Source organism: Saccostrea echinata, unplaced genomic scaffold (genome assembly GCF_033153115.1).
Source record: "Saccostrea echinata isolate AGI-Se365-2 ecotype Australia unplaced genomic scaffold, CSIRO_AGI_Sech_v1 ptg000052l, whole genome shotgun sequence".
NCBI lineage: Eukaryota > Metazoa > Mollusca > Bivalvia > Ostreida > Ostreidae > Saccostrea > Saccostrea echinata.
The window spans coordinates 181,840-253,928 of NW_026889801.1; the positions used below are offsets into that span (position 1 = coordinate 181,840).

At 33.6% G+C, this 72,089-nt stretch overlaps 3 protein-coding genes and 1 long non-coding RNA gene across 5 annotated transcripts in view; 2 read left to right on the forward strand and 2 right to left on the reverse strand.

Annotated features, from left to right (window-relative positions):
• Positions 1–12,113: 12,113 nt before the first annotated feature.
• On the reverse strand, positions 12,114–16,442 carry LOC133204097 (uncharacterized). The gene is made up of 5 exons (XM_061339857.1): positions 16,193–16,442; positions 15,178–15,465; positions 14,765–14,823; positions 12,892–12,973; positions 12,114–12,525 (listed from the first exon to the last, which is right to left on the reverse strand). Exons 1-5 carry the CDS (start codon positions 16,440–16,442, stop codon positions 12,278–12,280), a joined length of 927 nt encoding a protein of 308 aa, XP_061195841.1. The 3' UTR covers positions 12,114–12,277.
• A 7,005-nt stretch (positions 16,443–23,447) lies between these two features.
• On the reverse strand, positions 23,448–34,958 carry LOC133203904 (chromatin assembly factor 1 subunit B-like). 2 transcript variants are annotated; one of them, XM_061339701.1, is made up of 13 exons: positions 34,901–34,958; positions 32,119–32,243; positions 31,848–31,953; positions 31,609–31,635; positions 30,989–31,100; positions 29,539–29,642; positions 29,047–29,143; positions 27,275–27,544; positions 26,902–26,999; positions 26,672–26,723; positions 26,272–26,397; positions 24,846–25,032; positions 23,448–24,448 (listed from the first exon to the last, which is right to left on the reverse strand). In XM_061339701.1, exons 2-13 carry the CDS (start codon positions 32,239–32,241, stop codon positions 24,116–24,118), a joined length of 1,635 nt encoding a protein of 544 aa, XP_061195685.1. In that variant the 5' UTR covers positions 32,242–32,243; positions 34,901–34,958; the 3' UTR covers positions 23,448–24,115. The 2 variants fall into 2 exon arrangements, with proteins under 2 accessions (XP_061195685.1, XP_061195686.1); XM_061339702.1 differs by having other exon boundaries at positions 32,119–32,247; positions 34,901–34,917.
• Positions 34,959–44,596: 9,638 nt separating this feature from the next.
• On the forward strand, positions 44,597–59,587 carry LOC133203880 (RNA-binding protein 28-like). Its single transcript, XM_061339679.1, has 20 exons — positions 44,597–44,748; positions 46,107–46,152; positions 46,247–46,446; positions 47,192–47,312; positions 47,483–47,613; positions 47,722–47,834; positions 48,150–48,225; positions 48,332–48,424; positions 48,531–48,731; positions 49,093–49,305; positions 49,886–49,937; positions 51,134–51,243; positions 54,069–54,139; positions 55,202–55,334; positions 55,727–55,791; positions 56,047–56,202; positions 56,930–57,079; positions 58,433–58,507; positions 58,784–59,074; positions 59,421–59,587. The coding sequence occupies exons 1-20, from the start codon at positions 44,598–44,600 to the stop codon at positions 59,541–59,543; spliced, it is 2,571 nt and encodes an 856-aa protein (XP_061195663.1). The 5' UTR covers position 44,597; the 3' UTR covers positions 59,544–59,587.
• Positions 59,588–71,932: 12,345 nt separating this feature from the next.
• LOC133204055 (uncharacterized) overlaps positions 71,933–72,089 on the forward strand; it is a 6,068-nt gene continuing 5,911 nt past the window's right edge. Inside the window, exon 1 of the long non-coding RNA XR_009723523.1 lies at positions 71,933–71,972. This is a non-coding gene — a long non-coding RNA (uncharacterized LOC133204055). The remainder of the gene's footprint in view (positions 71,973–72,089) is intronic.

A 72,089-nucleotide genomic window follows, 5' to 3' on the forward strand; every position in this document is an offset into this window, starting at 1 on the left:
TATTTTGAGTGACATCTTTCATACCAATTGTAAGATCATAATTTTTATACTTAAATATTATTCTACAAGCGTCTTCCTGATCAATACGTAGGGCTTTGACGGCTAAACAGCGGGTTTGATGGCTAAATAGGGAAGCTTACTTCTCCTAGGAACCTGATCCTACCTTTTTTCGCAAATATGTGTTATATTAAATTTTTTAGATCGATCACTGTTATCTTTACTTTTTTCGGTATGGCACTTTTCAGAGTTACAGTATTTGTATCGATAGCATCAAAGTTATTTTTAAGAAAAAAAAAAGCAGGCAGAATCTACCTAGAAAAGCAACATTAATTGATGAATTCAGGGATATACATGTAGACAAGCACGCATGCACAGTATTATAGATAAATAGGATAATTATTCTTGAAATGAATCAAGATTTTCTATTACCTTCTTCATTTAATCCGCAAAATATATAGTGAGTTTTAATATAGAATCTTTTCTATGAATGGAATATTGATTAAAATGTAAGAAGAATGTATAGGTTTATGATTTTGATGTATTGATGGCTATAATGGTTTTTATGTATACTTCTATGTTCTGGGTAAAGGAAAATATGTGAAAACAGAGCAAATCTTAACTTTATATATATATATATATATATATATATATATATATATATATATATATATATATATATATATATATATATATATATATATATATATATATATATTTCTTCGAATAATAGAATAAATCCAGTATTAAACTACTGAATTGAAACGTTCATAATTGTTCGATATTCTCTATTTAAAAAAAAAACATAAACTTACCTTTCGCATCAGACTGGTACGGAAACATTCTTTATGTGATGCCTTCATTTTCAGAAAATACATTATCTATTTTGAGATGCTGGAAATTTGATGTTTTCTAAATATAGCAATTGCTGCTCATATTGCACGTATCTCAAAGAATGTCCGTTACAGTTCCCCACTTATTCGGGTTATTATTACTACGGGTAACATTTCTGCGGAAATACTCAGTACAACATATTGGACTATCAATGTAAAAGGTGAAGATAACGAACTGTGATCGATCCTAAAAATCTATTAGAAATACAAATATGTAAAGAGGGCATAAAACGTCGTACGTCTTGATGGTATTGATTTTTCAAATTTTCTAAAAGTCCCATGGAGTTTTTCAGTATCCACTTCTCGAATATACTGTTGTACAATTCTCCTGAAGTTTCTCCTTCACTGCTGTAAATATTTTAGTGAGGAGTAAATAAAGAGGCTCGGTAGATTGTTCTGAGGGAGAAAACTAGTGGAAGTTTAATTACCTCTCCATCAACTATTAGTTGACTTTAATATTATGTTGCAAGGCACTCCCAATACTTTGGGAAATATACATATTTTTAAATTTTTATTAACTTGTTCATCATTCCCTAAAATACTTTTCTCCTATTTGTTTAATAAAGATTTGAAATACTTTTTTCCCATATCTAATTGAAAGATAAATAATATTTTCATTCATAAAGTTCTAAGGGAGTAAGAAATATTAATGCCAATTCCAAAAAATTATGTAAATTAAATACAATAAACAGTATACATTTTCAGACATTTGAATTGAGATAGTTCTTTTGTCAGAATTGGAAGACCAATAAGTTGCACAAGGGAGAAACGGCAACATGTCTAAAATATTTAGAAAGTCTCTAACGAAAAATAGAGCCACCACAATCCAAAGTAGATTAAAATAATCAAAGGAGTGTATGTTACTAATTGTTCGAAATATATCAATTGTCATTGAATTTCTATATAATTTCGGTACTCTTCTACAGTAATAAATAAATATAACATTTCTACAGTAATAAATAACATTCTTCCGAAATCTTTAAAATCATATTTTTAGACAAATAGTAAACTCATTCATTTCTTGTTTGAGATGAAAAATAAACGAACTACATTTTGCAGAACATTTTTAATTAATTTTTTCAAGCAAAACGATTAACATGAATTTGCACGTGCATTTGGGATGCCTTAATCGACAAAATACCTCATTATGTAGGATATTTTGAGATGTAAAGACCTCATATACTAGATCGGAAGGGATACGCACATGTTTTTTTTTTTATTTTATTTGTTAAAATTCTTGTTTAAACCACACGTTCTAAGTCAAGTGGTAGAGTCATGTTTATATTTACAGATCGATGAACACAGGGAAGTGCATGATCATTCGATAATAAAACTCATTTCATGAAAGAGACATAGTTTTTGATAAACTATGAAAGAGTCGGAAAAATCCCAAATTGTGAGTGTTTTATATAACTTTTCTTTACTTTTTATAGTATATAACTGCTTAGTGACGTTGTATAGATCAGCTGTGGATAAACAATGCAGTGCTTTTTAGAACGTTAGCGTACAGCACATTAACAGACACCTATTTTTGATTATGACTCAAAGCAGGTTCAACAATTAAAGCATATACTTTATAAATGCCAGAATCAACACAATTATCTTCTTATATGTTTGTCATAACAGTTAAATATTGCTCGGGCTGTGATAAACCAAATGTGTGTTAGCTGACGTCACGTTGTTTTATTATGACTAATAGTGCATGATAAGCACAACTTTTACTTTTAAAGGAAAAAGTTAAAATAGATAATCAATTCTTTTAGTATCAAAAAGACATGTAATTGTTATTTTTGTCTTTTTTTTTTCGGAAAGAAATTCATTTCATGCTAAGTAAAAAGGAATGTGAAATTGCATCAATTCTGTGATTGAAAAACAAGTCTTTAAAACGAGGAAGCAAATTCAAAATAAAAAAAAATCCTCTAGCGTCGGAAATTTCGTACACGTTTACATGTAAGGCGACGTTATTGTAAATATTCCCTCTGACATACAGTGTTTGTTTAGATTACAGATGAGGATCTTGCAAAGGTTTCTGAAATAGTGTCAAAGTCCATGTTTTTCACCATGGCAAGCACTTGTAAAACAAAAGCTCAAAAGAATGCAATACTTCTCCTTGAGTTCCTCTACTTTTCAAGGAAGGAAGAATTGATACAGTGCCCACTGTCCAATCCGACAACTGTGCAATCCGGCACACTGGACTTTCCGATCTCATATTTTATTCCCAAAAATTTCTTTAAATTTTATATAGAACAAAACTCTGTATATTCCGACCACTGTACATTCCGAATTCCGGCGCTTTTTTTGTCATCAAAACTAGATAATTACATTATGATTTCACCTGGGTAATCCGAAATAATTACACGGGTGTTCCGTAATTAGCCGCAGGCCAGGTGACATGAATGCCCCGTTTGGCCACAAGATTGGTCTACTTAGAGAGTAGTTAATCACATGTAAGTTTGAAAGTGTTTATGTAAGCGTTAAATGATCAGTTTTTTAATTAAAAAATTAGGCAATCAATTCTCTTTGTTGTTATCAGTTTTATTCTCGCATTTAAGAAATAGCATCCACGCGACAGAAAATAAAAAGAGTACATGATATTTTGATTCCATTAAGATTTTTAGCTTGAAATTAAAATCAAACATGCGGTCAGTCCTTCATAAAGCCATGTCCCGAAAAAAAAAGAGTACGTCGAACGTAACATGTAGACAATACTCAAGTTGAATGGTACATCTTGTCTAAAAGAAAAAGTTTCATTTCAGGGTTAATATACACTGAATTAAGCAAGGCTGTGCACATAAAGGATTTGCCGGAAGTAAAAATACCGCTTTAAGTTGCCCAATATTACGATTGTTTGATAAAAATCACAATGTTTTAGAGTTACGTCCGGTTTGTATGAAAAGTCGCGTGACGGTATTAATAGCACAGTCTATTTCGAGAAGTAAACAGTAGAGAAAATTCGGAGAGAAATGTAGTGTAGAAAAAAAATAATACCACTGTGTAAAGAAGGTACATGTAAACGAAATATTTACTTAACCATCTACTGCTTTAGTAAAATGCTAAAAATTAAATTGCAACATCTCGAAGCGATCGGCAGTTCCATCTGTTTTGTCCATTAAAAAAACAAACATCGTATATTACTACAGAGTTTACTAATGCTCAAACAAATGCTAATTAACGAAGGTATATTTTATACAACAAAGAAACACACAATTATGCAAACATTTTGACAATTAAATACACGTGTACTCTAAACCTAATGAAAAATGGTTTTTGAAGTCATTTGACACCAATCATAACGCTCAGAAATATTCAACACTGGGTAATCCGACACACTGTCTAATCCGACATTGATTTTATTTCCCGCAGCATGTCGGATAAGACAGGTTTCACTGTATCAAGATACTATGGAGGAAGTACTGCAGAAGGGATTTGAAAACAAGTGATATTGATAAAATGATCGTGGGGCCCAATATGTATGATTGCTACAAACGAGAAGATGCAAGTGAAGTTCCAGGCTATGTTTTTCTTATTGACAATAGTGCTTCTTCTCAAGGTTATGCAAAACTTGTTCTTTTAAAGACAGATTTGAATTCACCAACAATATTTGAAAATCAAGGGAAGACTGTGTCTGATTTGCTAGAAGAAATTCAAGGTCGCAGACTTCTCTCTAGTGAAAAAATTGTTACGTTTTGGATTGATTTTCTTCAAAGATCAGGACAAAAATCATCAAAAGGCCCACCAGAAACATTCCGACATGGACCCTGTGCAACTTCAGTGAGTACTGACCCAAAGGGGTATATGAAAGATGAAATAGGAGGCACCATAGAACAAGATTTTGCCTACGGTATTCCATTTTATAGCTTACCCCAGGAAGGAGAAGAATGGTTGAGAGACAGAGTAAAATATCATTTGCCGTCCAGGAAAATTGTTGAGAGAATAAAATCATTGAAATGTCATGTTGTTGCTGTCGGTGAAAAGGGTTCTAAATGCTACTCCATGGAGTGGAGAACATCATATTTATTGTGGGAAAGAGAGCTCGTTTGAAGTTTTAACGATGTACAGCTCCAAACCTATGTTTTGTTAAAGGTACTCCTTAAGAAATACATCAATCCAATTGCTCTAGATTTATTGAGCTCATTCCATATGAAAACTGTCGTTTTTGGGAATCAGAAAAGACAGAGCTTGATTACTGGCATGCAGGACATTTAATTTCATTTTTTCGGCGTTGCTTACTTTACCTGAAAGTATGTGTCGAGGAAAAGACTTTTACATTTTATAGACCGACGAAAGAATTTGTTCCTGTCTATATTGCATGACACAAAAAAGAAAGATAGCATTCTCAGGATCATTGACAATATCATTCAGAATATGATTACGTATACCTTACAATGTGCAGATGGGTTAAATTTAATAACGACGTGGCAAAACAGTGGTTTTATTGTTATGGATTTCCTTAGAAAATGTATGAAGACCCTTCACAGAGGATTTACATGTGATTTTGATCAATGCAAAATCCCTCACAAATTATACCATTACGGTCATCATAACGTTAATCTCGAAATAGTCGTGGCCGATTTCAAGACTCTTAAACAATACCAAGCATCGCTCAAATCTCTTCTCGATGTCCATGAGGATATCAAGAATTCTGTAACAAACTTTATTAACATACGCTCTGCAATCATCGAAGCTACACAAATGCTGCCATGTAGAAAGGAAACCTTTGCAAAAGAAAAGTTTCAAAAAAGCATTGGTAATTTAAAAGAAAATTTAAAGGTTGATGCTTTCACTGGTGAACTGTACTTAGCAACGTGTTTTCTTGCTATGCACAAGTACGAAGATGTGTCTATTCTAATCAGAGAAATTTTTTATTCGACCAAAAGACCAAAAACAATTATATACTCTGGTTTCTGTTCAAATTGCAAAATAATGCGTTTAGATAGCGAGACAGTAGAGCAAGACACAGACCTTCCCCCATACATATTCTTGTAATCTGGATATATGAAAATACTTAAAGTTTTAGTTTTATTCGTCCTGATTCGTACCACGGAGAGAATTGTGAATTATGAACGTTAAAAAAATCTTGAAACTTTGAAGTCATTTATTGTCAAATTTGTATATAATTATATTTTTTCTCACCAATTTCCGTGATGTGATATGTATTCAAAGCTGTTTTTTACAGATAAAGTTGTGGTTTTTCCTAAAGGTTAACCTGGGTTAGCATCTGCAAAATAATGTGTATTCTTGATTTGTACTTACAACCAGGCCAAATCGGTCGAACGTTGCAGACTCTCTGACTAAGTGTCCTTTTGACATTTGTTAAATTTACCTGCTGGATAAGGCAAACTAATGTACCTTTGATGCAGCAATTCAAAGCAGAATGTATTAAAAATCTTATTACAACCCTATAGTTGTTTAATAAAGCCTTGTCTGATTACACTGAATGAGAAATGACTAAATCAAATTTTTTTGAGAGAAAAACTTTAAAACCACGTGTTTTATTTAATTTCTCATGGGTTTGTCTAAATACCGTTATTTGATTGGTCAGAAGGATTAACACCTTGTTTATTCCGTGTATTTATAGCAATTCACGGTTATCGTTCTTGACTTCCATATTTGGAAATCGTCCAGACCTGTTATTCAATCCATAATATTTTCGAATTAAACATTCAATTACAAATACACTCAAACAAATCTTTTTTTAAAAAAAAAGAGCAAAACTGCAGTTCTATTTGGATTTACCCACTTTGATAAACATTGTAATACAATCATGATTGGTCTCTGATTGCAATTAAGAATTGTAACACCTTTTCTAGGATATGCGCTGGAGTTCCAGCAAACTATAAACCATGATCTCTACAGCGAATCATGTAACGAATGATGATATCTTGATGCTGATGTAATTTTTTGCGAGTTTAAAGAATATTCTAATTTTTGTTGCATATTTGCATTGTAACGACAACTGAGTCAATGCCTATTAAGATATTTCGTTGAATGTACTTTTCTAAGGTAATAATTTATATTCGTTATATTTATTGAAGCATTTAATTTAAAAAAAATGAAGTAAAAGCTGCACAATCAGGTAATTTCTTATTAATAAGTTTATTCAACAGTAATTGTTGCTATTTGTTTGCAGCAATTGGTTGACAGTGCCTCCATTTTGCTTTGTGTGTGTGTGTGTTTTTGGATAGATCACAGTGTTGGTGTCATTAGTATACCTATTGACCGATGCATAATTGTACATGATATAACATTTTGTACTTAAGGTGGTTCGATCCTGCCATCAAAAGTAATGAGAATTTTTTATCAAGTATATTTTTAGAATTTATACACAAAGATTAATTAAAAATCAAAACAAAAATTGGGGGTCAATGCGCTTCTTTTGGCGCTACAGAGCATTTAGTTTGACCTTTTTGCACTGTAAATAGGTCTTACACATAAATCAATTTGTAAAGCTTTTCCTCCAATATTTTTTATTCAAATAAATTATGGGAACAAACACAGTCCTATATCATCTTGAATAGACACATTAAAATTTGTGACAAAGAAAAAAAAAATTGAAATTACTCCGCATGTTCAATTATTTGACCTTTTTGCACTAAAAAATTTCATTTTCCTGGCATTAGAACACCAAAAAAAAAAAATCATTTGAAAGTAATGACATTTTACTAAAATTAAGAAGAATGGTTCAAAGTATCTTATATATTCAGAAAATAAAATAAAAAGTGGGGGTCTGTGATGTTAATTTTTAGATATTACTAAAATAGTGCTAATTTTAAGCTTAAAATAGGGATATTTTTCTTGATTTTCACAATATATCTGCTATATTTATCAAATATGATGATAGAATTCATGACAGTTTATTTAATATATAATTTAGGACCAGTATAAACAGTTCACTGCACAAAATAACTCTTTGTGTAGACTGTATGTAAAAATAAGAATCCAAACTTAACATACTTTAAATACTTCGAAAGAGAAAAAATGATCATTTTCTTCTAAAAAATCTTCCGCCACAAAATATAGTTCCTTACTAAATGCTTTTGGTATGGAATTTAATCATGGAGTTTTAACTGAATATAGTTTAATTGGCATTGTAGAATCCAATTTTATTGTAAAAATTAAAACATTATGCAGAATTTTTAAATTATAGGTTAAGATATAAATCTGCTCAAAAGCTCAGGAGCGAACCTCGTTAAGAAATGATAGAAAATGCAAAATTCTTTTGATGAATAATTGTGTAAAATCGAATTATACAAATTCATTGGAAGATTAGATCACACAATCTCTCCATTACGGTTCCAAATATAAATGATTTATTAGCACTTTGCAAAATAATAGAGAGTTCATTCATCAAGGAATTATTTAGCTTGCAAATACAGTTTAAAATTAAACAATGATTGATTTTCCCTTTTTATAACTGAAAAATATTTTTTGATTTTAAATTTTCTAAAGGTTCTTTAGAGTTTTGGAGAATCCACATTTGATTTACACCACTTCTCAAATATGCTGTAGCATAATACGTTTAAAGTTTCTCCTTTACAACAGTTAATATTTTTGTAAGGTGTAAAGATATGGGCTTGGTAGTGCAGTTGCTGGACCCGGCAACGTATCTTTGTTTGTAAGGTTTTATAAAGTTTAGCAATTCATATAGGTAGGGTAGAACGCATTCACTTTCGTTGACTGGAATGTTAAAAGTTTTATGAAATGTTATTTTGAAGAATTTCATCCTTAGAAAGTGAGTAAAAGTTGAATTTACATGTGTAGAATTAATATTGCATTCTAAAATACAGTTGCAATAATGAACCTTACAAAAACGATATTGTTACAAGCTCTGTGAGCCTGTCTGTTGGAACCATAGCATATTGTTCATGTAGTCTTTCTTATTCCTTTATCACTTCCGATTTAGTGAAAACTGAAGGATAAATGGTTCACATTAGTCATGCTTTTCATTTCCTGCACAGATATTTTTGAAATCGCCTAGTTGCCAGATACCCAGTAATGGAACGATCTTTGTCGCAATAGCAACTGCACAAAATACGACCCATAGATAGGTTATATTTGATAACAAGGTCATATTAGTTTTAATAATAGAGTAGTGGACAAATAAAAAGTGATAATTCAGGATGATCGTTTTTGGCAGAGTGGAAGCTGAACTAAATTTTCATGCAAAAATGGAAACGTACGATACAACGTTTTACGTCTGTACATTAATTCTTATCAACAGTCTAAAACCACTTTGTCCACGAACTGTCAAATACAAAAGAAAGCATACGACTACAATTTTTAACTTTTTCGAATATATTTCTGTTCCAGCTCAACTACAGAGAAAAGTTCATATTCTACTCGGACTTATTCGGGAAGATTTTTTTTACATGCATGTAATATCCTTATAGCGTCAGGACTCCACTCGTTGCCATGGGACTTCGGTCAAACGTCGTTCATTTTTTTTTTTTAACGGACTGTCTGCAGTGACGTCTTTTGGGAAAATTCCAAATTCTGATTGGTTTTCTTAACTTTTGTCCAATCAGTTCAAACTTTTGGTGACCAACAACTTGCTCAAAGATATTTATGTATCATATGTTTAAGTGACAGGCAAACTGTTTCCATTATCATAATGAGGAATTAACCATTTACATTTTCATTGGTCATTTGCAAAGTTATTTTGTTAAATACTTGTACACACAAGTACTCTGAAGTTGACATTAAAAAGATGCTTGAGTTTTTGATTGACAAAATCTATGTGGTTTTTGGAGACCAGGTCTTCCAACAATCTATCGGAATTCCCATGGGAACCAATTGCAACCCGTTATTAGCAGACCTTTTTTTGTATTCATATGAAGCAGAATTTATCCAAAATCTTATACGTGAAAAGAAGAAAACACTTGCTGTGGCCTTCAACTCGACATTTAGATATATCGACGACGTATTGTCAATTAACAATGGTTATTTCCATTCTTATGTCGATACGATATATCCTGGTGAGCTTGAGATAAAAAATACCACAGAATCTGACACATCTGTTTCATATTTGGATATTTTACTTGAAAAAGACGTTAATGGTAATCTAACAACCAATCTTTATGATAAACGAGATGACTTTAACTTTTCAATAGTCAACTTCCCTTACTTATGCAGCAATATACCTTCATCACCTGCATACGGGATTTATATCTCTCAGTTGATTCGATACGCAAGAGCATGCTCCACGTATGTACAATTTCTAAAACGAGGTAAATTATTGACAAACAAGTTGATGAAACAAGAATATCAGCAGTCTCGTTTAAAGTAATCATTTCGTAATTTCTATGGTCGATACAATGACCTTGTCAGCTAATACAATTTATCATTGAGTCAAATGCTGACTGATATTTTTCATTCTAATTGTTAGGCCATTATTTACACACTGAATTGTCGACGGATTTTCCCTTTATTTCCCGATCATGACAAGGAGCACACGGCGGGCGTGACCGGTCGGCAGGGGATGCTCCCTCCTCCATGGCACCTGATCCCACCTCTGATGTTTTGGAGGTCCGTGTTTGCTCTGCTCCTATTTTGTATTGTTTAATGGACTTTTGAGCTTGAATACTGTTCGTTATCTTCACATATTTCATATTACGTATGTTTGTTTTTCCAATACTCTTGTTCCGCTCATAGGTCTTGAACTCCTCCGTACTTCCATATATTTCATTACAATAGTCTTAAAACTTGTGTTTCCCTTGTTCATGGTTCAGGCTTCAGGATATAGCACTAAAGGTAAAGAGTTGAAGCAGATCTCAGGTAAAAATGACGTCAAAGAGAAACTTGACATGAATTCCTGAGCATTCGAAGTGGTATTCCTTCTCATATCCGGGACGTGCAGTAGATAGTGTTGGAGGATCAAAGAAAATAGAGAGGCGAAAATAGACAAGGCGAGAACTGCTTTTCATTTGATTAAATTATCTGAATAGCATATGTAACATCACGTTTAAGGCAAGGGTACTGTAAAATGATCATTGTTCGTGGAGGAGCAGTGTTCGTGAATTTCGTGGGTCACCTGTGGTAGTGTCAGATACATGGCTTCCTACTAGCTTGGGCTAGTGGGTTAACCCTTTAGCTCAATTGGTAGAGCACTGGACTGGCAAGCCAGAGGCCCCGGGTTCAATCCCCAGCAGAGGCATATAAATGTTTCTGTTACATTTGGCGCCCACGTTGGGACCTGGGTGTTCTCTGGCGGGTGAGAGTGATTGCCCCCAGAACTTCGCCCCACAGGTGTTGGCACTCCAAAAGAGATGAGGACATCTCATTCTCTGGAGGGGGACAATGTGGTAGTGTCAGATACATGGCTTCCTACTAGCTTGGGCTAGTGGGTTAACCCTTTAGCTCAATTGGTAGAGCACTGGACTGGCAAGCCAGAGGCCCCGGGTTCAATCCCCAGCAGAGGCATATAAATGTTTCTGTTACACACCCATACCCTCGAATTTACATCCCCACAATTAAGGAACTTCGTCAATGTATTGGTTTATTGTATCTTCTGTATATGCTAGTTATCCTTGAATTACATTCCAACGAACCAGTAAAATCTGAATGATTTCACAGTAATATTCGCTACCAGTATTAACATCTTTATCCTTTATAGATCTGAAAACCTGGAGAATAACAAAGGGCCTCATAGACAACCTGGAATCGTTTATTAATAAATTTTAAGAGGCATCTCTAACATCAGCTACTCTGCGGATATTATAAGTTTCTGTGGGAGGGATCAACCAGAATCCAATATCAATTTGAGAGGAAATTTTAAGCAGAAAAAAGTGCATTTTCCTGTGATCGTTTGGAGCCCATCTATTTCCATGAGTCTGCGCGTACATGGTAAAAGATACGTATATATAAGGTACGTTACAATTAAATGGAGTAAATATAATGGGCTACAACAAACAATAAGATTTTTATAGGTTGTATAGAGCAGGAATATGCGGGGAAAGGTCATCAGTGAACTTCTTGCTTCATATTAGAATAAAAAGCTTTAGCAAACAAAAATATTGATGAACATTACTTGTCTTGATTAAAGTTACTTAGATATACATACCCGGACAACGGAGATAAATAAAAAAAATTATTCATTATGTGAGAGTTTTTTTTTTTAATTTGCTTTCACCTAGTAAATTCAAAATTTACATCGTGATAGAAGTATATCTAATAGTTATTTTTGACTCACATTATTTTGAAATAAACAACCAAATGTCTGTCCTGGTGTGATTCATAAATCATATTAGTGTATACCTTTAACATTTTCAAAGTACAAACTGTATTCCGTTTTCAAAGAGTACCTTTTTGATTTATTGCAGATACTAATTGTCCATTTTTAGCAGATAATTATGTCGTTCCCTTCTTTCTTCGTTTTAAGAATAGTTTTTTCAAAATATGCATTCATCAGCCTCACATATCGTGCATTTTGGTTCGTTACACGTGTAAATTTTCCAACCAACTGGAGTCCAAAGGAGACAATCAAATCCCTGAACGTCCAGCTGTGGAAGACCATCGCCCCAATTTGAATAACCTACTTCTGGTGGAATAGGAACATTTAATTCGCTCGTTGACCATGTCACTACGCCATTGTTTTTACTTCCACCAAGCCAGAAAGGGTATGTACAAGCTCCTGTTCCTATTTTAAATACCAATATACTTCTAAATTAAGCAATTAATACAAGAACGTTTCATTGTAATATTAATAAGATGTTGAATCATACACTTACAATCTTTCAGAATAAGTTAACTTAATATACTTTTTTTTTGTTTAGGTAAGTCCTGTGTTGAAAGCTGAGAGGTTGGGGGCTAGTTGAATAAGGCCATATTTTTTTTATGTTCACCATTTGCGTGCTGATTTCTTATGTCTATATATATATATATATATATATATATATATATATATATATATATATATATATATATATATATATATATATATATATATATATATATATATATATATATATCGCCGTAAGGTTGTTATAAAACATTGATGTCTTACCGATCACATTCATTTCCACAAAGTCTGATTCCTCTTTAGTATTTACTTCCAGTAAGTATCCATTCTTTTCTATGCAGTCATTCTATTCAAACAAAGAATGAAACTTTAATTCTTTTAAGAGGAAGAAGCAGAAGTTACATAAGCACTGAAATTTTGATCAGACACTTTTCAAATAAAGTTTCTTCTCATCAAGATATGTATTTTGTTTGCTTACAATGGATTTGGCAGTGATCATGATAATTATAATTATCTAAAAATGAATTTAAATGCAATAATATTTACAAATTCCTTTGATCTTTAATTCCCTTATTACGTAAGCAAATGCAATCTCTATTCTTCAAATTATAACATCAATATATTCAGTAACCCTCGCCTTACATCAATGATAAATGTTATCTACTATCTTTGAAGTTACTTTGCATCTGATTTCCTGCACTGAGTTCCCGAGATTTAGGGATAATGATGATATGCACCTTTTTTGTTTTAATTTGATCTGGTATAACTAATACAAACGTTATAAATGATAATTCAAATCGACGGCTGTAATAAAACTGGCAAAATCTTTTAAAGTATGAATTTTCATTAATGAAAGCACGGATGAATTCTTAACTTAATGTCATTGTGTCATAATTTTGTACTATTGTCCTTTCGTTATACTTCAAAGGGATTTAAAAATTAGTTCCAAAACAAAGTTAAGAGGAAAATATGAAAGCAAGGGAGGTAATTTTCCGTGATGTTAAGATCAATATATAATTATTGATGAAGAGTTTCTCTATAATAGAACTTCAAATTCAAATAAGAATACGCTTTTTTACTTTGTTATAAAATTATAGCGACATCTATTTATATGCAGTTAGGATATCATTTCGTTTAGTTAAATTACATAACCTATGCAATTATAATATTATTTATTATGTTGCTAAATAATTTTTTTTCAATATTTACACAGTTCCTTTGAAAATTTCAACAGATGGATGATTTATTCATAGATTAAATTTTCTTCAGTATATATTAGTTCTGAATTTTCTTCAGAAGATATGCGCTTAAATTTATTTGATTTTCAATAGAATCCACTTGATTTTAATTAAAAATTTTGTCAACATGTATGGTTTTCATGTTTGACTGCTTGTACTTGTTTAAATCTTTGTAGTGATGTACAAAAACATCGATATTTGAATATTTCAGACTTTTTTTTTCAAAAATGTTCTCATCCTACAGTTTTGGTCTGATTTGAATAAAATCTTCGATAAGAGAACATAAAGATACAAAATTCTTTTCACACACTTACACACCCTCACACACTAACACACACACACTAACACACATCTTTGACTAATGCTACGTCTAATCTCTAATCACAAAAGTTAGATTTTTTATCACACGTCCCATCAACTTTAATGGTTTCTTTTTTCAATCTCTGCTGCATGAATTATACATGTGTCTTGATCTTTAATATTGATTAATGCAAAAACAAGTAAGTTTTAGTTTAAAGGACATCATTAGGCTTCGGTAAACAAACTTTGTAATATGAAAAATTTATCCAATGAGTATTTACCGGATGAAAAGAAATGTGACAAAATTCATAATTTTTATAAGTTTAACTATTAAAAGGTGTAGCCATTTAATATAGTAAATATCTTTAAAATATTTCCAAAAAATGTTAGAATTCTTTTTTCTGTCGAGCTTTTGGCGATTTTTTATGAACACAAACGTAAAATTTAGTAAAATCAAGTCAAATTGCACTATTTCTCCCCAACACTTTTATGTTCACACCAGTAGGCTGCACACATCAGGAATCGTTTTTTAATGTCAAAGTAGAAATGCTTAAAAAAAATCCTTTAAAAGACTGAATACATGAAATCATAAAACAAACCTTTGCTACCAGCCATGTCATTGTGGTATCCAATACCTTGTAATGGCATCTGCTCAAAACTTTTAAAATAAAAAGAAGTAATGCTGTTTTTCATTAAATGAAAAAAAATCCAATTTTTTCTTTTATATATATTTTCAGTCTAAGCATGAATATTTGACATATTTACTTTAATAAAAACATGAATTACAGTGATCACCGCTTTCTCTGTTTCCTTTTTTTAATTTTTTTTTAACAAATGAATATTTTGGTGCCCAAATTAAGGAAAATGCACTGCGTGTCTATTCCATTGTTGATGGAAATTTAAAAAAAAAAAATTAATGTTTAAAAATATACAATTACAAAATTCTTGAGATGTATTTGTACCTATATTTTTATAGATATCTATATACATGCGTTATCAAAATTTACTGTACCTTTGAGGATTTTTTGACAATAGGTTTGCCATCCATGTGCTGTAACACTACTATCATTTCCTTTCTTTAAGCAATCCAGATATGTAAGACACGTCTTTGATAAATCATTATAAGAAAATCCTCTATGGTTATGCTGTTTAGCGATAGCTGAACATTGCACTAAAGAAAATGCCTCGTATGTTCCATAAATTTCCGAAGTCTTTATTGTGTTTTGTAAGTCCGAATTCAGTACATATTCTTCCGATTCAAAAATTTTTCCAGAAACCAAATGTCGGAAAGACACAAATGCTATCAACAAAAGATAAGTCTTCCACATCTCTGAGGACGTATTGAAGGATGATTCGTAGTCTTGATTTAGTTGGCTATTGGATCAGCACCATTACTTATTCTGACTACATTGATTGCACCATTTCAAGCAAAGAGTCCTGCTTCACTTTGATTCTTATAAACTACCAGTCTTTGTAGTATGCGTGCATGAATTTAATTATTCCTATCTCTATATACATTTTCCTTAATTGGACATTCAGTTATAGTTAACATCTTGTCTCTTGTCTCAAAATAAAATGCCAAATAAGGACGACCTTTCTAAATTTCAATAATAACTACTGAGGAGGGTATTGAACCATATTACAAAGTAGAATCATATGACAATATTGCTTAGACATATCCCATTCTTGTTTCTCCAATCTTTATTCCTGTATTTTCTTTTCTTAAACAAACCATATTTCTCAACGCCCACATCCGGTGTCGAACAAAAACTCATCTCATAATGCACGTTGTACTATATATACTGAGCTGTGCATCATATGGATTCCACGCTTTTATATTTCCCCATACTAATCTGTGATTTATATGAAGTTCTTACTTCTATGTTGCCAATAGTGAGCTGTGGGTCATATGGAGTTCTTTCTTCGGTATTGTCCCATACTAAGCTGAGGGTCACGTGGAGTACGTGCGTTCTTTCTTCTATATTGGCCAGTACTGAGCTGTGGGTCATATGGAGTTATTACCTTACATTGTCCCATACTAAGCTGAGGGTCACATGGAGTACGTACGTTTTTTCTTCTATATTGTCTTATACTGAGCTGTGTGTGACATGGAGTTCTTACTTTACATTGTCCCATACGTATGGAGTTCATGTTTTTATATTGCCCCTTACTGAGCTGTGGGTCGTATGGAGTTCCTACTTCTATATTTCCCATACTGCGTTGTAGGTTATGTGGAGTTCTTACTTTTACATTGTCCAGTATTGATCTGCGGGTCATATAGAGTTCTTATTTTTATATTGTTCCATACTGAGCTGTGGATTATACGGAGTTCTTACTCTAATATTTTCCATTACTAAGCTGTGGATCATATGGAGTTCTTTATTTATATTTATATATATATATATATATATATATATATATATATATATATATATATATATATATATATATATATATATATATATATATATATATATATATATATATATATATATTGTCCCATACTGACCTATGAGTCATATGGAGTTCTTACGTCTATATTGTCCCATATTGAGCTGTTGATCAATTAGAGTCTTTACGTCTATCGGTACATTGCTCCATACTGCCCTTTGGGTCATATATATGAATTCCTTGCTTCATTTTGGTTTGGATGCAGACATTTGTACACATTATAAATCATGTGGAAATGTGCTCTGTAATGTTGTTATTCCTTGTTGGGTTTCTACCTTGGATTCGAGTTCAGGTTTTAAAAGTAGAAGTACATTCAGCAACAAATGATAAGGATTTTTAAATTATATACATTGTACTTTAGAGATTATAACGTTTAACATGTTTATCATTTTTAATACACAAGGTTTTTTTTTCTTTAAATGCTATATATTCCTAAAAAGAAAAAGAAAAAAATTAATCGGATTCTCAAATTCTTCCTTAATTCGAAAATACGATGTACGGTAGTATGTATATCATGATAACTCTTCCATCAATTTAAAAAAATTGAAATCACTCCCATATGGGATGAAAAAAAGATTAATTTTCCCTAATTTTTTGTAAACTTCTGGCACCCAGTGCTACCGAACCAAAACTTTCAAGGGAATGTTACGTTTTTGAGCTAACACTATGTTTAGCTCATTTCATATAATTTTAATTACATCTTATTGTCTTGCAAAAATAAAGTAGCCGATTACAAGAGAGTTACATCCTTCCGTTTTCACCAATCGGTAGTGATAAAAGATTTAGAATACATGAACAATATTATGGTTCCAGCCGACAAGGATTGTAACAATATCGTCTTTGTTTGTAAGGATCATTATTACAACTGTATTTTAGAAGAACTTGGTTTTAATTCTACGTCTGGAAATCCAATTCATGATTATGAAGTTTAGCGATAGCTGAACATTGCACTGAAGGAAATGCCTGGTAGGTTCCATATATTTCGTAGTTTTTATGGTATTTTTTTTTTAGTCCAAATTCAGTAAATATTCTCCCGAATCAAAAAAATGTGCAAAATACCAAATGGAGAAAAGACACGAATATTATCAAAATTTATACATCTCTGAGGACGTATTGTAGAACTATTCGTAGTCTTCATTTAGTTGGCTATTGGACCACCTCCATCACCTTCGATATTCTGTACCTCCAATGATTTCACCACTTCAAGCAAAGAGTTTTGCTTTACTTTTATATTGTCCCATACTGAGCTGTAGACCATATGAAGTTCTTACTTCTATACTGTCCCATACTGAGCTGTGGGTCATATTGAGTTCTTATTTTTATATTGTCCCACAGTGAGTTGTGGGTCATACGGTGTTCTTACTTCTATATTGTCCTAAACTGCGCTGTGGGTCTTGAGGTATTCCTATTTTTTTTTATATTGTCCCATACTGAGTTGTGGATCATATGAAGCAGAACAGAAATCTCTGATGAGACCCTTGCTCAGTGCACTTGTAATTGTAAGAGTAATTGGCGTATATAAGTATAGTGTACTTGTGTACCAAGTTTTGGACCAGAACTGCATGTAGGAAGATCCCGTAGCATTTTGAAAGTATTTCAGAGTAATTTCTATTTTTAGTAACCTAACAACAGCGTTTATCGAAATCAAAAATTGTGTATTTTATATAAGTATAGTGTAATCAGATAGCAGGGGGGGGGGGGGTGTTCAATGAAAGCCCCCCCCCCCCCACACACACACACTTTTTGCTGCAGTATAGTCAAATAAAGGTAATGTAGTAGTGTATGAATAAAATTTGGTACTGAAAGCAGTAAGAACCCAACCTAAGAAGTCTTGTTCCGAGAATCAGACACAGTTTGATTATTCTAAAAAAAAAAGTGTACGTACCAAGTCTTATTGAAATTGGAGGAGTAGCTTTTTGAAAGAATTTAACTGAAATCTTATGCCCCGCCATGAATATGACAGGGACATGTAGTGTTTGTCATGTCCGTGTACCGACCTTCTATCCTTCCGTCACACTTTGCATTCAGCTCAGTTTCAAAGAAACTATTCAATATACTGTACGTGTACATTGATTGGCGTATTCAAAATGTCTCGCAATCACTGGGTATGGAGTTGTTGGCGAACTCATGAATTAGCGCTATACATGTCCGTGCCATATATTGTATTTAAAAATTATTTCTTAGCGGTATTCATGAATTAGAGCATCGTTGTCTGTGCCGAAGCCCGCCTTTTTAAGTACACATACAGTATTTTTATCAAGCTTCATATGCTGATACATACTGATCAGAGCTATTCAATTGCATCAATATTTCTGACCTTGACATTTCCTTTATACTTGACCTTTCTTTTCTCTATTTTGTGTTTAGTTCAGTTCCAAGAAACAAATTAAGGTATTTTATCAAACTTCAAATGACGATACGTTTTGAGGATTGCTATTGGCCTGCATCAAATTTTTTTACCTTGACCATCCATTTGACCCTTAGTTTCAAAGACACTATTCAATATATTATTTTGAAAGCTTATGCGAATTTCGTGAGAATTTATCAACTGTGTCCATTTTTTTCCTTTGACCTTCCCAATGTCCTTTGACATTTCTATTTATTAAGTCTAAAACTCAGTTCTAAGGAAACTATACAAGATATATTTTCATCAAACTTCCTACGTTTATTAAAATTTTCATGTTGCATCATTATAATGAACCCGGGAGTGGGGGTATTCACGTCCTATGCACATGTTTCTAGTTATTTTAATTAAGTAATTATTGCAACACTATTTGTCAAAATGAAAAACCGATACCAAAAATCATGTATCTGTTTACAGACAAACTATAGACACCTTACTATCCCATAGTCTCCTCTGGTCTCTGACCAGTAGAGCAAAAAATATCTTAGGTAATTAAAGATTACTTAGACAAATATTATAAAGTAAGGCAAATTATGCCTCCTAAAATATCAGTGCTGATAGTGACTGTGCATCCCGAGATGCAAAATTCGTTCAAGTTTGGTGTGGGTAGGACTTAGTTGGAAATGGAACTGAATAGCGGGGGTCAAAAAATCATGTTCCCTATTCCCCTTTGCTGCGTAATATTATACATATATCTTCATGCAGAAGCAAAATTACATCATGGTGCAATTTAGTCAGTCGGCAAAGACAACCAAAGCACAGGCACTTAATTAGAATGTATAAACATGTATAAAATATATTTTTCCTTTCACATAAAAATACTGATACTAGCATGAGCAGCGCAGGAGATCCGGGCTCACCATTACACTCATCCTCCCCTAAGAAGGGAACAGCAGCAGGTACCACAGCAAAACCGCCACAACATCAATTTCGCATTATATCACTCAATTTACAAAGCATATGTGCGAAAAAGGCAAGCTTCATGAACCTTGTAGATTCTGCAAACCCTGATATTGTTGTAGGCACTGAAACGTGGTTACGACCTGATGTTCATGACAGTGAATTCTTGCCCACAGGTTAATGTCGTCAAAGCTAGGAGGGATCGCCAAGATGGTTATGGAGGTGTCATAATCATAACAAAGGCAAACATACCATGTGATGAACTCCACATCTCTAAAACATCAGAGTTAGTTGCAATATCAGTGAAGAGAGGGACACACCCACCACTGAATATAGCAGGACTATATAGACCACCCAGTGCCAACCAAGAGGAAGCGGAACAAATTTGTGAAGAGCTCCATGGCCTCATAAAAGCACACCCTACCTCTCCGTTCTGGCTTACTGGAGACTTCAATCTACCGGATATCTCCTGGTCAACCAACTCCATCTGTGGTGGAATGGTGGAATTCCCAACAAGGAAAAACTCGACCCTCGACCTATTCCTCACAAACAGACCCTCACTAGTAAACCGTCTGAGACCACTCCCAGGCATAAGTGACCACGAAGCATTATTTATTGACAGTGATGTCCAAGTTAAACTTCAACGACCCATTAGTCGGAAGTTGTACCTGTGGAACAAAGCAGACTTGGGAGGCCTCAGAGACAGCATGACTGCCTTCACTCAACTATTCACAGCAAACCATGACACTTCACACCCAATCGAGGACCTGTGGTCCAGCTTCAAGAGCGGATGCCTTGATGCCCTGAATACTAACGTTCCATCAAAGATGACAACGACACGCTTCAACCAACCCTGGATCACACGAGATCTAAAGCGACTGTCCAGAAGAAAGGATCGTGCTTATAGGCAATACGTGAAGACCAGATCTAGTCAGGATTACTCACGGTATAAGCACCTTAAAAATGCTGTTCATGTCCAGTGCAAACTAAGATATCAGGAGTATGTAAACAACATCATCATGGATGAAGACCATAAACCAAAGCGACTGTGGAGCTTCATTAAAAGTAAACGAACTGATGCTTGTGGAGTGGCACCACTAAAACGCGACGGGATAGCATACAGCGATGCCAGAGTGAAGGCAGATATCCTTAATCAACAATTTACATCTGTATTCACTGCTGAGAATCCCAGTGAACCACTTCCAGATATGGGACCTAGCCCACATCCAACAGTTCCAAGCATCAACGTTCATCAAAATGGGGTAAAGAAACTATTACAACAGCTCAACCCCCATAAGGCCACAGGACCTGATGAAGTCTCGTCACGACTGCTGAAAGAAACTTCCCACCAAATAGCACCGGCCTTGACACTATTGTACCAAGCTACATTAGACCAGGGCAAGGTGCCAGATGAATGGAAGTCGGCTAACATCACGCCACTTTTTAAGAAGGGAGATCGGAGTGCAGCAGTCAACTACCGCCCCGTGTCCCTGACATCTATTTGTAGAAGGTCATGGAACATATAGTCCATAGCCACATCATGAGTCACTTAGACAGCCATGGACTCTTGACTGAAAGCCAGCATGGTTTCAGGAAACATCGATCTACTGAAACACAACTTATCTTGTCAGTCAATGACCTAGCACAAAGCCTAGACATCGGAGAGCAAATGGACTGTATACTCCTAGACTTTTCTAAGGCCTTTGACAAGGTCCCGCACAACCGACTACTGATGAAACTACACCACTATGGCATTGGAGGTCAAACCCACGATTGGATCACGAGCTTCCTTACTGGGCGCAACCAGCGTGTTGTACTCGATGGCCAATCATCATCAGCCACCATGGTCTCATCAGGAGTCCCCCAGGGAACTGTCTTAGGCCCACTGCTCTTCTTGATCTTCATCAATGACCTGCCATCATCAGTGTCATCCACCACTCGACTCTTTGCTGATGACTGTTTGATGTACAGGAGGATTAAGACATTTGAAGACCAAGCCATCTTACAGAGTGACCTTAACAAGCTTCAGGAGTGGGAGGACAAATGGCTTATGCAATTTAACCCGGATAAGTGTGAAGTCCTACGGGTTACCAACCGGAAGTCCCCACTACATGCCGATTACACCATCCACGGCCATGTCCTGAACACCGTCGACTCGGCCAAGTACCTTGGTCTTACGATCCAGAAGAGCCTCAGCTGGGATACGCACATAGACAAGATCACTAAGAAGGCCAACTCCACCCTAGCCTTCTTGGGCAGAAACATCAGCCGGTGTCCAACCAACATCAAGACACAGTGCTACTCCACACTGGTACGACCTACCATCGAATATGCCTCCAGCGTGTGGAGCCCAGCCAAGAAAGAAAACATCAAAAAGATTGAGGCAGTACAGCGTAGGGCAGCTAGATTCGCCATTGGAGATTACCAACGCACAAGCAGTGTAACATCCATGCTACAGCAGCTCCAATGGCAGTCACTCCAGATCCTTCAGGAAAGGGCCCAAGTCATTATGCTATACAGGATAGTTTACCATCTTGTGGACATCCCGGCGGAGACCTACCTACATCCATCATCACTGAGAACCAGAGGCCATGCCCTGCGATTCCTGGTACCACACACCAGAACAGAAGTGTATAAGACCTCCTTCTTCCCTCAAGCCATCCGGTTGTGGAATTCACTACCAGGAGGAGCAGTCGAGGCCAAGACCCTGGACAGCTTTAAGACCCAGCTGTCCAGTGCCAGCCACTAGAATCACACCTGCGTTTTTTATCTTTTAATTTTAAAGTTTTATTGAGCACTGTACATAGACACGCACCCCCTCACGCAGAGTGCGATAATACTTAGTGGTTTTGCACTGAACTGGAAGAAGAAGAAATATATACACATCCCTTCTTAATAAATTATACAGGGGTTTTATATATATATATATATATATATATATATATATATATATATATATATATATATATATATATATATATATATATATATATATAGGAAAACTATATAGGTGCCTGTGAATCAAAGCTACCTGATGACAAACAAAGAAATGCCAACAACCTTAAAGGGTTTCATTAAAAACTAAGTAAGCATAGCAAAGTTACTAACAAGCATTTTCTCTCCCATTTAACACTAGTTAAATTGTCTTCGCGGGCGAAGACACAAACCAAGTTCTTATTAGTCCCTGGCAGGACTTTCACCTGCAATTCCAGGGCATGAGTGGTCAATGGCACCAAATTAACAGGAAAGGAGAAAATGTACGACTGGACCGGGAATCGAACCCAGTACCCCTGCATCACTTGTCAGGTGCTCTACAGACTGACCCAGGCCGATATCCATGGCCCAAACCATTATAGTAATAAAGTTATGAGCTGGAAATGAAAAAGCTAACAGACAGATGGACAGTCTTGATTGCTATATCATAATACGTCCCATCATAGACGGACTTATAAAAATTTATAAGCTTATAGTCATGTTCCTCAGCCTGTGCTAGAGTGAAGAGCATAAATTACAAATTGCAATGGCACTTTTATTTACTGCCTCATCTTTAAAAGTTGGTTACATATGCACATGTATTGTATTCATAGTATTAAAAATCTAACTAGTAAATTTGCTTACAAAAATAATAAATAGAAATAAACATATGGCATGTATATGCTACCACTTGTAACTTCCTTATCAATCAAGCCCAGAATTTTTCTAGTAAGTGTAATCATAGGACAAATGTTGACACAGTTTTATGCTTCTGTTAACAAAAAGTAAAAATCATGAGTTGTTTCATTTGATTTACAGTAACAGAGGAATACAAGCTCATCCTATTAAGCTAGCAGAATAGCAGCTACATGTGAATACACTCAAGTCCATTCCTACTGAGAAAATAGAATATCATTAACATGTGAATACAATCAAGTCTCTTCAAGCCAACAGAAGAAACAGCAGAGTTCCCCAATTGCGTAAAATTCCTATTGTATTCCTGCTGATGTGTACAGACTAGTGCATCCTCCACAAAAATGACCACAATTTCACCTAAAAATAGCACAGCCATCTACAGTTCAGAATACACCATACACTGTTCAAATTCCACCCATGTTCTTCTCTCTTCAATTACACCTCACTGCAAGTAAGTTAGATTGATAGCTTTCAAACCTCTGACAACCAAAAGTTTTTCCTCTATATTCATGTAAAAAAAATCTATTCAAGATGTTTTCCCACTGGACAGAGTTATAAACTGAATCCTCCTTGGCTGGCCTGTGGGGGTCCCTTTGGAACCCTCCTCAGTTTTACTCCTTGCTGAGGGTGTGCTAGAATTTTGTTGTCTGGTCCCCTCTTTGCCTGGTCCTGAGGGAGTGGTCTGGAAACCTGAGGGTGTGCTAGCTTTGATTGAATCATTAGTGTCTTTCTTGGCACTATTTTCAGACAAGTCTTTCTGGTTTTGTGTAGTTACTATTGGTGAGGTAGCATCATTCGTGGTCTCCAACACCAGATTAAGATCCCCGCTGTCTGTGTCCATAATTACTGGTTCTTCCGACTGAAAACAAACAGTCACAACTGAATGATCATTCTTTTTTTTTGTCTACAGTCAGTTGAACAATGAATGATATTTGTTGAAAGAATTAATTTTGTATAATGAGCTGTTAATATTAAGAAAAACAATTATTTTCTTCATTTTTTCTTTCCCTACCAAGGAAAAAGGTTTAAGAGTGACTGGTTTTAAAGACTGCAACTTATTTTTCGGGGTTTGGTCCAAGAAACTCAATTGATTTTGAAACAGTTCGGAAATATGTAAATGTATGTGTATGTCTGATAGTCAGATTTTTGTGTATGTCTGATAGTCAGATTTTTGTGTATGTCTGATAGTCAGATTTTTGTAATTTCTTGTCATGTTCATAACAAATATGAAATGCATTCAAATCCTAGCGACTGACCTTTGAACTGACTGAGGAAGCAGTTGGACTGGACTTTTCTGATGGTGTCTTCTCTTTCTCCTCTTTGACCTCTGAACTTTCAACTTTTGTTTCTGTGTATAGCTCTCCAAGTTCATCTTTGCCAAATTGGATAAACGTACAGTATCCATCAGTGGAGCTAACCAGGAGAGTTCGTCCATCCGGACTCCTAATGTACAATTCATAAAGAGCAATATAATGTGTATCTCATTTACAATTGCAATATAGTCATTATAATCATGAATACAAATACACTGACATGGTTCAAATGTCACTAAATTAAATTCATTCATGAAAGATATTAATTTTTCACAAAAGTTATTTGATTAAATTACACAAAAACTGTAAATTCCATAATTCCTAGTTGTTTTGAGGCACTAGCGCTTCTTAAATCAGCCAAGATATGTCATAGGATAAGTCGTTTTAAAGATAAGGATAAGAAAGTCTCCTAAGATAGGATAGCCTTATTACCCTCATTTCATTTAAGCTTAAGGTATGTTTCAAGTTCATCCTATGATATGCAAGAGTTTTAAGATAACTTCTTCAGCATGCCTGCATTTTTCATACATGTGAATCAGGTTGTCAAAGATTAAAAAAGCTTACAAATTTTATCTTTAATTAGGGCAAACCTAACTTCAAATTTTTTCCAGTCAGTGTGCATTCTGAGATCAATACCCATGCAAGTTTGGTTTTGGTAGGACTTACAGTTATTTGGGAATGTATCTGCTCCAAAAACTCAATTCATCCAGAAAATGTAGGTCAGATTTAGCATTGCAAGCAAATCTAATACATTCCATCCCTAGATGCATGCATGTTTGATTCACATAAGGCTAAAAGTCACTCATCTGGAAAATGTAGGACAGATCCAGCATTTGAAGCAAGTCTGGTAGTGTCTATCCCTAGATGCATCATCAATGCAAGTTTGGTCCAAGTAGGGCTAAAAGTTACTTGGGAATGGACCTACTCTAAAAAGTTTAACCAGGACAGCAATGTTCACACTGGGGTATAGCATAAGCTCATCTTAACTTCATTGACATGAGATAAAAACTGAAGTGTTTATGACCATATTTCAGTGGCTTGATTTAGGCATGCAGTAGACATTCTGTCTGCATGAGTAATCTGCTGATTGACATAGATTGATATCAAAGTCAATACTGTGAAGTGAACTGTGCTGTTTTTAGAAAGGGACTATGAAATTCACAATTTTAGTTCCCCTTTCCCATAGATACAATATGCCAAAATTTGTTAAAATTACTTCAGCAGTTACAGAGAAGAAGCTGAAATGTTAACACATTAGAGATGTCTCAAGACAATAGAAATAGGTCACCTGAGTCGAAAAAAAAAATCAAATCCATGCATTTGAATATCATACATAAATTATATGGCGGATGAAAGTATGAAAACTCACCATGCTAAATCACTAAGTTGATGATAGTGTATATTACTAATGTATGCGAATGGAGACTGTTGCTGTGTGTCATACAACAAAACAGAGTCCTCTGTGCCTACTGCAAATACCATCCTGTACGGTAATCTGAAATGACCAGAAAACATAATCAATCATACATGTAACCAAGACAAGTGCATCTTACTTTTTAGATTTTACAATTTTACAAAACATCAACCACTACTGAATACTTCTAATTTACTGTATCAAAAATAACACATATCCGTTTTTCCTTTTACTGACAAGGCCCTAATCTGTGGCTGATACACCAGCCATTGTTAAGTTTTTTTTCTCCATTTATACATTAAAACAGCAAAGCACATGTAATATACATGTATGAACAGAAATACCAAGTACTTACGCAAATAATGATGAGCACTTTTCCCATTCTTTCTTGTTATTATTTGAATGATCTATAAGAAATCAATGTCATTTAAAACATGAACTTCCAAAGAATCCATTACAAAGAAAACATTGAAAAACACTTTTTTCTGAACATGTTTAATTTGATACAACAAAATAGGCATTTTTTTTTCATGCAACATGTATAACAGTGATTATCTTGTGATAATAAATAAAATATACATGTACCTGGTGAGTTTTCATTGTTTTTCTGAAGTTTGAAATAACAAGGACAACATCTCACACAGATTGTGATTTTCTGAGGACTAGGTAGGTAAGCTGCGGGCCTGACAAGAAAAACTGAACATCAGCTGACAATCATATAATTTTATCAAGCACTACTTTTAATATAAAAAAGTACATCACATTTTGAATGTTTTTAATTATTTATCTATAATTCATCAGAATGCAAAACCTAAAACAATGCTAGCCCATTACCTAAAACTTCTGTGCTTGTTATTTAACTTTGTTTCCCACAAATTAAAAAACATGCCCTGCACTACATTAAAATACAAAAATTCTTGGCATCCCAATTCTAAATGTAATAAACCAACTCCTTTACTTGTTTAGACAGGATCGGGGCAGTAGGTACGTGGAGTTGATGATTTTATTCTCCCCCATTTCCATACATCCAGCAGGAACTATAAGAATCTCTCCATCAGGAGAAAAACTTAACCGTCGGAAAAACGACCTCATCGTATCATCATGGAACATGCGGAAAGACTTTGGCTTCACATCAGGGTTACCCTCCGAGTTTTTCGGAGCAGGCAGAGACATTTTGGATACATTGTAGATGCAGGATTTGCTGGATAGATTAAATATCCGACATGACCTGTAGAAGAGAAGATTAAATGGATTCATTTACACAGAGCAGATGAATTTTAGAATCTATTCCTTCACTGTAACTATTGATGCCACAGAGAAGTGAAACGGAGAAAGTTTACTTTACTTAGGAAATAAATATTGTCACGACCATGAACTACATAGACCATCAAATGACATATACATTCATTTTCAATTTATTTTGTTTTTTCTTGAGTTGGTTGAGACTGGTTTTCTTTTAAATAGATAGAGTGGAAGCTTATCAACTTTTAATTACAGGTAAACTTCGATATCTCGAACTTGGTGGGACTGAGGAAAAACTTCGAGATATCCGAGTGTTCGAGATATTGAAGTTGATGAATTTGGTACCGATATTGTTATGTTGCATGTTCTATTAACAGGAAATTAACCCCTCCCCCCTTTCCACCACGTGCATAATTTAAATTTAAGCGGTAAATGTTTCAGTTCGTACTTGGTGATATCTTTTTAAAAATACATTTGCATATACACTTATAATGCATATTTTATTTTATCCAATACTGCAACACTTACATTTTACAAATTTCGATCTCTTTCAATAGCGATAATGATAATCATGCTGGTTTCGGATTTTCTGATACCCGGATATGTGTTACGCGTTGTAAATGATAAACCGATCACTGTAGTAAGGATTAAAACGGAAACAGGAACTATCGTTCTACAATAATTTTTTGAAATTGCCAATATGCATAAACAAAAGCACTTTGTTTCGATTATATGAACTTTAAGTTTTCTTTTTACATCACGGTCAGATAATCTAACTATCCCCCTGGATTATCTACCGGGTCCTTTGTTAGATTGCCTTATCAGATATGATGTGTACTGAAGATTTAGATTTTTTGGTACTGACTTTTATACTCAAAATAATGTCTTTAATTGTTTAATTTCTTGAGTTTAATATCACTTTGATGTGTTCAGTGTTTACTTTGATATGTAATAATGTGTATAAGCATGTATTTATGATAAATTTAAATTCCTATTACAGTAATTGTCCCCAAGCCGCTGTTTCATTATCGTGTCATCATATTTCCGAGTGTGCATTTTATTAACACCTCCAAATCACCTGGCCTGCTTTATTAAATTTAACTACCAAAAACAAAAGCTTGGGGGCTAATAAGGTGTGATTATCAACAATGGTCCCATGAAGCCTGTGCAAGACCTAACGGAAACGTTCAACAGATCGTAAAATTAGTATAATGGGATAATTGTGTACTAAGGTGTGAATTCAGCGGAGCGAGAAATTTGTTGGACTTTGAGATAATGCAAATGTTTATAGTACTTGGGACCGTAAATCTACTTCGAGATAAGCGAGGTATTCGAGATTTCCGTGTTCAAGATATCGGGGTTTTTTAAAATCATAAATATAATAAAAATGGCCGGGACCATTGATTCACTTCGAGATATCCGTGGTATTCGACATATCGGTGTTCAAGATACCGAAGTTTACCTGTATGTGAGATAAAAGTAAATTACCTATCTGTGCTCATAGTGGCAATATATTCATTTAGTGGATCCATGGCTACTCCTTGTACAAAACTTCTGTGCTCATTAAACATGGCAATTTTTTGTTCTACAAGTATAAAGTACGTAATATCAAAACAATTTCCTAAACCATTACATGTTCACTATCAGTCATATCTGTGTTCAATAGAATTCAAAAACAGAACATTCCTCATGTTCAGTAGTGTCCCATTCCACTCCACCGAACTTGCATTCATTACATACCACAAGCCTTTCAGACTCCCAGTGAACAAGAGGTTTTGATAAGCTTACAGGTATGTTTAAGAGACTTATGTTTTTTAGTAAATGAAATGACAATGTATGATTTTTTTCAAGAAAGGTTATGGATTATTGATTTGATACTGATTTCACCTGATTGCATGGATGCATAATGAATTGACATAAAAACATTACAGAGATACAGTTGTATTATTTGAAATTTTGTCTTGAGTTTACTTATCATACCTTTGACAACATCCCATACAATGGCTGTGTTATCCATAGATCCTGAAACTATTCTCTTGCTATCTGAAGACCAACTCAAGTCATATACCTCTGCTAAGTGACCCCTGTCATAAATCGAAGTAAAAAAACAAACTAGAAATATGTCCATAGGACATGAATGCCCCGCCGAGGGTATATTAGTAATGCAACATTTTAACACAAATTGAGACACATGAGGTCAAGGTCAAAGGAAAGGTCAAGGTGAAAAAATATAAAAATATTGATGCAGTTGAATAGCTTACATCAGTATGTATCAGCATATGAAGTTTGACACTAATTTAAGAAAAGTGAGGTCAAGGTCAAAGGAAAGGTCAAGGTCAAAAATTGTTGATGCAGTTGAAAAGGATACATCAGTATGTATTAGCATATGAAGTTTGATAAAAATATTATGAATGGTTTCTTTAAAACTGAGCTAAACAGTGAGGTCAAGGTCAAAGGAAAGGTCAAGGTTAAAAAATATTGATGCAGTTGAATAGCTCTCATCAGTATGTATCAGCATATGAAGTTTGACACTAATTTAAGAAACATGAGGTCAAGGTCAAAGGAAAGGTCAAGGTCAAAAAATGTTGATGCAGATGAATAGCTCTCATCAGTATGTATAAGCATATGAAGTTTGATAACACTATTTTGAATGGTATCTTTAAAACTGAGCTAAACACTAATTTAAGAAAAGTGAGGTCAAGGTCAAAAGAAAGGTCAAGGTCAGAAAATGTTGATGCAGTTGAATAGCTTACATCAGTATGTATCAACATAAGAAGTTTGATTACACTCTCTTGAATGGTATCTTTAAAACTGAGCTAAACACTAATTTAAGAAAAGTGAGGGCAAGGTCAAAAGAAAGGTCAAGGTCAAAAAATGTTGATGCAGTTGAATAGCTTACATCAGTATGCATCAACATATGAAGTTTGATTACACTCTCTTGAATGGTATCTTTAAAACACAGCTAAACACTCATTTAAGAAAAGTGAGGTCAAGGTCAAAGGAAAGGTCAAGGTCAAAAAATGTTGATGCAGTTGCATAGCTCTCATCAATATCTATCAGCATATGAAGTTTAATAAAAATATCTTGAATGGTATCTTTAAAACTGAGCTAAACACTAATTGAAGAAAAGTGAGGTCAAGGTCAAAGGAAAGGTCAGGGTCAAAAAATGTTGATGCAGTTGCATAGCTCTCATCAACATCTATCAGCATATGAAGTTTGATAAAAATATCTTGGATAGTTTCATTGAAATTGAGCTTTGAACAGAGCTAAACGCAAAGTGTGACGGAAGGACAGACGGAAGGACGGAAGACGGACATGACAAACACTATATGCCCCGGCCATATTCATGGCGGGGCATAATAAGCTGATATCAAACCGTAGTATTTTAATGACTTTAAGTAGTAAATAAAATGACATTTAAGAGCAGTACCTGAAAACTTTACAGGTTACCCATGTTTCTTTGTTGTCTTCATCCTCCTCTTGGAACAGATTTCCTGGGTTTGCTGTAGAATCACTCAACTTCCATAATATAACAACTTCATCTGAAGATAAAAGATGCTTTTTTATAATAGATTAATTTTTTCTCGATATCCTAAACTAGAATCAATTCTAATTAGATATTAATTTCCTTCTACATTGTTAGATTGGTATAAAAATCAGCATGTTCAAAATGATCAATTTCACAAGACAGACATCAAATATATTTTAAAAACTGCTACACATGGTATGCAAGGAAAAATTCTAATTTCATAGACTCTTATGTACCACCACCACACCCCAACCCAACTATTTCTTGTGGACTTTGATACATGTATAAAGCATATAAAATGCAGACTGTATTTTTGCTCCTATCATAAATCAATTTAAATATAAATTTACCATCAATCAATAAATGGTTTGCTTTGATATTAATGGCAATGTATTTTTTAAACTTAATGAATGAACTCTAATTTTGAGTCATGATCATATGACAGTGATTTTATACACATACATGTATAATCTTTAATGAAAATTTATCTAACTTGAAGAACATTCTTTTCAATACATTACCATCACCAGCTGTTGCCAAATATTCTCCTGTGGAAAGAAGAAAAAATAAATAAATAAAAAGAAGCTAAATCTACGACACCCTTAAATATTGATAATGAAATGAACATAAATAATTTAAAATTCAATGTCCTAATTATCATATATTCCCATGGATATTCATATAAAGATTTTCTGGTATTTCTTTCAAAGATGAATATTTCACAAAATTTAGATTTCTTGAATTAGATAATAAAACAAACCATCAGGAGAGAATCGGCAGACATTTACGGATTTTGAATGTCTCTTCAAGTTGGAGAGAAATTCCACACTACACTTTCCCTCCGTATCAACAGATACTTTCCATATCTGAAAAAAAAATTTTCTCTCACAATTCATCCATAGCTTAAAGATTCAGTATGGATTGCATTCAATCATAGTCATTGATATTTTTTAAGCAAAAATTTTTTTTTTCAGATAAGTTGTGATTATTTTTAACTTTGCTAGAGATATGAATGATAATGCTTTCATTACCCTGGCATATTTGTCAACACCAGCTGTAACAATTCTCTGGATGTTGTGTTTTCCAGGTTGGAAATCAGCGCTGTATACAGGATCACGTTCATGCCAGGATATCTCAGGAGTTGTTACCTTCATTTCTAACTGTCAAATATACACACATCATACATACTGCACTTAAGTTCAACCCTCCTCATTTCAATACTATCAATTTCCTTTTTTGCTCTTAGATTTCAGATTATTCGAAATGAAACATTTTACCTATAAAGATGATAAACAGTGTGTCTAGTTCTACAGTAGCTGCAGATCTGTAACCAGTGACATAAATAACTGAAATTTGCAACTCCAATATTAAAAGGTTTAGTTGCTAAACTATGTGCATGAACTTGCACCCGAAAACTATTCTTTAGTGGTTTCATATTTTGATCTTAATTTAATATTAATTCCATCATACAAGGGTTGTTCAATACATTGGTAGACAATCACAATATATTTAGATTGCGTAAGAAAAGACCCAATTTTGCCGCAAACATTGAAAGGATCATATTCTACCAAGACAACGCCCCCGCTCATATGGCTGTCTCAACTACAGTAGAGCTCGATCTGTTGGGATTTGAGAGATTAGAGCACCCTCCTTAAAGTCCAGACCTAGAACCTATGGACGATGCCCTTTTTTCATACATCAAATCTTGCCTCAGAGGAAATCATTTTGAAGACCTTACAATGTTGAAAGAAACAACACAAAAAGCTATCAAAACTTACGATAAAAGTTGGTTTAACTCTGTGTACCAAAAATGGGTGTTAAGACATCAGAAATGTGTGAACCTTAAAGACGTCCACTTTGAAAAAGAGTAAAACATTGATGTCAATTTTGACGTTACTAGTGGTAATTTTACTGCGCCGCTTATCGATATCATGCTTCATAATTTTTTTTGGCATTTCTATATTTGTTGATGAATTTCTTTGATTTTTGCATATTTTATGCATTTTATCTTACATAATAAGATGACATACAAAATAAATACCTGTCTATAAAGATGGTAAAAAAGTGAAACTTGTCTATGAATTTATCGAACAACTCTCGTATATGGCTATGAGAATTGATAACAATTTCAACTGATTAACAAAAGTAAACTAGGCATGTTAAAGAGGTTAATGAACAAAAGTTGACAAAATCTTGGAGATATGGCTGACCATAGGTAACCTGTTCCTTTTTCAAACTTCTCCTTTGTTCATGTTGTTTACAGTAATTGAATTAACTTATGAAAATTTAACATTATGAATCATCTGATGATATGAATTAAAAGGTTTCACTTTGTAATTCTTGAAAATGTTACATATTTATGGGATTCAGACATTGTGAGATTTGAAAAAAGTTAACAATATGACTTCAAGGTTTTGAATGGTTGTGAATCTCTGTTGTCTCTGCTGTAGTTCACTGGGTCGAAAATAACTGTAATACCAAGGACAACGTGTTAATTTATTGTGCACAAAAAAGCCCTGTGCACAGTCTTAGAGACTTTTAAAATATTCAGTCTAAGGCTACAGCCTCAAAGCTATGCTAGCCTGCTAGCTGAAAGATCTTAATCTGTTAATCATTCATCATGATTTTTTTTAAATTTATTTTTACACTAGACAATCAGGTCCAGCACAATCTCTTGATTTAGCTATATAGCTTGAAATAGCTATATAGCTTTATTAAGCCATTCAAAATGGCTTGATAAAGCTATTTATATGCAGTTTTTCAGAAAAAAGTTTTTTTGTAAGAAATAGACAAAAAGTCGCACGTATTTGACTATTCATAAATGTACTATGGGCTATCAAAACAACAACCGAAATCGAAGATAGTTCTAACATTGCAGCATTTGAATACTTTTAAGCAAAAGATGAATTTCCATTGAGTAACTGTACACTACCTTGTTTGCGTTGAGGCGTGGATAAGTATGATTGCTTCTCATTGTAGTGAATTATTACCAATCAATTATCTTGTTGACCATAATTGGCCTGTTTTATAATTTCAATGAAGAAGTAACTGTATTAATTGCTTTATATAGCCCCAAAACTTTTAGAACTTTGAGTACAAAGTCTCTTAAGGAGACGCAATTTGATGAGTGATTTTTACATGCATTATTTTCAGAAGAGTTCAAGGTTGAAAATTATCACTGCACCAAGGTGCGACTTTTTGTGCATGCTAAGAAAATAAACATTTAAGAAAACAGTGTGATAAAATAGCTAAATCAAGCTATTCTGAATAGCTTAATAAAGCTATATAGCTAAATCAAGCTATATAGCTAAATCAAGAGAATGTGCTGGACCTGACAATTCATTCTAACAACCACTGTTAATAGCTTCCTGTGTCTGAAAATAAGAGCATAAAAAATCTTGTCAGGCCAATATCCCAATTTCTTTTATAGACTACTAGTAAATCACAGATCTGCTGTTACATGCATTTCCTGGCACTGATCATACAATGCACATGCAAAACATTCATGGTCATTGTCATTAGACTCATTACTGACAATCTGGACAACCATCATACTTCTTAGATAAGCACATAGGCTGACATATAATCAAAACTAGTAAACCACGTTCGACATAAACAGATCTAGCAAGAAATGTCCATTGTCCTGCCGTCTTAGCAGTGATCAGCTGATTCTCCCCATACATTTTGTCTTTACAAATATATCGTTATTTACTATTGCCACACACAATCCCATATTCTGACCCTGGCTATTAAATTCAAAACCTGCATTATGATACCCTGTGTTCACTTTTGGGAAAATATAGCACTCATTACCTGGCACTACTGTGTTTACAACAATAAATTTGGCGGCAATTTTTTCTCTTGTTCTTGGTTTTTCAGACGCTTTAATAAGAACAAAACCAACTACGGTCAAGATGTTTAGTTCCGACGTATTGAAGGATCAGGGACCTATATTCGCGTTAGTATTTAGGTCCCTGATTAAATTTTTTAAAAAAATTAATAAAAGATTAATTGTTGCCCGATCCGACACCAACCATATCAGACCCGTGCAACGCACTTTCCGGGGGGGGGGGGGGGGGGGAGTATTTATTCAGGTAGACAGACACCTCGGCCCAACGACACCTCGGCCCGTCACGCTTGACACCTGGGCCCTGACAGGTCGGCCCAAAATTATTGACACCTCGGCCCATACTAAAGACACCTCGGCCCAAGGAATTTTTTTTAGAATAATTATCTGTATTCCCTATGGTAATATAAATGAAGATATGTTTATAATGACGGTATGTATACGATAAACGGGCAAATAATTTCAGAATTTTTGAACGAACGACAGCGTAGATGTCAGCTGTTGTATTTATTGAGTGGGAGATAGAAGATCTATTTATTTATGTATTTTGTTGCTTATGAAAATGCAAGTTTATTCATTTCATAATATTTAGAATTCTTTTACTTAAAAATCACTTTGTAGTAGGGGCGTATTGTACACTTAACTATATATAATAATTATATGTATAAACCAGTGCACAGTAGCATATGTCCTGAGGTATTCTGTCCTGATCAATAAGATGTCTTAATTGATTCTTTTTTTTTTTTATTTATAAACTAACCTTAACCTTACACAGATAGAAGTTACGTTAACCTGATAGATCTTTGCGTAATATTAGAGCATAATGGATATATTTCCCTAAACAAACCAAGGAAGATATGTGGTTTGTACCCAACAATTGGATTAATTTAGCCTGCTCGTAATTAACTCCTCATTGTCACCACCCCATATGACACGCGCTTGAGACTTCGAAGGATGCGCTGCGTATTCTTGTTTGTTTAACGATTAGCACTATGTGATGGACAATTTTTTTTTAATTACCGTCAATTTACTCTCGGAAGATTATTCAATTATTTTCTTTTTTATTTCATGGATATATATAATAATATAATCCGTCGCATATAGTCCCTATAATAATAAAATACTTAAGAAAATATCAAATAAATATGTTTAAAATAATACATTTTTGTTTGTGCCGAGGTGTCTTTTACGTGAGCCGAGGTGTCTCAAATCTTGGGCCGACCCGTTGGGGCCGAGGTGTCAATGGGCCGAGATGTCGTTGGGCCGAGGTGTCGTTGGGCCGAGGTGTCTGACATTCTTTATTCAACCAATTTGGGCCCACAGTGGAGCATAAAGATGAACAATTAATGTCCGAAATCATAGTCATAAATAACAATAAACAGAACAAAACAAACAATTGTATATTGAACAGAGAGTTAGCTGTCAATTTTTTAGGATGCATAAAATGTATACAAATAGCATATATATGTACAAGCTTATCTTTTAAAAAGATTGGTGAACTAGCGCTGTAGCATAATAAAATACAGAAGATATCTGAACCATTTGTTAAATTTGCTGAATCGATTAATTATTAATAAGAAGGCACATTGGAGCACTGGGGGCCGGGGTTGAGTCGGGGGGGGGGGGGTCATAATTCAGAATGGTTAAACTAAGAGTGGGCTTCACGTCGGCAATGCATAACTCCTGACTGTGCTTTTTGCATTCTGTATTCTACTGTAATTTCAATTTGGAGGTGAAATAAAGGTCAGTAGAACCAATGACCACCTAGTTTAAAATATTCCAGTGTGGTACTGTTTTTTAGCAATCGCATCTTCTCGGAACTTTCCGGCAAGCTCGGTAAACATATCCGAGGTTGCGGCGGTTTTCCGAACTTGCCGGAAAAATCAATGAAGGTAGATTAGAAAAGCTAGGTATTCATTACAATTATAGAAATAACAGTCTTCGTTTTATAAGACCCGAGTAACTGTTACTTTTTGTTCATTTACGTGCAGGATAGACAACAAAACACGAAACTTCAGATCATATGTATTTTCAGATGATAAAAACTAAACTGACATGTCTTTCCGACATACTCTGAAAAGATTTTTTTCCGAGCTTGCCGAAATTATCCAGGAAGGTGGTATAACTGTGAGGAAAGCTAGATGTCTAGAATCTTGGCATTATATGACCTAAGTTTTCTTGTACTTTAGTGTAGGTTAGGCAATAAATAAAAAAAATTCAGAACCGGATCTAGACTGGTAATGCCTATCTCTAACGTAAGAAATGTATATCGCACATATCAGACAGGAAAGGCTAGTGTAAATTAATTCTGATCATATCTATATTTGTATGACAAAACGAAATTGTTATCGCACAGTCTATCTACAGTGGTTTTCCCAGAATGCCCGACCGTGAAGTCGAGCATGCGTATTCCAGAAGTATAGACTAACGTAGTTGCTAGCGCTCGAGAGCGCTAGCAATAATGACTGAAATATGCATATATTGTACTACGTTGTTTTCTCATATTAAAATTTTCATTTAGGGGCAACTGGGGTAAGTGGACACATTAAGGGTTTAATTGGAGTCTGAAAACTTCTAATCTGAACTAATCTTTCTTGTAGTATACTAAGTATACTAAACTGATAGTTCACTCTTATCTCTTTGTATTGTGAAATATTTCTCAACTTAATTCAAATGGTTTGAAATATATGGGCTTAAAAGTTAAATTTTAAAAAGTGTTCACTTACCCCACAGATTTGGGGTAAATGGACAGTGTACTTGAAAATTATGAAATAACAGTACACATTGTCTTTGAAGATACAATTACACTAGATAGAACGTTCTATCGTTAAAATGATATTGTCCTACGGACCCGGTTTAACGATAGAATTCGTTCCGTGTATTGGCAATGTTGCAAAATAAACACGGGCGATAACTCATACTCTGTGCATTTTCTATGAACAATCCAGAGAGTTCCGAATGTCAACATGGCGTTAAATTTGAAGCGAGGAAAAAAGTTGAGAAAATGAATTAAATTTTCGTATTTGTATGGATTATTTTTTAAGTTAAAAGGCATATACAATCTCAAAAAGGTTTGTTATGATTAATTTGGTAGTTATTTTCAGTGCAACTCCTTTTGTATTCTTCAATATCATTTCGGAGTGGATCCACTCCGATTTGCTACATTGCAAGTATATGGGACGTATTCTAACTGTGGTGAGGGCTTGTCCCGAGACACAGTTTGATTATTCTAACTACAATTACACATCCTTATATTATCGACAAAAAAGTTAAAATTAATTAATTTTTTTTTCTTTTTTCAAAATTAAAATTAATTAGTTTTCTGAGATTGATCACTGTTAGTTATCTTTACCCTTTTTCATTTATGAAAAATATTGAAATGCATATGTTTTTCTAAATTTTTAATGACATAAAATTATCAATATAATTCAGTGACTCAAAACATCCAATGTATAAGGTATTTCACACAAGTAAACATTCTCCAACACACAAGAAAGGGGAAAACCAAATCAAAAAAATTATCGATGCTTGTCACATACAAAATGTTCTAGCTGGCGTCCATATTTTCCAGTGCAAGATTCGTGGTACCAATCATCACAACTAGTACATTTAACCCAGTCCTCATCATCTGAATCTTCATCATAATAGTACCCCCCACAGTAGGAGCAGCAATTAATGGTGTCACTCTGAGAAGGGATATTTTCCTTTGACTTTGATGTAGTCTTCTTTGATTTACTTGTAGGCTTAATAAGCTGTTTCTTCAATTTTTCCATCTCTTTCTTTTGTTTCTTTTCTTCACGCTCTTTTTTTCTTATTTCTTTTTCCATCTGGTCTTTTTCTCTTTTTTCCTCCTTTTGTCTGATTTCATTGATGAATTCATTCTCTGTTACACATCTTGCACCAAGAACTTTCTTAGTTTTTCTTTGAGCTGGTTCTTTGACAACTGTTGGAAGTTGAAGTGCTTCTGTAATTTCTTCTGAAACTGACAAGGAGCTCTGCGGAACCTGGGTTGATTGACCAATAGAGACTGCCATGTTCTCAGCTGATGCAATTTCGCCCTCACTGGTAGTGCTCAGGTTACTGAAGCTAAGACAGAAGTTTTTGATGGCCCAAATAAATGCCTCTGCAGGAATAGCCAGAGGGTTGAAAGGAAAAATACCTGTAGCTCTAAAACCTCCAAAGATATTTACCATATTCATTTTCTCATTATATGCATGAGAGAAAATTCTGCAAAAGTCATATCTGGATATTTGTCTGCCAGGATTTGATTTCAAAAATGATTCACAATGCTTGTAGTATGCCTTCTTTAAGGGCCCAAAAACACTTCTGTCCAGTGGCTGTGTCCAATGCGTTGTACGTGTGAGGCGGCAAGCAGAATATTTCAAAGTCATTTGTCTTCGCTGCTTCCAGAAGATGAAGTGTAATATGAGAGGCATGGCCATCTACTATCAGCAACACTGGTCTTTGAGGTGAGAGGTTGGACAAAAAAATCTTTTCAAACCATATTCCAAACAATTCTCCATCAATAAATGAGCTTTTACTGCATGCAAACAGTGTGTTCTTTGGGGCACTGCTCATTTAAAAGCTTTACTGATTCTTTTTCCTTTGAAAATCACCATAGGTGGCAAAACATGGGCCTCAGCATTTTAACACAACACAAAACTGTAATGTTTTCACCCCTTTCACCACTTGTTTTTGCATGAATGGCTTTCTTCCCCTTCCTCCCCACAATTTTTGATGTTTGATGAACTGTACTAAATCCTGTTTCATCTGCATTAAATATTTGCTGGGGTTTTGACTTTATATTGAGTCTATCCATAAGATCTCCTAGCTTGGTAAAATGGTCTGAAATTACATTTGGATTAAGCATAGTACCACGAGCAGCACTTAGACCTTCAGGTTTACGGAGAGATAAGCATGGGTGCCGGTCTCGAAATCCCTGCCACCAGTCATATCCTGCCATTTTCTTGTCTGCATTAAATGGATTTTTTCTTCCTGAGTGTGCAATAATTGAATATGCAAGCTTACATACATCTGATATTGTCAAACCAAACCCGCGTTTCTCCATCTCCAAAATGTGACTAACAAGAGAGTTTTCTTCCTCTTTAAACAGAGTGGTTGGTTTTGATGCTGGAGACTCCAAATCCATTGTTGAAAGTCTCCTCGACAGGGTTGTTCTTGGAATGCCAAATATCTTAGAAGCTTTAAACTTGGTCATTTTCCCCGTTTTAACACACTGAACAGCTTTACTTAATGATTTCCTGTCCCACTTTCCATTGTTTTCCTTGTTTGGGCACCCAGTCTTTTTTCTTTCTGGCCATTTTACAATGTTTTCCGTTTCTGAAATTTAAAAAATTATTTTAGTTACATAAAAACCCCAAATCTATGTGCAAGAAAATATTTACCATCAGAGATACCTTACTTTTCTTTTTTTTTTAAATTAAATTTGCAATTATTAAAATTTATGTTACAGAAAATCAATTTATGTATTATTTTCATGATTAGAAATATCATTTAAAAATTAATTTGATAAATAAAACTAAGATTTATACTGATACAATTCAAACTGAATATCTAAAGATTAAACCTGAGACTGCTGTTTAAATAACATTGTCACGGTTTTGCACTGGCCACTTCCCCCAACAAACTGGGGTAAGTGGTCACAATATGACATTTTGACATTTTGAAATTAATCTTATCAATAATTCTAACCGAATAAATATTTGTGTTTGCAAATTATTAATTTCAAGGAGTATGTTGCCATTCATTGCATTTTTTTTTTTTAATAAATCTTGAAATTTGTAATAAATCCATGAAGGACACAACGTATTTTTTTTTTCATTATCACGTGACCTTTCTAAAAGGTAAACGTAAAAAGAAAGCTTACAATTTTCCCTTCCTCTTGAACAACAAAACATAATAATGTGTAAATTGATATAATATTTGAAAAACTAGTGTCTATTATTATCAAATATTAACGCCTCTCACGGATTGAACTTGAATATTTTATTATCAATACACATGCTTTCATTATGTTTGTATACAGATTTTTCAAAGGGTAGCCATTTTTTATGTGAAGATTATATTGTTTACAGGAATGATGCAATAAAAATAATATAAACTGCAAAAATACATCAATGTAAACACTCCATACTTAAAACTGATGCTTCAATCTTTCATTGTGTAGATTGAAAACAAGTTCTTTTGTTTAAAGGCGAACAGTTTTTATTTAAACAGTGGTTAATGTCTGCAGTATTTATCACAATACTAAGAAAATGGCTCTGTGCAGTTTACTTACGGATCGAGTCACAGTTTTCTCCTTTTTTCAATCGAAGTCGTTGACCTTGAATTTTCCCTGTCTTTGATGTAAACACATTTGCTTCCTCCTTTACAACGAGAGCTGAACAGGTTTGATAACTCTTGTTTGCTTTAATTTTTAAGTAATTTTTTAAAAATGTGTCCACATACCCCAAGTGTCCACTTACCCCAATTGCCCCTAAATGCTGGCATAATAAAACAACAAACTCAGAATCTTCATTTGACATAATCCATGTAAACAGGTCCGTATTATTAAGCAGTATTAAATTTGGAAAAGTTTTAAAGATTTTGTTTAAAAACTCTCCTCTAGAATCATTATACAATGAACATTCTAGCAAAAAATGTATTTCATCCTCAGTTGGACTTGAAGTACAGTAACGACAGACTCTTTCACTCCAGGGAAGAATTTCATTTTTACCACATTTATTAAGTATCCTTCCATATCTACCGGTCTCTACCCTTAAGCAATGATTACTAATTCTGAATTTTGTGAGAATTACCCGATTGTCCCGGTTTTTCATATTCAAGTATTTTTCAAAATTGAATGACCCTTTATACTTAAAATATGTACTTAATTTACCAAATCCTTCTAAGGTACGATTATCTTTCCAAGAGTTTAAAAAATTATCATGTAAAATTTTGCTTTTTAATGTACAATTTAAATTTGTTTTCACTTAATTTTTTGCAAAGGGTCAAATCAATATGTAGTTTTTTCACTGTAGAATGATATACTGGAGTACCAATCACTGTTGATGGTGTTTGACTTGCACTCATTGAAAGCTGCCTCCAGTAAATTAGATGATGTATGTTCTAGTCTTTACCAGTACATGAAAATTTGCTTTAACATATCTATATATAATGGATACCTTCCCAGTTCAGAATAGATTCCTACGTTTGTACAAGTTTTAGATACCCCCATAATATATTAACAGAATTTCATATTGAGTTTTTCAACTTCCCAGTCTTTTAATATATGAAAAAGAGGGACATTTTTTCCTTTTTGGAGTAACATTAATAATTAATGCTCCAGTTCCAACAGCCATACAAAGCTATAGGTTTAATACAGTGCTCAAATATATGTAAAAATGTTTTTATAGAAGGATTAGCATTTTTATATCTCTATAAAATTTGAAGCATGCCTTCAAGCCTTTTTGATACAATTGTTTTTTTTTTTTTTTTTTTTTTTGCTTCAATAAACTTTCCATTAATTGTTTTCAAGAGTTATCCCCAGATATTTATATTGTTTTACACATTCTATAATATCATTACCCAGATGGAATGCTTCCTTTAGTAATTTACCCGAGTTGTTAAAAATTATTACTTTTGTTTTTTTTTTTAATGTTTATTTCTAGACACCACTCACTACAGTAATCATGGAGGAGATTGCGAATTTTCTTTTTGAATTTCGTTTTTTTTCCCTTAATGATTTTCGAACATCTTTTAATTAACATATAATCTAGCCTTTTTATCATCCATTTGCTCAATAACCTCATATATCACCTCCAACTGTGTTAATTTCATTATAGAATCAGCCATGCATATTAAATGTTACACTCACTATCAAGGGGTTCTCATCATATATTCATATGTCAAATATTTTATCATATAATGTATTTTATTATATGATTGAATAATTCCCATCTCTCTGATTGGCTGAGATCCAACAATGTTAGAAAAATACTACGTTATATTGACCTGCACGTGACCTTCCAGGTCAATATAAGGAATTATTTATTCTACATTGGACCAAAAATATAGATAGGGAAATCCAAATTGATGCAAATAGATTTGGAAAGTTATTTTACTTGCACCTGACTTCCACTCATATATATGAACACAACATTAAGGCACATAAATTCTTGGGTGAAGGGGGGGGGGGGTTGTAGGAGGTCTGCCCCTGTCCCCACCTTTTCAGAATGTAAAGTTTTAGTTTAAATTTTAAGGGTAAAAAAAAAATCAATGAAAGCCCCCCTCCCCGCATTTATGGACCTTTACATCCCACTAAATAAAATTTTGAGTTGGGAGAATTCTTTTCCTTGGGGGGAAGGGGGGGGGGCTAGTCAAATGTTTCTTTTAAGGTAAGTTGTCATTTTTTTTCTTTTAATGTACACTGAACCTAAACTAGAATTAAAAATTCCAAAATAATACAACTGCTTGTTTTTTTAACCCCGTTTCTCTCATTATGTTCGGCAAGTACTTCAGTAGATGTGAACAAGTAAGATGGCATGGATTGCTTAATGAGTGTGTGTCATTTAATCATTGAATCATATAATAAAACAATTATTGCTGTTTTTCGGTCAATACGATGATTTAGCCACCTTCGAAGTTAAAATATTCACCTCGCCCTTCGGACTCGGTGAATATAGTACTCCTCAGGTGTCTAAATCATCGTATTGACCTCAAAAACCAGCAATGTATAATATTGAACATTATATAAAATAATAATCCTTATGTAAGATCATGGATTCCTCGTTTGAATGTTTAGATGTAGATCCATTTAATTATTTCGAGGGGAGGTGGGGGGAGGTGTCCAGACACAATCTAGTACATGTATATCATAGCCATATCAAATTAAATAAAAACCGGCAATATAAGTGCCTGAAATATATGAAGATAACGAACAGTATTCAAGCTCAAAAGTCCATTAAACATTACAAAATAGGTGCAGAGCAAACACGGACCTCCAAAACATCAGAGGTGGGATCAGGTGCCATAGAGGAGTGAGCATCCCCTGTCGACCGGTCACACCCGTCGTGTGCTCGTAGAGAGGCATTTGATATTACAGCTCAATGGTTAGACAATATAAAATTTTGAAAAATATAATAATGATATTAGAAAACTTCACCGATGTCCCAAAGATCGAGGTGGGTTCCATCCCTACCCCCTTCTGGACCTCTAAAAAAAGGGGGGGGGGGGGACTAATACAATGTCTCTACGCCTTTTCAATGATATGAGATAAATTATGGAGGAATAATAATTAACTCATGAACAGAAATTCATCAAAGTAAAAGGTCAAATTAATGAATATATCAGATATAATTATACTCATTGCCAATTAAATGATCAATAACATTGACTATATGGATAGATCATTGGTTTAACAATCAGCTCTGACAGGAGTCAAATCGATCATGATTCTTTTAAATGATTTACAAAAATACTACTCTCGAATAAATAATACTTAAATGTCATCAGTTATATTTTTGGGGTTATACCTACTCAAATGTAACTTTTATAGAGTATAAAATTGAGCATTTAGATATACAACTCTCTGAATGATCGAACACAGGTTTTGCGCAAAAATTAGTGTTAAATGAGCTCGGGGTCGAGATTCAAAAATCAAACATGGCCGACAACGTGAGGAAGGAACATGTGGAAAAGAAATCAAAGACACTTTTTGTGCGAAATTTACCTTTTTCAACGACAAATGATAAACTTGAATCATTGTTTAGTGAAGTGGGTCCAACCAGATCATGTTTTGTTGTAAAAGAGAAAGGTATATCTCGCTGCAACTTACAAATTGTGGGACGTTACTGTCAATTGTTTACAAATTTATATATTAAATACACTTGTCTTATTTTGTATTAATGTTTCGAGTAAAATTTAGTATTTATACGTCGAAATGAAGAAATTTTATCAGAAAATAAGTTACCAAACCATAATGTATGTATGTAGGAATAAGCAGAATCGGAGACTATTAAAATATCATACGCCACTGGAAAATCAGGGACCTATACAGTATCGGGATAGGCAACTCCTTCAGCACCATGTTTATTTACTAAAATCATCACAGGGTTGTGGTTAACTTTTGAAACCTTAGGAGGCCAAGCGGTCCAAGACTTGCAGTAGTTGCCTATGCTGTTAGTATATACATCCCTGGCAAAATCAATCGAAAAGGGAGTTTGAGTATTTTATGTTTATCCATTAAATTTGTCTCTTGATAAGAAATGGTTTATTCATTCTTAATGTAACAGGGTTTGACACTAACATTTATAGGCTTTAGTCTGGCCGGACTAGTGCTTCTTTACTTTTACTAGTCTGCACGCGATTTTATGAGTCCGTCAAAAAAAAAATCAATGTAATTTAAGAACAAACATTGGAATGTACTTTTTTAATACTTTTTTGAAATGAACAATGCATTTACGTGAAATGTTTCATTCCAAGATTCCTTGAAACCTAGCGATCAGGAACTACGATTATTCCCAATCTCGTTCGTTTTTCTCTATACATTACATCCAAACATTCAGTATCTTTCTTTATGTGTCATATTAAATCATGATAGCTAATTTAAAAATGTTTAATTTCATACCAATCAGTCCTAAAATTAAGCACCAAATTGACTTGGAATTACCTAACTTCCCACCAAGAAGCTAGAAAGCTAAAAATACACGCGGGTTTTTCAGTGAAAGTTGTCGAGAATCGAACATTGGTAATTTATTGATTTTTTTTCCAGAAATATTTATTTGTACGTCCGGACTAATTAGCCACAGATTTTATTAGTCCGATTGAAAATGTATTAGTCTGAGACTAACGGACTAACATTAATGTCGAACTCTGATCTTACCATGCAATACTTTGTTAAATATTTATTAGTATTATATAAGATTTTTCATCCTTTAACTATATTGGCACAAAAGCATATCTGCGGAATATGATATTATACGACTTACTGTTCAGCTGCACCAAAGTTATGTAGACACCATAATATAAGAAGCATGATTTTACCATTGTGACATAATGACAGCCAAGTCTGTTCACTTAGGACTGTGTCAGAATATTCACTTTCAGATTAAGTGATTATATAATCTATAATCAATAACTTCGTTTCAATTATTTTGACTTCTTATTTTTCAGACTCTCAGAAATGTAAAGGCTATGGTTATGTTACATATTCAATGTTGTAAGTATATTTTTACAGTCTGACTTTTACTTCAGTGAATCTCATTTGTCATGTGATGTAAATCTTGCACTAACTTGTACACCTTTTTTTTTAGTGAAGATGCAGAGGCGGCAGTGTCGAGAATCATGTCTCTTGATGGAAGGAGACTGTTTGTGTCATACGCTAACAAAAAGAAAAAGGAGAAGAGAAAACCTAGAGCTAAGACTGAAGAAAATCAGGAAAAAGAGTCAGATAAAGATAGTGATGATGAGGAAACAGTTCAGAAACCTCAATTTGAAGACACTGATATGCAGAGTGAGTAACAAAATACCACTAGTTTTAAGGAGATGAAGTTTTTGAAGATGTTCAGAACTGTTCCCCCAAAAAATGCTGTCTTTTATTTCGAGTGTTTGTACACTATATCTAAATGTAAGTAAGTATGAAATATTGGAACAGTCAAACTTTGTTATCACAAACTCTATGAGAAAAAAAGAAAACAGAGATATATATGAAGAATTGAGATACTCAGGTTAAAAATACATTGAGTGGTTTGAACTTCTAACTAACTTTGGTATCATATATTCATGGTGTTCCAGATATTGATGTTCAAGAAACTAAAGTAAATATATTTATTTCCTATGTAGCTTGTAACACGAGCTTTGATTGGTTACGAAGTCGGATGTATATTTCCGTACACCCAACTTGAGCCGGGGGTAAAAAAACGTGACGTCACAATGCAAAGTTTCTCTATGATAAAAAGCAAATAACATGACGTCACGATGTAGGATGTAGTAAATCTTAACAATAACTTGAAACACAGTTGATTGGACTTGTTTTAAAAAGAATTTATTTGAGTACATAGGAGATAAATTCGTTATCCAGGTCCAATCGAGGGTGTACAGCCTTTGGCCTCAGGGTTTATGGAATAAAACCCGGGGTAAATCCCAGTACACCCTTGATTGGACCTGGATAACTAATAATATATTTTTTTGCAAAGCACCCTGCTCCAATTCAATGAAATGACAGAGAGTTATTTTTCCTCTTCATACTTAATTTACAGAGACCCATGATCAACATCAAAGTTGGCAGGAATTGAAGTATCTTCGAGCCAAAACACTAGTCATCCAGGGCTGGTCCCAGGAGCATGCACAGACTGACGTGGAAGATATTTTGGCCAAACTGTAAGATATATAATAACCCTTTTTTTAAGCAAACGTTACTTAATCATCAACAAAATTTCCACAAAAGTTATTCTGTCTTGTAATATTTACAAATTACTTAAGTGTCAGATATATTTTTTGTATTCTTGTTGTAGCCTTGCAGTTTGATTTTAAGGTTGTTTGTAATTTAGGAATGTGAAGAATATAGCCAAAGTGAAGTTTTCGGTCCCTGACCGAGATCCTCCCTGTGCATTTGTGAGATTTAAGTCAATCAGGGACACAAACAGAGCACTGAGAAAAATAGATGGAAAAGAAGGCAAAGGTTGGAATAGAGTTTTTTTTTCTCTAGAAAATTAGAAAATTGTTATAAATTAGGAAATTGTTGATTTAATATTCTTTAATGGTCATACATTATGTATACTATTTTTAGGATGTACACTGAAGGCCTGCCAGCTAAGTAAAGAAACAACTCCTAGCATTCCCAGTAAACCACAGAAAACAGTCAAGAAAGCCAGGTTAATTATCAGGAACCTATCATTTAAGGTAACATGAGTACCAATGTTTGATAAATATGTATTAGTGTACAAGAAAGTAAAAAAGAAATTAAGAATATTGAGGATATTGATTTTGCTAGAAGCTTTTCATCCAGAGACATTCCGAAATTTATTTAAAGGCATATTAAACATGAGTGACAACAATGATTGTCTTTAAAGAAAAATAATGTGTACTCATATTATTTAGTTCCATGTATTGGTTTGGTTTGAACATATTTTATTGTTATTTCTAATTACAAAGGGATTGGGCATTTATTGGAAATTTAGGGAAAACTCTATTGATTACTCAATCGTGTTCTTGCAGTGCTCAGAAGAGAAGCTACGGGAAACATTTGAAAAGTTTGGTGAAGTAACTGAAGTGCAAATTCCCAAATTAAAGAGTGTGTATTCATTAAAGACAGATATATTAAATTCATATTTGTTTAAACAAAGGTAAATGATAAAGAGTTTTTTCTTTGTGTTGTATGTTTCTTTTGTTTTCCATAGATGGAAAGCACCAAGGCTTTGGAATTGTACAGTTTGATAAAACAGAAGATGCTTCAAAGGCTCTGAAAGAAATGAATGCCAAACCTATTTTAAGTATGTGATATTTTCCTATTATCAAATCTTATGAAACAGAAAATATGTTGAAGTTATCTTATTTTTAAGTATAGAATAAATGATGAAGCAAATTCACATCTTGTAGATCGCCCAGTAGCAGTAGATTGGACCATTCCAAAGGATAAGTTTGAAGCTAAAATGAATAATTTGCCAGAAAAAGAGAATCCAAACAAACAGGAAGTTAACAAGGACAGGGAAGATAAGCAGAGAAGTAAAGGCCTCACAATAGGAAGTAACAACAGGAAGGAAACAGTGGAGAAGGATGAAGAGAGCAGTGAAGACTCAGGTGAAGGGCTACTGTGAATATCATAGTGTTGAAATGTTTTGTCAACAAGGAGAAATACATGTTATATTCAGCATTGAAATAGTTGTTCAAAAAATCCTCTTGACTTTCACTGCTTTTTCATACTTTGTAATCTTTTATACATACTGTATGTACTTCAGGGCATTTACATTTCGCAATTTGTTATGTTCTACAAAAATCTTATCATAGAGAAACTGTGTTGTGGAAGATGTAATATATGTGTGGTAGTGGTGGAAAAGGGGGGTGTTGAATTTTATATTCACATGCTACAAACCTATGCTATAAAATACAGGAATTCTTATCAGTTCTGCCTGTTTTTAAGTAAGAGTGTTTACTGTTTAAGGTGAAGACAATGAAATTGAAAATACAGGTGACAGCGAAGAAGAGACAGGGGAGAGTGACCAAGAGGAAGAAAGTGAAGAAGAGAACGAAGACAAATATGAAGAAGATTCAGATGATGAAGTGGATTCAGATGAAGATGTGAATGATTCTGATGATGATGATGATGAGAGTGAAACTTCAGAGGATGATGATGATACACCTGTAAAGAAAAAAGGTACAAAGTTTCTGCTGTAGAGGATGCTATGTTTTTTTTAGATTTCCTTAGTATAATTGTTGTAGAAATTTACCTATGATAAATCGTTTTTCAAAGATTATTCCTTATTTCCATAATTTTAAAATGATTTTTCTATTGTATCAGGCCCGTAGCAATGGTTTCAAAAGTGTGGGGGGGGGGGGGGGGACTTCCCCCAAAAAATCTGACAAGCAACAAAAGAAAAAAACCTAAACTGACCAAAAAGTGAGGGGGCCAACTTCCAAAATAAACTGCCAAAAAAACCCACGTAATTAACTGTCCAGATCCTCAAATTTGCCAGTGCTCGACATTACTGCAACAAAAAGTGGGAACATATATCGTAAAATTTACTATAGCAAAATGCTCTACTCAAAAAAGGGGGAGGCAGCCCCCCCCCCCCCCACATTCTACTAGCCTGTGTATGCATTACATAGCAATTTTTAATTTGTTTCTTAGAAATTTAGCATAAGGTACACATTGATTTTAACATTCATCAAGGTCTTTTTTTGTTTTTGTTTTTTTCAATTGGTTAGTGAAAGTCTAACTTTTCTTCTATTTATAGGAAAAGTCAACAGAAAGAGTGATGTCGGAGAAGGCAGGACTTTGTTTATACGGTAAGTGATCTCTGATGTGGAAGTGTACTAAGAAATAACTTTTATTTTTTTAAAAAATTTTTAAATGTTACATGTATGTATGAGAATATACACATGTATATACATGTACATGTGGGCATGAGGTAATTGGCAAAGTCATATATGCTGAATTACCATGTGCTACAATGTACATGTATATATAACCTCATAAACCCTGTAATCTAGTCTTTTTTTTATATGTATTTAGTAGAGATGGCAACGGATAAGCAGTTAACTGACTAATTGGTTGCAAAGATCGTAACCAGTTACAATTTTCATAACAGGTTTATTTAAATTTTTTCTAATAAACATAATACATTTTAGTTTTTTTTCCCAGAATACTCTTAGGAAGCATTTACGAATCTGAAATGCTGCAATTAATGAGCAATTTAAAATTTCACAAGATGCACAACTGTCAAAACAAGTCCCCATAATTAATTGTCATTATATACCTGAATACTAATCAAAGTTTAGTACCCTTTTTAAAAAGCTATTCTTTGTAAAAAATTATTGTTTTGTTCAAGTTGTTTAAAAACAACTATTTTTTCTACTCAGTAATGTTTTACATGCCAAGGTTTGTGAAAAAAAATAGACATATAATACCTGTCTTGTGATGATGGCGAAACATCTGTGATGTCAGAGAGACTTTTCATCTGCTTCTACTTTGATGAAAAAGCTAAAGCATTCAAATTATCATGAGCATTTATAATGAGTTGCTTTTCAAAAAAATTAAACTTGAATAATTCAAAAAGAATTTGCAAACAATTCGATTAACCGGTTACTCTGTCAGGAAAAATTTACAACTAATCGGTTACAAAAAATTATGTGATTGCCATCCCTAGTATTTATATTTTAAACTATTAGAAATATTTCTCATGCCAATGTTGACTCGAATACTATTAGTAAAAAAAATTTGTGTGCGATGTCACATAACATTTGAAGTGAACTTAATCAGACCTTCAGATTTAAGGAATTATTGCTGTCTTAACAACATTAAATATAAAGTATCATTAATTGGCCAATGAAAGAATTGTTCAGCTGCAAAATGTAAGCATTTTAGATGGCATTTAGATGACATTGCACTTGTGTATTTCAAAGTTGTAGAATATTAATGTGTAAATAAAATGTAGCAAAAAGGGAAGAAGTAATTTAATTTCTGTTTTTTTTTTTTTTTGCAGAAATGTTCCATTTGAGGCAGATGAAGATAGTTTAGAGGATGTGTTTTCAGAGTATGGGAAAATTAACTATGTAAAGATTGTGATGAACCATCAAACGGGCCAACCAAAAGGTAAGGAATAGAGACTGAATTCAGCTGATAGACGAATTACTTTACAGTGTACTTTAAAAAAATCTATGAAAATATAGGCGATTGTGATCTCAATATTGAATAGGAAATGGGAAACAGGAATTTGCCATTGCAAGGAGTATTGATTCTTTCACAAATGCATGCATTTTAAGGAGGTTCGATCCTGGGCTTTTGAACAGATTTTGGTCTGGACCTTTATTTCTAAAATCCTGCATCATTTTTAAGTTCTAACATTCAATCTGGATTCTACAATGCAAATTAAACTATCACTTACTTCACTTATGCCTGCTACCCCTTTTGGGGCATAGGCCGCAGACAAGATTCCTCCAGGCCCCTCTATCCTGAGCAGTGCTTTCAACCTCCTTCCAGTTCTTGCCCATTCTTTTAATGTCTGCCTCTAGATCTCTCCGCCAGGTGTTCTTTGGCCTACCTCTCCTACGTTTTCCTTGGGGGTTCCAGGATAGGGCTTGCCTTGTGATGTTATTGTTGGGCTTGCATAGAGTATGCCCTATCCACCTCCACCTTCTCTGCATTATTTCCTCTTCTATAGGGGCTTGGTTTGTTCTTTGCCACAAATTGATGTTGCTGATTTTGTCGGGCCATCTGATCTGGAGGATGCATCTCGGACAAGAGTTGACAAATGTCTGGATCCTGCTTGTTGTGGTAACAGTCATCCTCCATGTCTCAGAACCAGATAGAAGCACTGCCTTAACATTGCTGTTAAAAAGCCTAACTTTGGTGCGTGTTGTAATTCCCTTGGTCTTCCAGATGTTTCCAAGTTGCAGGAATGCTACTCTGGCTTTTCCTATTCTTGCTTTGATGTCAGTTTCCGTTCCTCCTTGTTGGTCCACTATACTGCCAAGGTAGGTGAAATGTTCTACTTCCTCTATTTTCTTTCCTTCTATATTTAATGAAGCATGTGATGGTGTGTTTGCTCTTAGGATCTTTGTTTTTGCAATATTGATGTTGAGTCCTATCCGTGCTGATGTTTCTGCCACAGTTGTAATTTTCTCCTGCATTTGTGCCCGGGTATGTGATAGGAGTGCCAAATCATCCGCAAAGTCTAGGTCGTCTAACTGTGACCATGGTGTCCACTGTATTCCATTTCTCCTATTGTCCGTGGATGATTTCATTATCCAGTCTATTGCAAGAAGAAATAGAAAGGGAGACAGTAGACATCCCCAACGAACTCCTGTTTTTACTTCGAATGGTTCCGTCAGTTGTCCTCCATGTATGACCCTGCATGTCAGGTGTTCATAAGAGTTGCGGATGATATTTACCAGTTTACAAGGAACTCCATAATGTCGCAGAAGTTTCCATATTGTCTCCCTGTCAACACTGTCAAAGGCTTTCTCGTAATCTATGAAGCCTACATAGAGGGAGGAGTTCCATTCAGCACATTGTTCGATGATAATGCGCAACGTTGCTATCTGGTCCGTACAAGATCTATTTTTACGAAATCCAGCTTGTTGGTCACGTAGCTTATCATCCACTTCTTCTTTCATTCTGTTCAGTATGATCCTATTAAATACCTTCCCTGGAACATCTAACAGTGTTATTCCCCTATAGTTGGCACAATCGCTGAGGTCTCCTTTTTTTGGAAGCTTGATGAGGTATCCTTCTTTCCATTCTTCTGGGATTGTTTCTACTTCCCATATTTTTTGAAAAAGTGGGTGAAGTATGTCGGTTGAGTTGTCAAAATCAGCTTTAAGTGCCTCGGCCGGGATATTATCAGGCCCTGCTGACTTGCCATTCCTCATCTATTTTAAGGCTATTTTTAAAATTAAACTATATCCAATGAAAAAAATGCGATTAAATTCCATTCAAATAGGATTAAGCCAGGAACTGTATTTTGTGGCGGAAGGTTTTTTTAGAAGAAAATGATAAATTTTTCCCTTTTGAAATATCTACAGTACTGTTAAGTTTAGATTCCTATTTTTCCATGCTGGTTGCAAACAGAGCTGTTTTTTGCAGTGAAATGTTTTATGCTTGTTCTGAAATATTTTAAATTATTTTTTATGAATTCTTTCATCATATTTTGACAAATATAGTAAATATATTCTGAAAGTCCAGGAAAAAATTGAGCCAATTTTAACATAAAATTAACACATTTTTAGTACATGTAATATCTAAAAATTTACATCATAGACCCCCACATTACTTTTTCTTTTCTGAATATATAAGATAACTTTGATCAATCTGCTTGAATTCATCAAAAGTTTAAGATTTTAACATAATTTTCTTGCTTGTTAAATTTTTAATATCAGAAAAATCACATTTTGTGAGTGCAGAAAGGTCAAATAATTGATTATGCAAAACAATTTGACACTTTTTCTTTGTCACAATTTTAATGTGTCTTTTTTAAAATAGATTAATAGTTTATTTTGTCCCATGATTTATTTGGATAAAAACATTGGAGGGAAAAAGTCGAATATGTGTTTTTTGATTCAGACACAAATTTCAGTGCAAAAAGGTCATATTAAATGTACTGTAGTGCCAAAAGAAGCATATTGACCCTTATTTTTTGCTTTGATTTTTAAATTTAAGCGATGTGCATGATGTGTGTAGAAACTAAAAATATACTTGACAAAAAAAGTTTAAGACTTTTTAAAAATATCAGAATCCAACCTTGTTAATATAGAAAATACTTGTATGTAAGAAGCACAATCATTTTGTCTATGGACATTTTTGCTGTTGGCATGTTATATATCATGTAATTTAAAGATATTGTATGTTAAAGAAACGACATCACTCATCTCATTGTATTTTCCCTATTTCCAACTAAATGTGATGGATGTTTATTTCAGGAACAGCTTTTGTACAGTTCAAAACTAAAGGAGATGCTGAGAGATTCAGAGAGGCAGCAGAAGATGAAGAGGTATTAGCTTCATTGTTTTCTGAGCACATGATTTGTATCATTCATACAGTATAATGAGAGCATGGATGTAGCAATTTCATGCTTAATTACAAATACATTTATTTTTCAACCAATTGTGGGTAATAATAGAAGATTATCAAGCATAATCAGTCGCAGTAATAACATTTAATGATTTATGCTGTCCAAGAGGATTCACTGAAACTACATGTATGTCTAACTGTGTACGAGTATTATATAAATAGCACGTTTTTGAGGGTAACAGTTGAAATTGACACCCCAAGGAAAACCATTGTCAACCGACGCGTCAGCGGAGGTAGACAATGGTTTTCCGAGGGGTGTCAATTTCAACTGTTACCCTCAAAAACGTGCACTATTTATTTTATTATACTGAATGTCTTATTGATTTCGGATGTCATTAAAAAATTCGGAGATCGTCGTTAACTTCACGCTTAGAAAGCTTTCAAACTCCCCGCTTCTATTTTTCTCAATAGGAAAGCTTCGTAAAAGATTTACCAACCTCTTTATTATTTGTTTGCTACTCAAAAAGTCCTTTATCACCTAAAGTTTGCACTAGCAAGGATGTTTCGTCTGTCGTTTGTCTTTTTCAAGTAAGCTACATCGGATGCAAGCTTTTATTGACGTCGTTTATTCGGCTTCTTTCAAATGCACAAAGGATGTTTTGAGAATTCTACGGTGAACCGTACACGCATGATTTGAACGCATGTGATATTTTCGTAATGTTACCCGTTGTCAAGTGTGTTGCTAACGCTGAGGGTAATATTACGGATTGTTAAATGTGTCTAAACCAATCAGATTTTAGTATTTAACATGAAAGTATAATAATGTAAAATAATATTAATACAAAAATTATAAAAAATTCAAAAGTGAGGTTATTAACCCTATTTTAAATTTTAAAGAAAAAAAATTCCATGAAAATCTTATTTCCTCAAACTCATGAGTTTGCTGACTTGTTGAAAAAAAATGGCTTGCTTGTGAGATCTGTTCATTTGTTTTCTGTTCTCCATTACTGTTTTCTTACTCTTTTCCTTTGTTTTTGTACAGGAGGGAATCATTGTTGATGGTCGGAGGCTAAATGTGATAGTGGCTGTAGAGAGGGAAAAGGCACAAGATTTATCAGGTCAAAAGTCAAAGGTGAAAGAGGACAAGAGAAATCTACATCTTGTTAGAGAAGGGAGTAAGTATCAAACAGCTGATTATAAACAAAGGAACAATATACATGATTATTTGTCAGAATATTACCAGTGCCAAATTTTGAGAATAAAATATGATAAATGCATACATGTATCATGAAGTGGTAAAGATGGCATATTTTATTTTGTGGTTAATTTGAATTTGTCTGTGTGTATACTGGCAAAAAAAACAACAACATGTAAGTTTTGATTTTAAAAAAAAATGCATTCAGTCATTCGGTTTATCAAAGTGTTAAAGGAAGAGAGAGATTTCATTTAATTTCATTGAATTTAGCAACTGTGGTTGTTGGAAAAAATATGTGTAAATCTGGAAAGTATCAAGATGCATTCTGCCTAAAATTTCTTTGAGTATTATTATCTTTTTATTATCTTTTAGTGATTCGCCCAGGGACACAGGCAGCTATAGGACTCTCCAAGGAGGATCTTTTAAAAAGGACAAAAGTATGATAAATAAGTCCCATGTTTATTCAATAGTTGTGAAAAAAGAACCCCAAATCATTTTTAGGTTAGGCATTATAAAATAAATAAAGGAATTTCATATAACTGTCTAAATGCCCTGCACTTTGTTTTACAATGTGGAATTTACCTGTCCATCAGAAAAAAAGTTCCTGGTAATAGATATTTAATAAGTCCTACAGGTGAGAATAAAGGAAATAAATTGCACTTTCTTTAATTATGGGATGTTTTCATATTTAGTTGGAGAATGTCAAGCGTGCTAAGTTGAAGAATCCCAACATCTTTGTATCGACCACCCGACTGAGCATTCACAATATCCCGACACAAGTGTCTGAGAAACAGCTGAAAAATGTTTTCCTGAGGGCAGCAGATAGCAAGGCAGCAGTTATTACTGAGGTAAACTGAGGGCTGGTCCACATTGAGTTAATATACTTAATACAATTTCAGATAAATCACATTTATAATCCACTTCCTGTTCACAATGCAATTTCACATTGCTGGTTTTCTTAACTTAATCATGTGACTTTATTGTGAATGATGTCAGTTGTGGTTAAGTTAATCTCATTATTAATTGTTTTTGGTCAACTTCACCTTATGTGGACATGATGTTAACTTATCCACATTAACCTGTCAAAGTTAACTCTATAGTGTTACTGTTCCACAGTGTGTAATTTGAATATTTGAGGAAGGGTGTTTTCAAAACAAAGCAAAATTATAATTGTTTAAAGTCTGCAATATTTACATTCATGTACATGTATGATGAAAATTTATATAAGAATTTATAGACTATATGTATATGTTAACAGTAATCAGAAGTACTTCATAAAACTTAAAATCAATTTACATTTTGTAGATAAAGTTTTTACCTGTATATCTATATATACTGGTATGTACATGTGTCTGCTTCAGTCAGTAAACAACAATGTACATGAATACACATAAATTAGTATAGATATGTCAGTATGGAGATGTATAAAAGTAAATAATTCATGAATACGATAGGAGGCAGAAATGTGCCACTACATGTCAGTGAACCTATTTTTAAGTGTGTAAATTTTATTTCATATAATATAAGCTCGTAATTCAATTACATTGATGTATAATCCTTATGTTGACATTACAGTGTCGTATCATGCGAGATTTAGAAAGAATGAACAGCAAGAAGATAGGAAAGTCACGAGGCTATGCCTTTGTAAACTTCACCTGTCATCAGCATGCTCTTAATGCCCTGAGAAACACCAATAACAATGCTGATTTGTTCGGTGAGAATAAGGTAAAACTGTTCATAAATTTTAAGCGTAAGACTATTAAAATAAAAATACTGTATTTGTACTTAAAAAGCGGGCTTCATATTTAAGCGGCTTTGGTGCAGACAACAATGCACTAATTCATGAAAACCGCTAAGAAATCGTTTATAAATACAATATACGCCACGGACATGTAAAGCACTAATTCATGATTTTGTCAACAACATACCCAGTGACTGCACTAAATTTTGAATATGCCAATTTTTGTACAGTATTTGCTTTTCAAGAATTAATTCCAATGGAAGTTTTTCTAAAGAAAATATTATAACTTTAACCAAAGTATTACGGTGCAGAGAATCATGTATACTTTGCTTTTTTCAAAAATAAGAGGAACATCACTTAAAACAAACTACAGTAAAACTTGTCTAATCCGGCGACCAGTGGTTCCAAAATTTTTGGCCGGATTAGACAAAATCCGGATTGGAGATAATTGAACCGCTATAGCAAGTTCAAAATTACATAGATATAAACAAAGAGTGGTAAATAAATACTTGATCAAATGTGTCATTCTTTCCGTTTCTTGAAAAAATCGTCTATTTCGTTTGGTTTGAACTCTGTTTGTTCTTAAGAATTTTCATTTCGGTTTAAGTTTTTTTATTCAGTAACGAAATATATTATCTGTTGGTCATTCATTAAATTTGAAAATCGTTAAATGTTTAAAACACACTCCAAAACCTCATCGTAGCAGCTCTGTAAATATTATTTTGTTAGGACAGATTCCTAATTAATTTCTTTCTTTTAAAATTTATATGAATTAATATTTAGACACTGTATTTGTTAATTTCAAATGTTATAATGAATATTGGACCAAAATCTTCTATCGTTATGGTCGCTGTAAACTAGCGACACAAAGGGAAGTATTCGAATTGCACGTTGTACACACAAAACGAAAGAAGAAAGGAGGTCATGAATAAGTCTCCAAGTTTTTCTACAGACATGCTACACGCAACCATCACTATCACTCGTTCTTTTGCTAGTTTCCTCGCCTTACTTGAGGCATTAACGTTTTTTTTTATCACGTTTGTTAAAAGCTAAACTGTCGATACAGGATAGATCGGGCACAGGTAAAAATAAGTGGCCGGATTAGAGGAGATAATTTTTACTAATTATGAGCAGTCAGTTCTTTAAATAGCGGCCGGTTTACAGAATAGGCAAGATCCGGATTGAACAACATTTATTAAACATAAATTATAAAGAAAATTCAAGGGACTAAAATATTACGCCGGACTGAACAAAATGCCGGAATGCACAACATTCGGATTCGACAAGTTTTACTGTAAAATGTGTTTTTTTAAATTATATATTTATTGTTTTGACAGAGGTTGATTGTAGAATTTTCACTGGAAAATAAAGCAGCTCTACAGGCCAAAGAGAAACGAATGGAAAGACAAAAGGTATCAGAAATATTACTACTACATGTACATGTATTACTCACTTCCCACTGTCTCTAGATCTGTTGTGCCTTTGCCCTTATGACTCCTCCTTACTTCAGACACAGAAACTTGATAATTAATTAAGCACTCAGCTTATCATGCCTGTTTTGTTTATTTTCTGTGATACATAATATGAGGAAATTATTATAATTTTTATCAAAATTTGTAGAATTGCATTTTGTATTATGAACAAAACACATTAAAATATAAATATGCTACATGTACATTTGCTATTAGGGACGCCTGGAAGCTCTTAAAAAGGCAAAATCAAAAGATTCCTTGAATGAGACCACAGAAGAAAAGAAATCAAAAAAGAATCAGAAAGTCCAGACCCCGAAAATGGTGGACAAGTTCATAGGGAGTCTCCCAGCTGCAGAGGATGGTAAAAAGTTACCTAAAGGCCTTCCCTCCCATTGGGGAGCTAAAGTCAGGCACAAACCTCGGCCAGTCGTGACAACAACTAATAAAAAGTCAAAAAAGAATGTACTCAAAAGGAAACCTGAGGAGGCAAATGTATTTAGTGAAAAGGTTTGTATAATACATAAGGATATAGAATTAGAAGTTTTACCAAAAGTTTTAACCAAAATTTGGATGGATAAGTGTTTAAATTACAAATTTGTTTCTTGCTCTTCAGTGGATCCACCTGATGATAATGGCCCTTATGGTTAATTGCTTTAAACATTTGATTTTTGAGTCCAGTTGTGCAAAAGGCAATTAAATAACTGATAGTCATTTTTTAGTAAAAGATTTTTCATATGGAAATTTAAGAAATAAACTATGGTTTAAAGTGAAAAAGCCTTAGTTCAACTAGCCACTGATGTTTGATGCTAGAAAGAAAAGTTGTTATTCAGTGCATGTCTCCTCTTTACTTTAGGTCAAAACTGTGAAACCTAAGAAAAGGAAAACAGATGGTGTTGATGACTTTGATATGTTGGTGAATAAATACAAGAAAAACTTGTTAGGCAAATCCCAGAAATCAAAATGGTTTGATCGGTGATGGCAAAAAAAGGACTTAATGTGAAAAAAGGATGAATTGATTGTTACAGCAATATACATGTATAATGTTGTTATGTATAAAATAAAATAAATACACTTTAAAAAAAAAAAAGAAAAAATCTTTTCCATTTGCACAGTTACAACACAATCTATTATGAATAGTTGTGGGATGCATATCAATTATAATGCTGCTTCATATGCTGCTAATGACTTGGTTTACAAATGATTGATAAGTTTATATTCTCTGGAAGATATTCATCCTGAATAAATTACAAGACAAAAATTGATAAAAACTAGATGTGTCGTAACACCACGAATGCCCCCACAGGCATCCAAAATTTCAAATGCCATATTTAGTTAAAATATTATATTCGAACTTGAGCTGTATTTTTAGGTAAAATACCTGCATATGCAATTTCAACCTTAAAAATATATTCCTTCAAAAGTTAGAGAGCGGAAACTTAAAATGTCTAGTTAAAGAGGGATAACTCTGTCAAAAATCATCGGACCATGACCAAATTTCAACTTGACCTGTATTTTCTAGTAAAATACCTGCATATGCAATTTCAACCTTATACATACATCCCTACAAAAGTTAGAGAGCGGTGTACCAGTGAAAACTGTCGCTAGTGCTCAGAGTCGCTCTAAAAATAGAAATCCCAAGCGGTAGCCTTGCAATTCGTCACTCGTATAATTATACTCAAAGATAGTTATAACCACGTAATATAGATGTTATTGGTGTTTAAAAATGAAACATTTTGAAGCAAAAAAAGTTATAACACTCTTGAACAATTCTGTATTATTCAATATTTACGTTGGTGCTGACGGAACGATGACACCTAGCGGATGGTCAAACTCTGAAGTTTTCCGTTCATATATGAAAAACCACTTTTTAAAGTATGTTCAAGGTCGAGATCAGCCTGCGACTATACTTGCCCTTTATGACGGTCACAGAAGCCACATTTCTTTAGATCTAATAGATTGGGCTAAAAACAACAATATTATTCTATTTGTTCTGCCTCCTCACTGCTCACATATTTTGCAACCAATGGATGTAGGTTGCTTTGGACCTTTTCAACTAAAATACAATCAGGAATGTCTATCTTTGTCACGTTTGAATCACAAAACAGTCACCCGTTATGATGTATGTGCTCTTGCTTGCAAAGCCTACACTGCTGCCTTGTCGCCAACCAATATTCAGGCAGCATTTTCAAAATCTGGAATCTATCCTTTTCAATCAGCCGATAGCATGATAGAAAAACTAAAGCAAAAAATTACTCCATCAATCCTCTACCAAAATGAAACAGGAGATAATCTTGAAATTAAAACTGAAGAAAAAAATACCACTGAACCAAATGAACTTGCAACATCAAAAATGACACCTGCAAATTCAGACACAGCCTGCAGAGAGAAACAAACAAATTGCACTGGAGATAGTAACCTATCAAATAATGAAGATTTCTTTTCAAAGAAAGGGGGAGAAGTTCAATGTAAAATTGAAAACTTAAAAAAGAAGAGAAGAAATATCAGTCATGTAATTGGAGGGAAAGCTGTAACTGAGGATGAAACACTTGGGAAAATGAGAGAATATTTAAACAATACTGCTAAAAAACCAAAAAAATCATGCAACAAATTAACTTCTAAAAGTACAAAAACTGTGAGAAAACCAATCAAAAATAAACAGGAACCAAAGAAGAACAAAAAGTGTATCGCATCATCGGACTCTCAACAGCCTGGACCATCTTGTATCAACCTTACTGACTCAGATGATTATATTCTAAACTCAGATGAGGAAGAACATGAATCGCAGATGAGTGAAAATGAGAAGTGTTGCGTTTGTAAAAATTTCTATGTGAAGTCAAGAAATGTGTATGAAATTGCTATTGTCAAATGGGCTCAGTGTGAGTCATGTGGACACTGGGTTCATCTCCAGTACTGTTCACCTGTTCGTGTTGTCAGGAAAAATACACCATTTAATTGTCCATGCTGTGAATAGATAATATCTACAAAATATAATTGCAATTGAAAACAATTGTGCACTTAAAGAAAATGGTTAACTCACTGAAACATCCATTTTCCAAGCATTATTATTATGCTAGCATTGTATTTCAATACACTAAATATTAGTAAATATTTAGTAGAATTTCATTCATAGTTGTATAATTGCGAATTTAAGATATCTGTATATGATTAAATATATTAAACATATTTTTACGATAAAATAGCTTTTTATTTTGATTATTGCACCAGTTGTTCACCTTACTTTAGTAAAGAAATATATTGACGAATCAAACTATCGGAAACATATGACGCTCGTCTTGATTGGTCAAATACGGTATCCATTTTATTTATACCTAGAAAATGCATATGATGACGACTTTATGCCAATTTATTGTCGGCGATTTTTAATGCAATGCTTAAGGTTAAAAAATAATACGATTTAAAAATCATTGAGAAAACTGGGAATCAAATCGGACCTTGGTTGTTGTTAGACTATCGGAAACCCATGACGCCAGGATACTTCAAAAATCCTGAAAATAAGTGTATGGCCATTTCTTAATTGACATCGCGATCGGCATGTGGGCTTCGTCGGTGCTAGGACTTTCAAGAATCCCGGGATTTCGGGAGAATCCCGCTACAGAAACAAGAATCCCCGACAGAAACGTAGAATCCCCATAAAAATGAATGAGTTGGGATACAAAAAGGGTTTAGGTGGTGATTACTAGGATGATAGTGTTATCCGTACATTTTTATAGCCAATTATACCCGAGAATCGACAGAAATCGGACGCCATCACTAGTTGTCGTGGTATACCGTATACCACGCCCGATCTAAAATCGCGGTTCCAAGTTATACGTGAAAAATATTCATGCTTATAAAAAGTGAATAATATTATATATGAATTTTATAATAAGAATTAACATGATTATAAATACATAAAAGGAAATAAAAAAATGAATAAAAATGAAATATAATTAAAAATATTATAAATCAACACATATTTCAGGGCTTCATTGACTCCTTTTGTCCACACTGGTTTTGTACCCTTCCAAATGGAAATTTTATACCAAAAAGTATGTTGCAGAATTTGGAAATATTTTGAAATATATGTTTTACTGTTCATAAAGACAATGAGATAGTATGTCTATCCCCTAAGTACATTTCTACATAAGCCAAGAGTCTTAATATGGTTGATAAACAGCACAGTGTCAACAGAAATTATTTGAACACAGGTCTATTAAAAATGGAAAGTTCCATAAAAATTAATAATATGTGCATGTTGCATATTGTGATCCCTTGTTGAGGGAGTATTGTGAGAATATTATTTACACATCAGCTAGCTCTGTTGGTATTTACTGGGATAGGCAGCCACCCCTGTGTGTATAGATGCATTATATACACAGCTGTTGACACCTGGTCCAGTTGGTAATAAACACCTTTTGTTTAAACACCTGTTCTCTGTCCAACCAACCCCCTCGGGTACTGCATGTGTATACATTGAACCTTCACTAATGCTCAATTAGTTCTTTATTTTCAATGCCATTTTGTAATATAAATTGATTTTGTATTATAATTTTACTGTCTTTTCATTCAACATATAATAGCCTTACCGTCAGACATTTCATTTTTATTTTTTTATTAATTTATTTAAACACAGTTGAAATGAAATGACAATATGCTTTACAGATTTTCACATAAGGACGTTAGCCATAAGGAAAATATGAATTTATGATAATAAAAATCTTTTTTTTTTTATTGAAACTTTCACACATATTACAAATACATGTACAAACTTATATGTAGATATATGTAAAAAAAAAAAAACAAAAAAAACAAAAAAAAACAAAAAAAACAAAAAAACCAGAATCCTAATAGAAACTAATTTTAGTTGAAACATTCAAACTCGGTGTAAAAGTTTATTGAGAGAGAGAGGCAATTATATATACATGTAGCTCTATAACTTTACGTTTTGTCATGAAAATACTCAGTTTCATTTAAACTCACTATCGAGAAAGAAAAAGAAGAGAGAGAAAGCAAAACTAGAACAGTGCAGTTTTGAGGGATTCACTTGTAACATATTAAAGTGATTGCCATAAAAAAAAAGAAAGAAAAAATATCAAAAAATTAAAATATAACAACCCATTAAGATTTCTGCCAGAAAGTGTTGTAGTCACTAAGTCTTTTTTTTTTTATTATCTTTTACAGTGTATTTCAAAGCTGTAAAATAGGATTTAATTAATAGATTCAGAAAACCTTGGATAGATGGACATGTATTTTGACAAAGAACTTTATAAATGTAATGCTTCATTAATATCAACATAGTGTTAAAATATTCTGAGATTTCATTATCATCTTTTTCACCAAAAATAAATGATTTAGCATTTAAATTCAATTCAATGTCTTTTGCTTGACAAAGACTAATAATTTTTTTAAAAAATTGCTGAACAAACATACAGTCCCAGATTAAATGGTTAATTGTTTCCTCTTCTTCTTCACAAAAAGTACAAGACTTAATGTCAGCTTTGTCCATATTATACATAAGACTATTGGTAGTTAGAATATGGTGATTAACTCCGTATTGAAACCATCGTAATATACAATCGATTTGTGGAGTTGGTAAGGATATAAATAAATGGTTAAGCTGTGAAATAAGAAGAGACTTTATTAAAGTAATTTTCTCAATCAGGGTTCTAAGGTTTCTTTTTCTTCATTGTTCTATAATTGATTTGATTTGAACAAGTTTTTTGTCGCAATTCAATAAATTTCCATGACACTGTATCAAAAGCCTTTTCAAAGTCTATCATGACCAACATTCCAGGAATTTGTTTTAATTCAGTAAAATCCATCAGATCAAGTATAAGCCGTGTATTTTCTCCAATATATCTCCCAGGTATGAATCATGTCTGATCTTTATGATAATAAAAATCTTAATATCTGAAAAAATATCCATAGTTTCCTCGTTTCCAGCTCTAGCCACATGTAGGCCTCCTTAGTGTAGAGCCTTGATTTAAGATATTTTTGAAACATAAAAATATTAAAGCCAAAGGACCGAAAGATAAGAAAAGAAAATAAAAGAAAAAGATACTTAAAAATACTTTATCATTATTCATAGTCAAAATATTTCTTTCAAATATAAAAATATTACATACAAAGAAAGCAATAAACATAAAGTGAATTATTTAATAACTTTATGGAAAATGAACAGAAAAAGGAATTTATAATTTTATTAACATCAGTAAAAAAAAATATATTTTTGTCATATACTGAAGTATACTAAAAGGTGCACTTAGTTCATCATATTTAGCATTCAATTCACTAAACACGAAGTTTTTTTTGTTTTTGTTTTAGGAGTTCAGACATTTCCTGCATGACATTATGTGGTGTACATGTACGTACATATTCCTGTTTACGTTCAGAATTTTCATGAGGGGCTAGCCCAGGGAATAAGCCCAAATATTCTACTACAAAAATGTCCCCTGAAATTTACCCATGAAACACGTTTTTTCCAAGAGGAGTCCAATTTTAGGGTTGTGTAAAAGCGAGTTAAAGTCAAAACCATGGATGGGTCTGGTTGTGGTTCTAATGGAACATAAGTCACTTGGCCTTTATTTTTTTTTTCTAGAATGGTAAAGATTTTGTTTTAAATAAATGAGTTTGTATTCCCCAGATTCTTTTTTCAGGAGGTGAGTTCTTGGACAACCATTCCCTTTTGACCAGGCCCCACATTCATCAGGGAATGAATTTCTGTTGTCATGTAACTGACACCGGCACATAATCTAACTTCCCTAACAAATGAGTGGCTACACGATCTACCCTCATTGTTTGTTAATTTCTTGTGTGTGTGTGTGTGTGTGTGAGGGTGTGTGTGTGTTTGTAAACCCTGTCAATTGGACACGTGCTTTAGACGGCACACGTCTAAATGAACACGGAAAAATCCAAATGAACACGAAATGGTGGTGTTCAGTTGGATTTTGTCATAAATCAACTAGAAAATGTCCTTGGATGCATCCCATTTCAAAAAAATGAAGTGTTAATTTGACCGGATGCATGAGATCTGTGTAATGAGTGTGTATAAGATGACCACCGATCCATCATTTTTTCTTCTCGGCGAGACTTACACACATTGCGAGTGCGCATGCTCGTTACATCAAATGACGTCGTAAATGACATCATAATACAGTACCCGTTTCACACTTAGTCAGGTACATGAGGACGAAGTAAACTTTGTAAAAGGTAAGTACAAAATCTGTAAATAAATAAATAAATTTTATGTACATGTATTAAATATGGCCTATGAATAAATGAGTAAAGATATGTGTCCATTATGACATTACGGCATTATTGTTTACTCAATAATTTTCCTACGATATGTATACATGTATATGCTGTAAAGTTGCAATGTGCACCGTTGCATGATTGCAGCATAAATGGTTAAAACCATTAAACTAAAAGTTATTATTATTAATGTTAGTGAAAACATAAAGAAATCTTCTCTATATCTATGTCTCTGGGAAGGGAAACACATTCCGTATTGGCATATGTTGTACTCGCGGAGAGAAACTATTTCTGCATGTATACGTGCATCTAATATTTCGATTTTATTGAATCAACGTTGATCTTTTGAAATGTGTAGCAAAATATATTGTCAGAAATTTTAAATGTTTTCTTGCGTTTCGCGTCTTGTTTATGTGTCATGTCAAGTTCGAAGGTTTCATATTAAAAACGAAAGTAGAGTCGGTCACAACATGTGTTACGGGCCGGGGAAACGTTCAGTCTGCCTGGGTTATATATAGGTACGTGGGCTGCTAAATTCATTGTTAATATTGTGTACATATTAAGCTGTCAACTAAAAAAAACACATGTGCAACTGAGGCGTAAATATTAGAAATAATTTAAATGATGAAAGGGGGGGGGGTAGCTGTTTGCTTCTCCCAGGGACATAGATATAATTGTTAAGCATGTATAGGTCCCTGCTTCAACGTGGTCTTCTAGCCCTGGCAACCTGAGGGTATAGTGCAGCTATATAAGTTGATATTAATGTCAAAGACATGCATTTAGACAGTGCCATGCCCTAATTTTAAAGTACAAAGTTTTCTAAGTATGTGAATTTAAAGATTGATACTTGTCATTTTATTGTTATGCACTAATTATTGCATTGGGACAGTTTTGAGAGAAATATGTATATATAGCTGTGATGATTCATGAAAATGATGCGACTTCTACTAAGTTACAGGAATTATAGAATATATTTTCCTATTTATTTATCATGAAATTTATGTTTTAAAACTGCATAATATTATAATACATTTCAGGTAGATTCATTGGTTTCGGATCAGAAATTATCAATGTTCATGGATTCTCAGAACACAGCAGAGAGAAGTTTATGGTATGAATGCAATTATATAATATTCATTTAATAGTGAAAAGCTACATGTCAGGAAGAAAACAAAACTACATGAAGTTCTGATGATCGGAGTTCATGATGATGTGTTTGTGTATCAACATGATCTGTATATGTTTTCCTGCATTATTTCAATATACTACAGTCGTGAATCAGTGTTTTACATATTTATTTACCTTAATGACAGTCTGTTGGCCCAAGACCGGCAAATATTTGGGAGGATCAATAAATTTAAAATTAAGTCTGTATGTTATCAGCTAATTGTGCCAGTATAAAAAAAAAATTAAAGGTTCAGTTTAAAAGACAAAGAACTTATGATACATGTAGTCCAGATAAAAAGTAAAATAAAATTATTTAAATGGGATTAAAAAAAAAGATGTTTGCAACTGACAGTCATACTGATAATTTTCATTATTTAGCTATTTTCCATAATAAACAGGACAGATAATTAATACTACACCATTGGTCATTGTTGTCATCAGGGCATTCCATATGTAATGTGTTAATATATTAGACAAATACGAACTACTATAAATTCTCTTTTATGGTGTACACACTTCTATTTTCAGAAAAAAAACAAAAAACAAAGAAGGAGGGGTACACACTATACATGTATTTATTGGGGTATAATGCAACCACTGAAATTCAAAATGAAGAGATTTTTTTTTTCCATTGAGGGATTTAAAAAGAAAAATTAATGAAAAGATTTTCCAACTGCAGAGAATACAATTATGTTATTATACAGTTAAAGTATATCATTGAGGGAGGGAGCAAGATTCCAGTTCCCCAAGGCCAGGGCTATACAGTGTATATATATACACACAATATATGCGTTTAAAGCAGAAATATTCCTTTATTTTGTCATTTGTTCGTTGTTAATCCCACATGAAATTTTACATTTCAATATAATGAGTAGGGTTACATTCATAACAATGATATTTAATGCCTACAAAACCTTCTCAGATAACATAACAAATAACAAAATTTTATCCCCATGAAAATTTGTGCTTCTACAGTACATGTATATAATCAACACCTTAATGCGAGTAAAACTTACAGTAGATGCAAAAATAGTATTTTTAAGTGCAGTGACTGGAAAAGCACAGTAAATTCAGACCAAACTCAAGTTAAATCATTATTTAGTGTCTAAGGAACAAGTTGTTTGTAAGTGTATTAAAAATACTAAATAAGACAATAAAAGACATTTTGACAGTACAACAAAAAATATAAGGGGCCTCATAATCTTTTAGAGGCCGGACTCTATTAATTAATGTTTGATATCGATTGACTGGCAGACGCTGTAAACCTGAGTGATCAAATATGTTAAGAGAAGTTTGTTAATAAAGAGTATCTGTTACAATGTACCACTTAACCAGATTATTAAAATTTAATTTAAAAGGAAAACATTTTGTTGATAGTGAACAAGTCGGTGTGCCAAGAATATTACAAATGTATATGTAATTTCAAATGAGCAAGAAATGTTATCATCTGTGTATTATAATTACTTAGATTGCATAAATTAAGCTCTCTGTATATATTTTTTGATGGAATTAGAAGAAATCTGAAAGATTGTAACCCCCCCCTTCTCAATTTTTTACCCTCCATGATTATTTTAATTTCAGTTTTCTCATACAAATCAATTACACTCTAGTATATACTGCACACCAAAGAGCTCTGATTTTATGGTATTTTTATGGAGATAGAGACTAATTCGCCCTGGGGTCTAAATCAAATTTAATAAATTGAAAACCTAGCAGTCTGTTACTGAATTTTAGTTAATACAAGCATTCTTAACAATTGAATGAGAAAATCATATTGTATAAAGGTATAAATAATGAGCTTATCAGATCTACTTCATTTTCTTGAATTTCAACATGTTCAACATAGGGTACATGGCATATTTACACCCTAAGAAAAATATTCTCAGACATTAAAGTATTGATGAACAGAAATCTCTACACATTGTTTACTTGAGTGAGAAAACACATGCAAATAAAGTGTTCAATTTATTTATCTTGGACTAAAAACATTTTTGATTTAGTGTATAGAGGGTCCTTAACAGTCCTTTAATTGTCTTTATTCTAATCGGGATCGGTATTCAACTTAACGTTCACTTTCATTTTAATCATGCGAATGTGATTTTGACAGCTGACAAGAATATGTATTATCTGGTTGTGAAGCTTTGATGAGGGTGTACAGTATGAGATATGTACATTTAATGCCGTCTTCACAAGGAGGGTTTAATTCGAATTAAACGTAAGCTAATACAGATTAAATTTGAACCACATTCACATGGACAATTTAATGCGAATAAGTTAATTCAAATTAATTTACTACGCATCAAATTTCTTTGCATTAAGGCCGTGTGAACACTAAGGAAAGCTATAATTAGAAATAAATTTTGATGCATGCGTAAAAGCACAATTAAGCCACATGCCATATGTTGCTCAGGTCAGATACATTATTTACATGATTAAATACAATGAAACTCATCAATGTTTGGAAATATATGATTTTTTTTAATATGATGACCTAGCTGAAGTTGAAAATACAGTGCTACCTTGGTATATTGCCCTCTGTTATATTGCCACCCTCGCTTATTGCCAAGAATTCTCGAAGAACGGATTTCCCCCTTTTGTTAATACACCCGTTATATTGCCACCCCCGCTTATTGCCATCCGCCACTGGTTTTGGGAACAAAAGGTCAAATTATATAAGGAAAACCCTCGAGAACAATGCCAATTACCTAGAGCGGGTCGGTAATTTGGACAACACACCCATACTTTGACAGTGGTTACGGTGAAGCGGAACGGGCTGGACAAGGAATTCAGCTAAATTAAAAATAATTGGTGAATAAAACTCAAAATTAGCAATGTCTTTGGCGTGTTTTTATAAGATAGAAGAATTATTTCATCACAGTAATGGAAACGTCAGGCAAGAGAAAGCGTACAAATTTGGATTACGAGAAAAAAAAATTGATTGATCAACATTCGATCTATTTGATTGCAAATCGCCGATTATTGCTTATCATGGATAATGCACCAAACCATAATAAATGCAAATATTCATTTGTGTCCCCTTAGATTAAGAAGCCATTCTATTGATCAAAAGGAAATCCCACCTCTATTTTTAGACTACTATAATTCCGCACGTGAAAATATTAAGGATTCTGTTACCCCTGAATTTTTCATAAATTGTTGGGCACAGATTGGGTTGATTGATAAATATCAAAACAGAATCGGAAGAGAAGTACACAGGTACCAGCAAACATAAGAATGCATGTTTATTACAACAGGTTGACGTACTCTGACGCGTGACTTGCCATTCGTCATGACACTTTACCAACCGAACTTTTTAACTGATTCAGAAATTCTTGAGACGGTGAAAAAAATCTACTTTCGATTCAGATGAGATTAATAATAATTCTCAAAACTTTTTTAATACCGAGAGGCTACAACGGCTACTGACATCTTTGTTATCAGGTTATTAAATTCTTAGAGCATGGCGAAATAGCAGGGAATTGACAGGTGTTCAATATTCTGACATTCTGTTTCTTTTCAGTAAAAATATTGTAAACCAAAAAAATAATGACTTCTTTTTCAAAAAGAAACGAGAGCTTCCCTTATACTTATGTGCACGTATGACAGCATGACATTAACAGACTGTAACTGAAATGAATTACGTAAACTATTTATTTTGCTTTGATTACCCACTGAATTGTAATTTATGGCAGAATTCGTTATGTTGCCGCCCTCGCTATAATGCCAAAATCTGCCTTGGACAAAAGCTGGTAATATACCGAGGTAGCACTGTACACTGTTTTATAAATAACTATATTTTGTATTTCCTGTCCTATATATACTAACGGTACATGATTAGATATATCATGTATAATGACATATTGATGATGCTTTATCAATGGACAGTAATTATTCATTTTTATTCCTACATTAACTTATTCAGGTGTAACCGGTCAACAGAGGATGCTTACTCCTCCTAGACACCTGATCCCACCTCTGGGATTTCCAGGGGGTCCTTGCTTTTGCCAGGCACTTCACAGATTTGTAATGTTTATGATAAACACATAACTTTAATTTTTCTATTATTAACTTCCCTTACTTATGTAGCATTATCACCTTCATATGGAGTTTATGACTCCCATTTGATTCAAAGGACAAGAGCATGTGTACCTAGTACAAACAATTACTAAAATGAGGCAAGCTATTGGCAAATAAGTTGATGATACAGGTTGAACATTTTGCAAATTCTGTGTTTGATACAATGACCTTGTTAACAAATACAGTCTACTGTACAGATAAGTCAAATGTTTACTGATCGATGTTTTTCATACAGAAATTGTTAGGCCATTATTTTCATACTGAATTGTCTACAGATTTATCCATTTCACCCTATTATGACAAGGAGCGCACAGCAGGTGTAACTAGTTGACAGGGGATGCTTATTCCTCCATGACAACTCATCCCACCTCTGATGTTTTAGAGATCTATGTTTGCAATGCTCACAATTAGTAATGTTTCAATGCACCTTTGAGCTTAAATACTGTTTGTAATCTTGATATTTCATTAAAGGTCTGCAACATTCTAATAGATGGGAATCACTTTATCTTTTTAGTTATGAACATTTCTTATCAACAAATCCTGTAAGAAGAAGGACGTCTGTTCTACAGCTTGTGGTGGATCATAGAACACATGATATCAACCAAGTTTAAAGGAAGCATGTATAGCCACAATAGAAAAATTTAAGGATTGTGAGAAACCAAATATGACAAATCAGAATAAATTCCATGGGAGTGTGGAAAAAAAGAATAGTAGAGTGTAATCCTCAGGACTTTTTTCAGACTTCCATTAAGTCAGGAAATACTGTTGAACTGACAAAATTAACAAAAATCATGATTCTCAAAAATTCAAGGAAGATGTGCGAGTTAAGATGAAGACGGATTTTAGGAGTTTTGATGACAAAGAATTAACCATTGGAAATATGGCTCTTTGAACTTGGATCTCATTATTGGTAAGTGAATTAAACATTTATATCAATTATCTTGATTGTTAATGACCTAGCAATTTTAATTACTACCATTTAATTTTAACTAATTTTTACATGTACAGGGTTTTAAACTAACTCGTA

Excerpts from the sequence above, each read along its gene's own strand:
- LOC133203904 (XM_061339701.1), bottom strand. The coding sequence starts at position 32,241 with ATGAAGGTAACAACTCCTGAGATATCCTGGCATGAACGTGATCCTGTA. Across the intron at positions 31,101-31,608 it reads TTTGGCAACAGCTGGTGATG|ATGAAGTTGTTATATTATGG; the intron begins GTAATGTATTGA and ends TTTTATCTTCAG. Across the intron at positions 27,000-27,274 it reads CCCCGATCCTGTCTAAACAA|GCCCGCAGCTTACCTACCTA; the intron begins GTAAAGGAGTTG and ends TTTTCTTGTCAG.
- LOC133204097 (XM_061339857.1), bottom strand. The coding sequence starts at position 16,442 with ATGACCCGCAGATCAATACTGGACAATGTAAAAGTAAGAACTCCACAT. Across the intron at positions 15,466-16,192 it reads TCAGCTTAGTATGGGACAAT|CATTTGTGTCTTTCCGACAT; the intron begins GTAAGGTAATAA and ends TTTTGTTGATAG. Across the intron at positions 14,824-15,177 it reads TTGTCAAAAAATCCTCAAAG|TTTTGAGCAGATGCCATTAC; the intron begins GTACAGTAAATT and ends TTATTTTAAAAG.
- LOC133203880 (XM_061339679.1), top strand. The coding sequence starts at position 44,598 with ATGGCCGACAACGTGAGGAAGGAACATGTGGAAAAGAAATCAAAGACA. Across the intron at positions 48,226-48,331 it reads GCAAATTCCCAAATTAAAGA|ATGGAAAGCACCAAGGCTTT; the intron begins GTGTGTATTCAT and ends TGTTTTCCATAG. Across the intron at positions 48,732-49,092 it reads AGAGAGCAGTGAAGACTCAG|GTGAAGACAATGAAATTGAA; the intron begins GTGAAGGGCTAC and ends TTACTGTTTAAG.